General features: G+C 40.0%; 1 protein-coding gene and 1 pseudogene across 1 annotated transcript; one reads left to right on the top strand and one right to left on the bottom strand.

The window, feature by feature from the left end:
- Window positions 1-23,080: 23,080 nt before the first annotated feature.
- On the bottom strand, window positions 23,081-23,546 carry LOC130037255 (EEF1A lysine methyltransferase 2-like; annotated as a pseudogene).
- A 10,609-nt stretch (window positions 23,547-34,155) lies between these two features.
- Window positions 34,156-71,807, top strand: REL (REL proto-oncogene, NF-kB subunit). Its single transcript, XM_056128954.1, has 10 exons — window positions 34,156-34,348; window positions 44,694-44,836; window positions 49,339-49,487; window positions 55,932-56,023; window positions 64,870-65,010; window positions 65,729-65,833; window positions 66,706-66,918; window positions 68,316-68,384; window positions 68,500-68,568; window positions 71,011-71,807. The coding sequence occupies exons 1-10, from the start codon at window positions 34,156-34,158 to the stop codon at window positions 71,796-71,798; spliced, it is 1,962 nt and encodes a 653-aa protein (XP_055984929.1). The 3' UTR covers window positions 71,799-71,807.
- The last annotated feature ends 282 nt before the right edge of the window (window positions 71,808-72,089 follow it).

Raw genomic sequence — 72,089 nt, 5'->3', positions numbered from 1 at the left:
TTGAATGGAATTATAATATTGTAAAGTTCAGGGAATACATGTACTGACTTTTTCTAATTGTATGCTACGAACTGTCCCATTCAGTAAAACTTCCATCATGTCATATGATCTGATTATTTTTATTGGACAAACTCACAGGACCTAGCTTTTTGCCATCCTGCAGTATCATGAGTCTGTCTCATTCATTATCACAGCACTTTGCACTAGATTTGTAATCCATTAACTTGACTCTGTTATACAGTTGAAGATCAATTGGGAAAATGCCAGTTCATTCAGAGATTTCTTTGTATATTTGTGGTTCTTGGGACTGACTGACATAAGCCTTCCAGGTTGCCATACTTAGTCTTGACCCCAAAGTAAAGTTTCCGTGTTCGCTGCCATTCTTCTACATTTCTTCAGGAAGACAGTGAGCATGAGAGGAGCATGGTAGAGTCTCTGCTTGAGCCAGAGGAGATGGTGGTATTGCAGGCACAGAAATGAAGGTCCTTGAAGACTGTTGAGTCCATCTGTCAGAGGAGGACTTCAGAGAGCTAACATTTGTTTCATTTTTGTTCAGAATTTTTATTTTAAAGATTTTATTACTGAATCACTTTGAGATAGATCTTTACAAAGCTGTTCATAATTTGGCTTCAATCATACAGTCAACACCAATCCCTTTACCAGTGTACATTTCCCAGCATCAGTGTCCCCTCCCATCACCTACCTCCCCCCACTCCCTAGCCTGCCTCTATGGCAGGTATTTTTCATTTCTCTCTTTCACTTTCTACTTTCTACTTTCTCTCTCTCTCTCTCTCTCTCTCTCTCTCTCTCTCTCTCTCTCTCTCTCTCTCTCTCTCTCTCTCTCTCTTTCTCTTTCTCCAGATACTGAAAGGTTATCTGGTAGTATATCACTTTACCTACTTTTAACACTATGTACTTGTCCAGCATGATCATTTCCAGCTATTACTGTCATCCCGATCCCTTCTCTATCTGGCCTACCCTTCGCCTCACACACATTTATGGCTGTAAATCACTGTTTTAAAATTGTGATGTAAATTCACATACTATAAAACTCACTTTTTTTTTTTTTTGCTGTTGGTAGGCCACATCCAGCAATGCTCAGGAATTACTCCTAGCCCTGTTCTCCGGAATTACTCCTGGAAATGCTTGGTGGGCCACATGGGAGTTGGCCATGTACAAGGCATGTTTGCCTACTACACGTTTGCCTATTACACTGTTGCACTAGACCCAAAATCACTTATTTTTTCCTATATATATATGTGTGTGTGTGTATATATGTATATATATGTATATATATATTTATTTATTTAATTAGAGAACTGAGATTTACAAAGTTATTGATAGTTGACTTTTAGGCATATAATATTTCAACATCAATCCCACCACCAGTATTAACTTCCCTCTACCAGTGTCCCCATATTCCGTTCCCGAACCCCTCTCCGCCCCCTTTCACCAATCACCTCACTCCCACCTGTCAACTTGACAAGCACCTTGCAAAGTTTCAGTGGCTGCAGCTTACATCTTATGTTTTGTTTTTCTGTTTTTAATGTAGGGGTACTGCTATTTATTCAGCCATTGATTAAGCTGATTGAATTGGGCATGAACTCCACATTACTTTTTTTTTTAACTGAATCACTATAAGACACAGTTACAAAGCTTTCATGTTCGAAATTGAGTAGTACAAGATTTCATGTTTTCAGTTTTGTTGAGCCTGTGTTTTGGAATAGGGAATCAAAGTTTAAGGGCTTAATGGCTCCAGAGTGACATACAACAATTTTCACACACTTTCCTCTAAGGAAATTTTTTTTATCATTTTTATCACATTATTCATAACAAGCAATACAAAATAAATTATTTAGTTCCTGCTTTGGGGTCATGCTTTGGGGGTCGGGGTGGAAATGTTCAAAATATGGTGGTGGGATGGTGTAATAGCGATGGGATTGGTGTTGGAATATCGGTCATGGTCACGGTCCTCCCATTATTCATCAATTTGCTTGAGTGGGCCCAGTAACATCTCCATCGTGAGACTTGTTGTTACTGTGTTTGGCATATCAAATATGCCACGGGTAGCTTGCCAGGCTTTGCTTTGTGGGCGAGATACTCTCGGTAGCTTGCCAGGCTCTCCGAGAGGGGCAAAGGAATCGAACTCAGGTCGACCATGTTGGCTGCGTGCAAAGCAAATGCCCTATCCGCTGTGCTATCGCTCCAGCCCATTGGAATATCAAATGTAATAAACTATCATGAACAACTTTATAAAAAAAATAAAATTTAAAAAATGAAAAAAGTAAAGAAATTAAAGCTGGATCCATCTTTTACACCTCATACAAAAGTCAATCTAAAGTGGTTCAAAGACCTTGAGATCTGAGCAGAAACTATAAAGTACATGGAGAAAAATATAGGCAGGGAGAACAATTCAAGATTTGGACCTCAAAGGTGTCTACAATGATCTGATGTCACTTATGTTTTTTCTAACAGAGGCAGGGATGGAACACAGTGACTCGGTCATATGAGATATTGTCTTACCACTGAGCTACTCCGCAGCCAAAATTCACCCTTTTTTGCTTTGTGGCTATACCTGGCAGTCCTTAGAGTTTACTACTGGTTATTTGCTGAAGAACTATTCCTGACAATGTTTGGGGGACCATATACAGTGCTGGGAATCTAACTGGTCAACCGAAAATAAGGCAAGAGCCTAAAAATTCCTTTCCTAAAAATTCACCCTTTTAAAAGTGTATGATTCAATGATAAAATCATAAAGTGATGCATCCATCAGTATTCTCCATTCCGTGACATTTCCATCACTTCAAGAAACAACCTGTGTCCAATTACTGCTCTTTCTACTCTTCTCCAATATCGAGAGCGCTAGTGAGGTAGCTTCAGAACTCTGCTATCTACCAGAGTATCAGCTGTCACCTGTCTGAGATTGCCATCTGATTCCCCATTTCAGAGAAGTTACAACATGAAAAGAAAAATCAGTGAAACACTGTCATTTGTTGGAATACATGTAGCTCATCAGCTTTGGATGATGGGATTTCCAAGGCTATTTCCAATGCCAATGGAATTTCCAATGCCATTTCCAATGCCAATGTTAATGGGATTTCCAATTGATGTTGCATCATTGTTAAACAGCATGTCAGTGAACATTTACATTGTCATTTGACTCCACTGTGTGACTTCCACTGCATAAGCTGGTTAGATAATCAACTGAGCAAATAAGAGGTAGGACTGAGGGTAGTTTCGCATTTTCACCCTAGGGTGCAATGGGAATCAGTGTTTAATCTATGAACCATTCGACAACCTTTTGGGAGAAAAAGGCTGAACTCACTCATCAAATGATTGCAGGAGGCACTTCTTGGGCAGCAGGGGCCGGGGCTGGGAATGACTTTAGCTTCATAAAGGAGGCAGCAAGACAGAATTGGCTGCTGCCCAGCTCAGGGAATTCAGTCTGGGCTGAGGAGGACACAACGCCCTTTCTAAGGCACCTTACTAACTGGTTCTGTTCTCAGCCCTATTCCACACCCTTTTCCCGCCCAGTCTGGCAGGCTTGACAGCTATAGACTATTTCCTGCTACTCATGGTCTTCTGTTTTTCAGAGGCAGTTCTGAAGATGGAAGGGACAAGTGTGCAGGAGATAAACCTCACCCCTAGCCATCAGGGGCTCATTCTCCCAGCCATGTTCCTGTTCGGCAGCACCTCTCCCTAGCAACAGCTCTCTTGGCTTCTGGAAAGAGCTCTCTGACCTTTTCCCTACCTGCATGTCCCAGTAAGGAGTTCCCGGATGGATGCTTCTATATCCTTTGCCCTCACCACACCTCTTAAAATAATCACTTTGCTAAACTTCCTTTAATTACTTCTCTGAGAGCATCCTTTGTTTCCTGCTAGGAAGCCAATACCTAGGCCTTCCCCCCTCCCCCCGCCCCCCATGGGGCGGGGGTGGGGGGGAGGGAGGAGAGTGGAGTGGCTCACAGATAACTGGGTGCCTCTCCTCTTCCCTCTTCTCTAAATCCCTAGTCCTGCAGCAGCCCCCAGATCTCTCTTCTGAGAATCAATCTGACCAGGCTCCTTTCTGCAAGAGGAAGGCCAGCAGTGAGGAGCCAATAGATTAAATTCAGTGGGAAAATAGTTAAAAGCCCAGTTTTCACCTCCAAAGAAAGCTGTATTCTACAATCTACTTACCAATAAAATCCTTTCTTGGCTTTTCGGTGACACCTGTCAATGCTCAGGAGTTCCTGGCTCTGCACTCAGGACTCACTCTTGGCAGTGTTCAGGAGATCACATGGGATGCTGGGACTTGAACCCTGGTTGGCCACATGCAAGGCAAGCACCTGACCCACAGTACTATCTCTACAGTCCGCAAATTTTTTTTTGGTTTTTTATTAGTTTGTTTTGGGGGAGAGTGCTCCTAGGGCCCACGGCATTAGTACTAGGATCTGAGGATATGGTGTTCCTCAATCCCTCTGGTGTATGCTCAGGAAAACATAGGGCTGTCAGGGGTAGAACCTAACCCCTGTACCAAATCCCTGGCTCTTGGTCAGGTTTTGATTCCTAAAATCTATCTCTCAGGTTGTAACAGACACTATTCATGGGTACCCTTAAATCCCAATGTGTGTTGCCAGTTTCAGACCTGTATAAACAATTATCTTGTCATTTCACCAGCTGCTCAGCTCATATAATCCCTCCAAATGCAGGATCTTTGCTCTGTGTGTATAGTGGGTGGGGTGGAAGGGAAGGAATTATGGGCAGTGGGATTAGGAGCTCCACTACTTGAGCTACACTCCCCAGCAAGATTTTCCTTTTTCTATCTCTAAGCCTCTTGCATGTTCCCTGTATCATTTCACCCTTTCCAGACAGCTGCTCCTGCCAGAAGCCTGAAAGACATTATGTGTGTGTGATTGTATGTGGTGCTGGGTATGGAACTGATGGCCCACACACTAAAGCAGAATCTCTCCACAACTCACAGCCCTGTGATTAAGAATCATAACCCTGAAACTCAACTAAGCAAAATGTTATCTCCCCCCTCCCCAGAAGAATTATATTCTTGGTAGAACTGTTCTATTAAAAATATACACTTGTGTGGGGCCGGAGAGATAGTACAGGGGTAGAGCACTTGTCTTGCATGCAGCCTTGCCCCACATTCATCCCCAGCACCACATATGATCCCCAAGACCCACCAAGAGTGATCCCTAACCAAAGAGCCAGGAGTAAGCCCTAAGCACTGCTGAGTGTGGTCCCCCAAAAATAAATAAATAAATAAATACATAAATATATACATAAATAAATAAATGTATACAGTGTGAGTTATTCATTTATTTGTATTTTCAGATTTTTGCAAGTATAGCTACAACCAATTTTAGAACATTCCAGCGCCCATAAGGAAACATCATAGTCATTGTACTTATTAGTAATAGCCCCGTTTTCTTTCCAGGCTGACCCCCCAGAGCTAGGGAACCACCAATCTATTTTGTCTCTATAAAGTTACCTATTCTGGATATTTCACATTCACTTTGTGTTTGTTTTTTGGTTTTGGGTCACACCTAGTGGTGCTCAGGGGCTACTCCTAACTCAGAGAATCATGCAATTTTGAGGTTCACATTCAGAGCTCTCTCATGCAAAACATATGCTCCATTTTTTGGGCCATTTCTCTGTCCCTTGTATATATTTTTCCTGTTTATTTTTTACTTGCTTTCTACATTTTTTAATGTTGCCTTTTATGTTGCTGTTCATGTCACTCTGATGGGTCTTAATTCCTATTCATGTTCTTTCACTACTTTAAGAGAAGGAGAACTAGAGGATTGAGGATGTGGCTCAGTGACAGAACACTTGCCTTGCACTTATGAAGCCCTTGGTCCAATCCCTAACAATATAACAAAGAAAATGAATACCAGAAATATGAGTTTCTCTGAAGTTCATCATTCTTGTCCCAAGATATAGAATTATGTGGCCATGCCCATTGCATGTCCTACAGAGACTTAACTCTCTCAGAACATTACAGGACTGGATGCCCTGGAGTCAGGACTCTAGTACCCTATGAATGGGGAGCCTAGAACTTCTGCCTTATAGTTTTTTTTTTATTTGTTTGTTTGTTTTTGAGTTGCGCAGGAGGAACAGAGCGGCTAGGAACGCCTTCAAGAGCATCGAAGAAATAGCTAAGAGGTTGAAGAACCTCCAGCTACAAGCACATCTCTTCGATTCCACTGTTCCTCCTGCATTAACATACACCTCAGAGACCTAGGCCCTACGAAAACAGGATGAGAATGCTATTCGGGTCTCTCAAAGAGGAATCGAAAGAGCTATGCTTGGAGTATCACTCTTCACTCAAATGAGAGAAAGAATCTGGAGTTCCGACCTCCATCACAGCTCAAGAATCAGGGACGCTGTCTCATTTGCCAAGGCATCAAAAATCAGGTGAGCTCGACACATAATGAGATTTAGAGACGACCGCTGGACTAGAGCCATTAACGACTGGATTCCACGGGATGTCAAAAGATCTCATGGCCGCCCACCTACGAGATGGTCAGTCTTCTTCGTCAAGACCCTGAATGATTGATTTGAGGCTCTTCGTGTTCCTAGAATGAGCAAATGCCATTGGGCTACACTAGCACGCAACAGGGATGAATGGAAACGTTACTGGTGCCCGCTTGAGCAAATCGACGAGTAACAGGATATCAAGTGATCAAGTGATTTTTGAGTTACTGACATATCAGGAATCAGCCCCAATGTTTTTGTTTGTTTGAGGCCATATTTGGCTGTGCTTAGGGCTTACTCCTGGCTCTGTGCTCAGGGATCACTTTTGGGAGGCACAGAGGATCATAAGGGATGCTGGGGATTAAACCCAGGTCAACCGCTTACAAGGCATGCAATTTACCTGCTGTACTATCTCTCCGGGCCCCAGGCCCCAACATTTTGCCACAGTTTGTTGGTAACATGAATCTGTGGAAGAGGAAGAAAAAGCAGCTAAAAGAAAATTATTTTATATTTACCCTTAAGAATATGGCATAGTATTTTAAAGTATTTCATTTGTTTGTTCTGTTCTGCTGACTTCCCAAGCAGTGTTCAGGAGATCTGGGGGCCAGTCCCAGGATACTCAGCCAACTAGGCCTATGGTGTCAGGATCACCAGGGCTACACCAGTGGTGCTCAAAAATGTTTGGGGTGTGTGTGTGTGTGTGTGTGTGTGTGTGTGTGACTTGCGGGCCACACCTGGCTGTGCTCAAGACTTACTCCTGGCTCTGTGCTCAGGAATCACTCATGGTGAGGCTCTTGGAACTATATGCAAACACTGTATTATCTCTCCAGTCCCTGTTTGTTTTTCTTTTTTTATCTGACTTGGTCTCACCAATAAACTATTTTCTTTTATTATTGGTAACTCCTCCTCTGGAAACCACCTAGTTTCTCATGTTAGTTAGCTGTAATGGCTTCTAATGGGTCCTTGGGTTCTTTCCTCTCTTATCAAAGAGCCATAGCATTTAAATCACTCATCTGTTATTCTGATTATCTATAGTTACATAACAAACCATCCCCAAATGATTGTCTTAATGCAACAACAATCTGTATTGTTTCTAATGGTTCTGTGGGTCAGGAATGCAGGAAGCACTCCCTGGGCAGTTCTTCCAACAGAGGAAGGGGCAGGAGCAAGCACTGGGAGAGCTTTGGGATGGTCACATGCTTCTCCATGCTTCTCTCTGCCCTGTTGTCAGTTTTCCCTTGCATTCTTACAGCACAGTGTCTCAGAATGATGACTTACAGGGTGACTTTTTTTTTTTTAACATTTTTATTGAATCACTGTGAGATAGAACCTTACAAAGCTGTTCATGATTGAATTTCAGTCATACAGTATTCCAACACCTATCCCTCCACCAGTGTACATTTCCCAGCATCCGTGTCCCCAGGTTCCCTCCCATCACCCCCCACCTCCCACCCCTTGCCTGCCACAGTCCTCTCTCTCTCTCTCTCTCTCTTTCTCTCTCTCTCTCTCTCTCTCTCTCTCTCTCTCTCTCCTTTTGGGCATTGTAGTTTGCAATATTGATACTGAAAGATTATCAAGAATATCCCTTTACCTACTTTGAACCCTCAAATCTTGTCCAGTGTGATAGACTTGAAGAGTGTAATGCTAAGTGAAATGCGTCAGAAGGATAGGGACAGATATAGAATGACTGCATTTATTTGTGGTATACAAAAAGTATATATAGTAGAAGACTAATATCCATGACCAGGGAAAACAGGGGTTAGGAGGACTGGTCAATGGTTGGAACTAACCATAAGTGTGTCTAGGGCTGAGGGTAGGTAAGATAGAGAAGAGACCAGTATGACATGGTGACTCTTGTATCTAATGCAGGGGTCAACAAACCAGGTAGAATATACTCCCACCTTTTATGACCGAGGCTGAAAAGTCGTATCATGTTACTTCTGCCAGGTACTGCAGGTCAACCTGTCAGTAAAGTTTTTGTCAGATTTCAAGAGTCAGGCCAAAGACATCTTCCAGGCAGAAGAGTCAAGAATTTTCAGGAAGACATTCTTAGATTTAAATAGTAATTACTCCAGAAAGAGATTTCTTTCCTACTTTCATGTCCGTGTATATTCCCCTTATTTCATGTTCTCCTTGAAATGTTCACCAACGGGCCAGGGAGGTAACCCAGCAGTCAGAGATTAATTCAAAGCATGTTAGTTCAAACCCCAACACCACATACTAACACCCCCAGCCCAGCAATGCTGTGTAACCCTGAAAACCCCTGATCTCTGTCAAGGTAGCCTTGGTAATCCCCAGAACCTCGGGGCCTGAGAAACTCCGCTTCCTCAGTTCCTAACACAGAACCATCACTCCCCAGTTCCTCTGGGAGTGGCCTCTGAGCCCACTGAGCACTGCTTCAGAGACCTTTAAAAATGTTTAACTGCCCTCCCCCCAAAAGTTTACATTATAGATTTTAGCTCTAAATATTTTTGTTGGTATTTAATGTGTTTTGTAAATAGAATAATTCTTGTACCAGGTTTAAATATTTCTGGCCGTTCTGTTCTACTCTACTTACTTCCTGTTTGGTTGATTTTTATTTCCTGTACTCTTTGTCAAAGGGCTTTGTTATAGTATACTTCCATTTTAGCCAAGGCACTGTTCTATTTCTGAATTTGTCAGTGGTCTTGAGCAACAATATGCAATGGTAAATATAATACAGGAAGTGAAATTAAAATACTGTCTCAACTTAGACATAGAATTAAATGTCCACTTTAAGGCAATACAGACGTTAGTGGAAAACAGTTCCTAGGAGCTTAAATCTTAATGGGGCAGTCTACGTTCTCAGTGGCTAACTGCTTGTGATGATCTGTAAGACTACTAAGGATCTTAAGACCCAGGGGTCTTTTATTCAAGTGATTATAAACCTGGGTAGGACTTTCTTTTTTAGGTTCAAGACCTCTCAAATTGTTCTGGGTTGGAAATAGCAGGAACCTTTGCTCAGCTGACTTCAACCAGAAGGGAACATTTATTATCTTATCAAACAAGTCTGAGGTGAATGGTTTTAACTTAGCAGCCATGTGATTAGCAGCTCAAATTCCTTGTAGGTCTTTGGGTACTGGTATCTTTAAGATGTTGGCTTTATGTTTAACTCATGGTTACTAAATGAGTGGGCCTTAATAGTTAATTTGTCACACGCAAACAGAACAAAGTCTACTGAATTCCTATGTCTCTTTTCAAAGTACTTTATTTCTGGCTGGGGAGATAGTTTAAAAGGTGAGTTTATAGGTGAGAGAGAGTTCAGGAGTTAAGACATTTCCCTTACATGAAGCTGGCTCTTGTTTGACACCTTGAACACCACTGGGTGTGACTCAAAGCTGCCACCACCATTTCCAAAATAAAAAGAGGCTGGAACTTATTATTTGTGTATGGGAGGCCTGAATCCAGTGCATGGTCCAGGCACCATGGTCCCCCAAGAACCTGAGCACTGAGCAGGGAGTAACCCCAAAGCAAGACAAAGTGTGGCTCCCCAAACAAAAACTAAAACAAAAAGCACTTTATTTTACTGAAGGACGGTTTTTGTTATTGTTTGGTATTGTTTGTTTGTCTGTTTACAGTGGTAGCAACAGAACTCAGGGCCTTGTACACAGAAAACATGTTCTCTATTACCGAGCTTCATCTCTGGGCAGATATCTCATTTTAATGAATGCATTTAGTTCCATAATCTCCTGACATCAAATTTTCTCACTTGTTAGTCAACATTGTGTCTTTGTTCATTGGTAAATCTGTCCACAGCTCAAGAATGGGATTCCCAAAACTGATTTAAAGAAGCATGTGGCATTTGGAGTGGATGGATTACCCAAACAAAATCAAGAATCTGTTAAAACAAGAGGAAGGGAAGAAAGAATGAGAAGCAGGGGGGTATTGTAATAGTTGGATTTATTCTCCTACTGGGGGAGAAATTCCCCTCCCTTGAAGTCCATAGATCATCAGATGAACTACAATTAAAACACTTGACTCTTTTACTGGTCTGCCAGAACCACTGTCTTAACTCAAACACTTAGCACTTTCTCTCTCTCCCCATTATTATGACAACCATTTTCTTTACTAATATTCCTGCTTCCGCTCTTGCACTTATCCATATATGTGATCTTGTGCATCATATACAATGTTGAGAGGTAAATATATTTATTCCCAGGGATTCTTACCAGAGCTCAAATTCTGGGAAGATGAAGTTAGATAACCATTTCACTGTCTGCTTCCTCCAACACGAGGTCATGAAGACAGTGATTTTTGCTTTGTGGTTTCAGAAGTATGAAAGAGTCCTGTATAAGGACAGTAGAGGAAATTTCATCTGTTTCTACCATGATGATAGTTTGGAGTCAACTGGAAGGAGGGATAAGAACCAAAGATAAACTGTATTCATGGTAGATTCTGGGAGACTCTGGGTATAAGCTGCCTTTGAAAGGTCTTGGCAGTAAAGCAATATTATAGTAGACAGAAAAGAAGATCTTCTGTGCTCTGCAAGGTAAAAGAGATGATTCCATGCTCTATTGTCTGTTCCTACTATTTCAGCAGTAATTACCTTATATCGTAATGACAGTTTTGTATCTCCCTTGTCTGTAAGGTCTTAATACTCAAATAGAGTTTGTCTTTTGTATTCCTAGTGACTAGCACATGACAGATATGTGGTGAGTAGTTAATCATGAACTCAGCAAATATTTAAGCTTAATTTTCATTTGCCTACATAGCACCCAGCAATGACTTAGGTAAGTGATATGACCAGGATCATATCAAAAGGCCAAGGCAAAACCTTGGATTACAAAACTGAGATACCAAGTGCTGGAGGGAGAAGGTAGGAAGGAAGAAAGGGTGAGCTAGAAGTGAAATAAGGACAATGGTAGGGGGTCTTGGGCATTTTGGTGGTGTCAAAGGTCTTTATGACCATATCATCTGAATTTTAAAATTAGGGACCGAATAGGTAGTACAGTGAGTAGGGCTTGCATGTCGCTGACCCAAGTTCTATTCACAGCATTCCATACAGTCCCCTGAACACTGCCAGGAGTGATTCCTGAGTGCAGAGCCAGGAGTAAACCATAAATATTGCCAGAACAAAATTAAAATAAACTTAATAAGAGTTCAGAATCAGATGACCTCTAAGACTACCAAATTAATTTATTAAACTGTCTGATGTGGACAGTGGACAAACTCAAAAGTCTAAGACCAAAAAATATACTAACATATAAGGTGACAAAGGTGATTTTATGATTCAAAATTGATCTGTCAATTTAATTAGTATTTAATAAAAATAAATTTATATAAATTTATTATTAAAAATTCTATCTGGAATGTCCAAAATCAAGCTTTATATATATATATATATATTTTTTTTTTTTTTGCTTTTTTGGGTCACACCCAGCGATGCACAGGGGTTACTCCTGGTTCATGCACCCAGGAATTACTCCTGGCCATGCTTGGGGGACCATATAGGATGCTGGGAATCGAACCCGGGTTGGCCGCGTGCAAGGCAAACGCCCTACCCACTGTGCTATCACTCCAGCCCCGTTTTATATTCTTTGAGTCTCAATCTAAGTTTGAGTTTGTGGTTGTTTGCTGTAAATATTTAATAAAGTAAAGTAAAAAGTAAAGGCCCTCCCGTTGATCATCGATTTGCTCGAGCGGGCCCAGTAACGTCTCCATTGGAGACTTTGTTGTTACTGTGTCTGGCATATCGAATACTCTCGGTAGCTTGCCGGGCTCTCCAAGAGGGGCGGAGGAATCGAACTCGGGTCAGCCATGTTGGCTGCGTGCAAGGCAGACGCCCTACCCGCTGTGCTATCACTCCAGCCCCATTTTATATTCTTTGAGTCTCAATCTAAGTTTGAGTTTGTGGTTGTTTGCTGTAAATATTTAATAAAATATTTTAAAATAGATTATTATTGAATGCAAATTATATTTGTCTCCAATTTGATCACGACCATCCTGTTGTTCGTCGATTGCCTCAAGCAGGCCCCAGTAATGTCTCCTTCGTCCTAGCCCTGAGATTTTTTTTAAAAGTGCCATATTCAAGGCTCTTTCAGGGTTAGGAGAATGAGACCCATCATTGTTACTGGTATTTGGCATATTGGGTATACCACGGGGAGTTTGCCAGACTCTGCCGTGTGGGCAGGTTACATTCGGTAGCCTGCCAGTTTGTCCAAAGTAGGAATGAGATGATAAGATGCTTCCGGGAGCTGAGTGTGATAATCTCTGGATCCTGGCTGTTGTTGGGGTTACACAGCAGTTGGTGGTTGTAACTGTCTAGCTACTGGCAGGTCTAGTCCCAAACCATGCAGGCTTGGAGATCTCAGCCCCGGGTCCCACACACCTGGATTCCTCTGCCAGTTCTTTTATGCGTGAGGCTCATCCAAGTGTGTGGAGAGTGGTCCCAGCATGGCCTTGGCTGGGGCCCAGAGGTCTTCAGCTGTTGGGCCCTGGTGGAGACAGTCAGGCACAGGGTAGGAGACTCTGTCTTGTTCTCTCCCTGGAGCTGAGTGTCTCCAATTATTATATTAAAATATAAATAAATTTTTCTTACCTAATAATTTAGAAAGACTATCTCCTTACCATTTTCTATTTTTTCCAATTTCCCTACTACATGGTTGTAAAGAATCTATTTTTTAACCCTCCTTAGGACCGACAAACCTTTGAATTATTCCCAGTTTCCTAGGCTATCTATTCTTTAGCCAACCTCCTTCCTTAAAAAACTTACTTCATAAAGAACTGTGAGTGTAGCTCAAGCGGTACCATACATACCTTATATGACTGAGGCCTTGGGTCTGATCCCTGACACCAAACATCCCCCCAGCCCCAAGCACTGCAAAGTTGTAGCACTGGGGGCCTCCAATTACTGGTGATCCACCTCTGCCCAGATCTGTGTTGCAGGCAGAACTCATAATAACAGACAAGATAAATCAAAGCCAGCACAGGGAAGAACTCTGAAGGGAACACAAGTGAATATTTTATGTTGGCTTTTGAGAGTTTTCATGTACCAAGATTTCATTTCTCCAGGTGTTCACATACACAATCTGTGTTTCAGTTCCTTAAATGAAAATAGGTGAGTGGGGCAGGTTTCTTCAGAGCTATAGTTTTTAGTATGAGGGACTGTCCCAATTCCCCTAATTTTTGCTTCAAAAACAGTGATACGTGGACTGGCATTGGATACGCTAAAGAACAGGCAGAATGGACAGTGGCATAATGGTCTTGGCTGTCACACTTCAAACTACTTATGAATTCATCTATTTGTTTTCAGGGTTGTTGTAACTGCTGTATAAGCAGTTTTCTAACTCAAAATCTGTGATTTTTCTTTGACTCCTCGTTCTCCTTAATTCCCTCTGTCCAGCTAATGACCACATTGATTCTCACTATCCAGTTAATAATTTCTCTCATAAAATATCTCTAGAGTGTTTGCCTTCCTCTTCCTTTTCACTTTATTCTTAAACAAAATACAATTTCTTTTTATACTTATCATTGCAATAACCTCTTACCGGAGAGTTTATTTGAGACCAGTTTGATTTTCTTGAGACACTTCCTCTACTATAGTGCTCTTCTAATGCAATGAGGGGTATGGGAGCAGACAGCGCAGTAGTACAGTGGGCAGCATGACTACCTTTCATATGACTAACCTGGGTTTGATCCCTGGCACACCATATGATACCCCAAGCTCTACCAGGAGCAATACCTGAGTGCAGAGCTAGGAGTAATCCCTGAGTAATACCAGGTATGGCCCAAAAACAAAAACAAAAACAAATTGTAAGAGTTCTCTGTTGCCTATGATATAAGATTAAACTTCTGATCCTCCATAAATAGGTTGCATTGCTTGGTCGATTCACTGTGGTGCTAAGGATTGAACCCAGGGCCTCACACATTCAAGGCATGAAATCTACCACTGAATCACATCCCCATAAATTTTATTCCTCTCCTCCCCTGCTCTTCTTTATGTCATTGTTGCTGGTATTGCACACACACAAATGGTGCTAATATATTCTTTTTAGTTGTGATTCTCACCAGGCGTCACATCAGGTTGTGGTACTTGCACACTCAGCCCAGTCCGGGAATTGGTGAACATGGAATCAAGGGAAGCTGGGAGATATGGTGTAACTGAGCACCCAAATATCAAGCTACAATCAATCAGGGGTAAAAATACTCAGCTTGCACTCTCATATACATCTCTACGTCAATGGTCTCTCTAATGTTCAACTTACTTTCTTTCCATGTGACCAAAAGTGGCATAACCCTACTTCTGTATTACCCCCTGCTGTGAGCAGTATAGTCATTTTCAAGGAATTCTTCAATGTGCTGAATAAAAAGAATATCTACTGAGATCATCTCAATTGATTTAGACACCTATGTTCACTGTGTGCTATGTATAATAGCCAAGATCTGGAAACACCTCCAGTCCATTGGCAGATGATCAGATAAAGAGTATGTGGTATATATACACCATGAAATACTACTCATCAAAAAAAAAAAAAAGATGAACCACCCTCCATACACTTGGATGAGCCTCACCCAAGTGGGAACCGGCAGAGAAACACAGGTATGTTGGCCCCGTGACGAGACCTCCAAGCCCGTTTGGATCAGGACTGAACCTCCTCCCTGCAGCTCCCCAGTTTTACAGTAGCTTGGCAGTCACACCCACAAACTCCCCCTGGTGCCATGTAATCTCATCAGCGGCCAAGATCCAGAGACTATAAACTAAAGTTCCCGGAAGAGAGCAACGCAGAATGTTCTGGAGCATGCAGCCGCATTTGTGGATGCGCAACCTCTTATATACCTAGTCCACTTACGTACCAAAAGTAGCACACATTTGTTTGGTTTTAACATACTTGTTTGTATTCTCTTATATATGACCTTAAATGGCTCCAGAATGAAATACAACAACCCTCACACACTTCCATCTTATTGTGGTGGGAAGGTGCTCAGTGGTGGGATTGGTGTTTGAATATTATCTGCAATGAACTATTGTGAACTACTTTACAAAAATAAAATATATAAAAATTGCAAAAAAAAGAAAAGATGAAATCCTGCTTATGCTACAATTTAGATAAAACTAGATGGTGTTTATGTTACATAAAATAAGTCAGAGGGAGGACAAAGATTGGTGATCTCATTCACATGTGGTGTATAAAGGAACAAAGCAAGGGAATGAAGAATGTCCAATAAAAACAAACCTCTGGATTCTGACAAACAGAACTGAGGTTATCAAATGATAGTGTAGGTGTGGGGAAGTCTGAGGCAGACCAGAGTTGATATCAGGAAAAGGATGCTGGGTCTTAGGCACTTGGGTGGCAGTTGGAGGTGTAGTAACCTTGTACAACAAAGCATAAACATTAATACTACCTACACTATATTCTGCAAGATATAGAGACATAGTAGGAAAATAACAAGTGCTCAAAGACCTCAAGGACTGACTTTTTAGCCTTTGAGGGTACTTTCTGCCCCTTTATCCAACTTGCCACTGGTTGGGGCACAGGGGGCTGGAAGGAAACTGAGAATATTTATGGGAGGGAGTGGACATTGGTGTTAGAACATTATATACTTGAAACTCAACCATGAATGAATAACTGTAACTTTGTAATTCACAGTGATTCAATAAAAAATATATTACCTCAATAATAATCACTGTCACTGTCACTGTCCTCCCGTTGTTCATCGATTTGCTCGAGCGGGCCCAGTAACATTGTGAGACTTGTTACTGTGTTTGTCATATCGAGTATGTCACAGGTAGCTTGCCAGGCTTTGCTGTGCAGGCAAGATACTCTCGATAGCTTATCGGGCTCTCCGAGAGGGGTGGAGGAATCGAACTTGGGTCAGCCATGTTGGCTGCGTCCAGGGCAAACGCCCTACCTGCTGTGCTATCGCTCCAGCCCTCAATAATAATAATAAACCATTTTTATAGTTCTTAATTCTTATTTTCATGAGGCATCTTCCCCCTTATGAAATTCATTGCAAGTTTATTTTTAAAGGTATCAAAGCTAAAACAAAAATATCACCTTCTATAGTAAGTAAACAGAATAGGAATAAAGGGAATAAAGGGTAGCCAACAGCAAAGACTAAATTCCCTTATAATAACTGAGTTGAGACTATTTGACCATTGACAAACACCTCTGTCATTATAGTGACTTGTAGTTCTCTAACTGAAACTAGTCCCAATTAATCAATTATAAAAGAATGCTGCAATCTAAATTTATATAAATGTGCATATAAATTGTGTAAGAAATGTGAAGTAATGAAAGAGGTATCAATGAGAAGAAAGGTAGAAACACATCGAATCAGATTCTCTAATAACTAATCCTAGTTTTTAGACAGGTTTTTACATCACAGATATGAAAAGCTATCTGTGCATGTTATTTATGGAGTGGTACGTGGTACGTGGATGTCTACAAATATTTTTAAATTAATAAAAAATAAGATAAAGGAATGAATGGATAGAGGGATTAAAAATGGTTTGAGAGGTGATACAGCAAGTACAGTAAAATATCAATGGGAGAATCTAGTTAGTATGTGAAGTTTCCACAAAATTTCGCTGTATGTTGGAAAGTTTTTAACAATCAAATATGTGTGTGAAGAGAAACCCTGCTAACATGTTTTAGCATTTTTCATGTTTCAGGGACTCTTAAGTAATGAGTACATTTGGTCCTTTTGACTAGCCTGTGAGATAGGTACTGGAGTATTATCCCCATCTTACAGATGAGTATACCATTCCAGAGAGAGTAGGTGAGTGACCAATTTCCCACGTACATGAAATGGCTAAGTCAAGGTTTAAATCCAAGTCTGTTATTTGCAACGCAATGCCTCTTAGTAAAGGGACAGGGGAAACTCAAGACTCTTTTCACAACCTCCATTAAATATTATGCAAGGGTGCTGGAGCAATAGTACAATGGTTAGGGCACTTGTCCTGTACCCGGCTGACCCGGGTTGGATTCCAGACACCCCATACAGTCTCCTGAGACCCAAGCCAAGAGTAAGTACTGAGCACCACCAGATGTGACCCCAAAACAATAAATAAATATTGTGCCACTCATTCTGCCTCCTTGTTCAGAAAGCAGTCTTCCTCCTTTCCAAATCACTTGTACGTGGAAAAGATCTGTCCAAGACCTAGCAAAAAAACTAGTTATCCTGCTCACAAGAAAGGCCTCTAATCAAACTTCAGAATCTGTGTGAATATCACACAGGATATTTTAACTAGGAGTTAAAACATCTCACTTAAGTGTGGTGTTGGATTCTCATAATAGTCACTAAATTGACCCTGCTCAGTTCAGATGCTCAACTCAAAGGATAAAAAGCCATGTATTTTCTGCCCCTTTATCCATTTTACCTCCCTTGTTGACTGATTGAACCCTACTACCCCAAGACCTCCAAATATTTTACACAACCCTATCTAACACTGGGGTATGCCCATTGTTTTTCTGATTTCCCTTATTACCACTGATCTCTTGGTTTTGATTTTTAGCTTCCCAGGTAGTACTCAGGAGGCCTGGGACCCCACTAAGAATCTTGCCCAACCAGGCTCACATGATTCAGTGCAAGGACCCAAGGATGCAAAGCTGTTGGGGCCTGCCATTCTAGTGATTGATACCCAGAACATCCCAGCATGCTGACGGGGCACCAGGACTACATCAACAATGACTGCGGGACAACGTGATGCCAGGAACCAAACCAGGTCAGGTACATACTCAGCATGTACTCTAATGGCTGTTCTGTCCCCTGGGCCTTTTCTTTTCAAAATTTCCCTTTTCCCTTTTTTGATAGCTGTGATGCCCAGGGAGCATGCATGTGGCTGTAGTGCTCAGTGTGGATGCACACTTCAGTGGCAAGGCTCACTTTTATTGAGGCACCACAGATCTGAATGCAGCCTTCCCAGACTGAAGGGGTAGTGCCCTACCACTGAGATCCCTTGGGGAATTGCTCTTATTTGGGGGGATAGGGGGTCACACTTGGCGATGCTCAGGGTCTGCACTCAGGATTTACTCCTGGCAGTGCTTGGGGCTTGAACCTTTGTTGGATGCATGCAAGGGAAATGCCCTACCTGTTTTACTATCACTCCGGTCCCGAGTTTTAAATTATACTTCTATATTAAATATTTTTTGGGGTAGCAATCCTATGTTCAACATTATTATAACTTTTGATTACTAATAAAATTTCCATTTTTGATGGTATCATAAAAAGACAGCAATAAAATTTATTGCCAACAATTATAGTGGCACTTTTTATGTTCTTAAGACATAAGTAAGTCTAATAAATATCTCCAAATACAAAGATTCATTAGCCTCACAGCCACAGTGATTTTGAGGTGTCACTGGCATCCACTGCAGGATACACTACATGTGCTACAAGGTGGAGTTCACCAGAGCCAAGAATATTTCTCAGCACAAAGACCTTTCTGCTTCTGCTTCTTTCCAGACATTTCCATTTATGTAGATTAAAAGTCTGTGATAATAATAAAAGCCTAAAACACAGCTCCATTATACATGGAAGATTTTTAATTTTTGTCCTAAAGTATACCAAGTTTCTCAGGACTGCAACTACTGTGTAAATTACGAGAAAAAAAAAACTTTTGGACTTGTTTTGGGCTGGAGCGATAGCACAGCGGGTAGGGCGTTTGCCTTGTACATGGCCAACCCAGGTTCGAGTCCTCTATTCCTCTCGGAGAGCCCAGCAAGATATCCTGCCCCCAGGGCAGAGACTGGCGAGCTCCCCGTGGCATATTCTATATGCCAAAAATAGTAATAACAAGTCTCGCAATGGAGACATTACTAGTGCCCACTCGAGCAAATCGATGAACAACAGGAGGACAGTGCAGTGCAGTGGTTTGTTTTGGCTTTAGAGGTCATATCCAGTTGTGCTCAGGGATTATTCCTGGATCTGGGCTCAGGGATCTCATTTTTATAAAACTTAAAAAAATCATAATACTCTAACACCTACCTGTATAATACACCCACAACAGTCAAGTCTGTAATACTTGTATTCACAGTGATTACAAGACTTTGACAACAGTCAACATGTCCACGTGCATAAGGAAAAACTCCTTTCTCCTGTATATCTCCATTTCTCTCACAACACTATCAGTCACAACACATCTGCTGCAAAACAGTATGGTTTTATTCCCCCATGCCTGGCAAGTTACCCGTGACGTATTCAATATGCCAAACACAGTAACAAGTGTCACAATGGAGATGTTACTGGGCCTGCTCGAGCATGGGAGGACAGTGACAGTGACAGTGACCCCAAGCAATTATCTGCTTGGAATTATCCTATTTAGCTCAATTCTGTGCTCAGGGGTCACTCCTGGAAGTGTTTTTGGGAACTATATATGGTACTGGGAGTCAAACCAGGTCAGTCACATGCAAGGCAACTACTCTATCTGCTGTACTATCTCTGTGGCCCAGTTGAACTTAACTGTGATGTGATTTGCCTGATAAGAGCATGAGATCCCACAGGCTTAATCCCAAGAGACTGCACTCTACTTCAGATATCAATGGCAATTAGTGGGTTCCCAGTTACACACAACGCTTTGATGTGACTACAAATGAGAAATTCCTAGGACTTCTGCCTTAGATTTTGTTACTTGCCAGTACGGATCACAGAACTCAGGCAACATTCCCACTTGTCAGTTTTCAATGTAATGAGAAATCGGAGACTTTCAAATTTGTCTATCACACACCCTTAAAAAAATCGTTCAGTATAAAGTAGACTATAGACCAAACAGGATGGCCACTTAATACCTCTATTGCAAACCACAACTCCTGAAAGGAGAGAGCAAAAGGGAACACCCTGCCACAGAGGTGGGGTGGGGTGGAGGGGATGGGGTGGGGGTGGTAGAAGGGATGCTGGGACCATTGGTGGAGGAAAATGGGCACTGGTGGAGGGATGGGTACTTGATCATTATTTGACTGAAACACAAGAAGCATGAAAGTTTGTAAGTCTGTAACTGTACCTCACGGTTATTATTCATAATTTATTACTCACTAATAAAATTTTTAAATTTTTTTTAAATGTTTAAAAATGTAAAAAAAAAAAAAGAAATCATTCAGTATAGAATGACACACTGCAGAGATGCCTCTAGACCCTTCACCAGACTGTCTTTTCCAGGGCAACTAGGAGGGAAGTGGGTAAATTTCCCTCCCCGCCCCAACAGAGCCCCAACAGCAGAAAAACCTCAGAACTCAATTGCTGCTATGCTCACACCCGCTCTCCACAGGTTCAGAAGAGCCTCACCCATGAGTGAATCTGCTGTATAATCATATTCTAAATTTTAGAATTTCTGGAGCATGAAGCCATATGACCTCTCATACTCTACAGCCCTGATGTACCAAGAGTAGCACACCACATATGATGGGATGTAGAATAGAAGGCAACCAATCTAATGGGGGGGGGGGATATATATGTGTGTGTGTGTATATATATGTATATATATGTGTGTATATATATATACACATATATATTAACATACAAGGTTTAACCTTTAACAAACTTGTTAGTAATTTCTTATACAAGTGCTTAATGGCTCCAGGATAAGGTAAAGGTAAAGGTAAAGGCCCTCCTGTTGATCGTCGATTTGCTCGAGCGGGCCCAGTAACGTCTCCATTGGAGACTTTATTGTTACTGTGTCTGGCATATCGAATACTCTCGGTAGCTTGCCGGGCTCTCCGAGAGGGGCGGAGGAATCGAACTCGGGTCGGCCATGTTGGCCGCTTGTAAGGCGAACGCCCTACCCGCTGTGCTATGGCTCCAGGATGAAATACAACAATCTTCACACATTTTCCTCTAGGGAAATTTTTAGTGAATTATTCATAACAGTAAAGGCCCTCCCGTTGATCATCGATTTGCTCGAGCGGGCCTAGTAACGTCTCCATTGGAGACTTTGTTGTTACTGTGTTTGGCATATCGAATACGTAACGGGGAGCTTGCCAGGCTCTGCTGTGCGGCGAGATGCTCTCGGTAGCTTGCCGGGCTCTCTGAGAGGGGCGGAGGAATCGAACTCGGGTCGGCCATGTTGGCTGCGTGCAAGGCAAACGCCCTACCGCTGTGCTATCACTCTAGCCCTATTCATAACAAGCAATACAAAATTATTTCTGTTCTGCTTTGAGGGGCACAGTTTGGGATTTGGGGTGGAAACATTTGAAATATGGTGGTGGGAGGGTGCAATGGTGGTGGGATTGGTGTTGGAGTATTAAATGTATTGAATTATTATGAACAACTTTATAAAAATAAAATAAAACTTAAAAAGATTATTCAGAACCCTCCCCTCCTCTCAGAAATTTACCTTCTTTAAGTGAACAAACAGAGAACACCTCCCAATGCCACCAGTCAGCCCAATGGGGAGTGATCGCTCAGAGACAGCCCACCCAGTAGTTTGGCACTGGCCAGAGACTGTGAACTCCTGAGCGGTCACTGGGCTCCTAACTGACTATGTTTCCAAGGAGACATGGCAGAGCAGCTCCAGCCTGCACAGTTGCCACCACACTCATGTCTAGGGCTCCAATTTTCATTCTTGTGATTTTAGGTTTAGTTTGGATTTTTTGTCATTGTTGTTTTGGGGGGTCACACCTGGCAGCGCTCAGAGCTTATTCCTGGCTCTGTGCTCAGAGAACCAAATGGAGTGCAAGGATACATGCTGGGTGGTCCACATGAAACACTAAGTGCCCTACTCTCTGGACTACCTCTCTGGTTCCTCGGTTCAGTTTGGTTAAGTCCTGTTTATCTGTTGCTACTTTGGTAGTGTTTTCAGTTAATGCTCAAGAAGTCTCCATTCTAAGATTATATTAAAGTATTCTGTTGTTTTCTAAAAGATTTATTTTACTTTTCAGTTATGTATCAGACTCACTTTAATTTTTATTATATATCTGATTTTGTTTAATTAATACACAAAGATAGAGAATCTAATCAAGTATTAAAAAATTTAATAGTCTCCATTCAATACAAAATATACATGTTTTATATATAATGTAATAAGAAAGTTGTTTTGTAATTATTCTGGCCTTGGAACGGTTTAGTCAAATTTAACTTTACTGGGGCACAAAAAAAAAATACAAGCTTTTCAGTAAATTCATTTATTATTTTAAAATTTTCAATTGTTAAAAAAAAATAAAATTTTCAATTGTTTAGCAGCTAGAGGAATTTTCCTCAAGCATAAGTTTAAAATTACAAAAATTTAAATTACTGAGTTGATACCCAAAACAATCCAATCACTTACACAAACATGAAATTATGCTATTAAATAGATCAACCATTTTTTAAAAATCAGCACATTTTATCCATTCAATATATGCATCCTGTGAACCTACAAAGTTTTTATTTGCACTTTCTATGCTAGGTTAATATGATGAAAAAATCTTTAGAAATTTAAATTTAGAAATTTATAAATCAAATTTAGAAATTTAGACTTTCTAAAGTTAGCTTTCAGATCAGAGAGATAGCTCAACAGATTAAACACGTTTTACATAGAGAAGGCCTGGATTTGATCCCCAGGAAACCAACCATATGGTATCTCTGCCAAGATCAATATCCATACACACACACAGCTGGAAGTAGCCATCAGAACAGCAGGGTGTGGTTCCAAACACAAAACAACAAAAAGCAAATAAACAACGTTTTAAAAAGTTAATTGAACTTGTCCAGTGGATGTTGTATTGAAAACTATTGCAGCTACACTTGTTCCAGAGCTGAAGCTGAACTTGGTATTGGAAGCTCTTGGGAAAGTTCAAATCCTTCAATTAATTCACAATTCTTCCTGGGTCCAATTACAAGAAGTTACTTAAACAAAAAAAAGGCCTTTCACTTTCAACTCTCTGGAGAGAGACTTCACATATTCACATATTACTTTGTCCTCTCAACTGCATTGTTAGGATAAAGATGTAAAGCATCAAAAAAGCAAATATAAAATCTAGGAAGCTTTGTCCATCAACTTAATGTTAAAACTTTGTGTTTTTTTCCCTCTCTACAATACTTCCAGGAAGCTTTACTGCAGAGGAGAGTAATCAATTTTGGTAATGTTGGAGAAACCAAATGAAATAACAGGAAAACACCATTTCCAATTCCAGTGTCCAGCACCGAAGCATCCGAAGGACTCTTAGTTTTTCTGCATCCATCTTGTTTATTGATATGTACTTTCTTCTCCGAATCATATGTTTCCTGTATCCTCATATTCCTGAAAAGTTGGTTAGTTCTCTTGCAAAAAGCACATCCTCCAGAAGGATTCTCTCAAGACTGCACCTTCACTGTCATCTTCTCTTGCTCATCCCAATCCCCCCAAGCCCTGGGCAATGTTAGGACTCATGACCCAGTTAAGAGTATTTTGACTATAATCTAATTTTGGGTTGGGTCAGGCTGCATTATTTTCCATCAAGTTAATTAATGAATTTGTCCCACCATTAGTTATTGAAAAGACCTCTTCTCCCACCGAGCTGTACTCGGGGCCAGCATGTATGAGCTTAGGTCTATTTCTGAATTTTGGAGCCCAGTCTATTGTTTATTAATATCACATTATTTTTATATATATCATCTTACAATAAAATTGAATATCTGATGATGTATATGCTCTACCTTTATTCTAGGATCTTGGTATTATTCCTGTATACATTTAATAATGACTTTTTCTTAATGAGTGAACAGGCATCAGGGCTTTGGTTAATGGTGATATGGGTGAGTGGTATAGCCATATATCCAAAGCACAGAATCAACAAAACTGAAAACATGAGATCTAAGCTGTAATCAGGAGAACTTTGTAATGTGCCTGTTATGTTTACAGGTAGGGATGGGAGAAAGGGTTTGGGGTGGGGGAAGGAAATATGAAAATACTGGTGGGGGGAAACTGACACTGATAGTGGGATTGGTGTTGAAAGATTATATGCCTAAAACTCAACTATCAACAGCTTTGTGAGTCACAGTTCTTTAAAAAAAATTAATTAAAAGAAAAAAATAATGACTTTGTCCAGGGCTGGGAGATGACACAGTAACTAAGGTACCTGCATTGCAAGCTTGAGGTGGTAAATTTTGTTTTGTTTTGTCTTCTTTTGGTAGGGGAAGATTTGGGCCATAACCAGCAGTGTTAAGGGATCACTCCTCATCATGCTCAGGAGACCATATGTGGTGCTTAAGTTTGAACCAGGCATTGCCACAAGCAAGATGAGTGCTAGAACCCTTGTACTATCTCTCCAGCCCTTTCTGGGGAGTGGAAGGTGCAAGGAAGGGTCAAACCCAGCATCGCCATTGGTCAGGGTCTACTTTTTTACTTGGTGCTCAGGAACTATTACAAGAAGTTCTGGGGTGGGAACTGTGTGGTGCTGGGGAATAAATCCAGAGTTCCCACATGCAAAGCATATACTCCAGCTCTTTGAGCCATCTCTTCGGCCCTGAGGTGATGAAATTAATGTCCAGTGCTAGCACATTTGCCAAGCACAATCCTAGCAGTTCTGCCCTGGGAGCTTAGCAGCTCTGCTAAGTAACCAGTGCCACAAATAATTTCTGGCCATACTACAGTCGAGATGTGCAAGTAGCCCAACTAACGGGTGTGACTGCCAATGAGCACTGCCACCACCACAACAAAACACCCATGTGAGTAACATGACCAGGACTGCAATTCCCAGTGAGGTTGTGTGCAAGCACCATGATGAAAGGAGTGGGATCCCAGAACCACTGGTGAGCAAACACTGTGACCTGAGGTGTGACCCCTGATGACACCACAACCAAAATGTGCAAGCATCACAACTGTGTGTGTGTGCAACCTTGAGTCACTGCATTATCAACAGAGGGAGGAGAAGGAAGGAGGAACAAGGTAGGGGGTAGAAACCACCTTTTCAATTCCCACACAATGTACAATGGGGCTTTCTGGGGGCGGGGTTAAGTCTATAGACTAATTTGAGGAAAATGGACATTTTAACCATTTTGGTAAATTCATGAACGTGGTACGCTGTGGGGAAAATAATTCTATGCAGAGAAGAAGGTATCCATAGAGGGGCAGGACAAGAGCAATGAGCATGGCTAATGGAAGTGAGAAGCTACAATGTACTTCAATGAAGTGAAAAGTGCAAGTTACAGAGTGCAGAAAATGAGGCTAAAGAGCGAGGCAGTGGCCAGATTAAGGAGAAATTTGTTGGTCATGACTAAGAGTTTATTTAGCTCGAAAAACTAACAGTGCATGGCTTTAAAGTGTAAGAGAAGTGTGGTCTGATGTGCATTTGAACAGATGACTAAAACAGCAGTGGTTTTGAATAGGGTTGACTGACTTTCAAAGGGTCAGAAGTAAAGGAGGGCCAGAAGGTGTATGACACCAGCAATTCAGGTGAAATATGAAAATGTGAACTGAGAAGTGGCAGTCAAAATGAAGAAGTGGAGTCATATTTATCGGTAAAATCTGCAGGGTATGGTGACTGATGGAGGGGGTGGTAGGTGAGAGAATCAAAGATGGCTCTCCACTTTCTAATCTATGTCTGGATAGATGGTGTTTCAAGGAATATCAGAGTAATAGTAAGCTTGGGGGGAAAGATGCTAAATAGGTTAGTTTGCAATACACATGTGCTTCTAAAAGGAGGTGCCCAGCAGAGAACTGGATATAGAGGTCTGAAATCCAGGCAACAGCCCAGGCTGGATACATGATCCTGGCACTGCAGAGAATGCCTGAGACACAAAGGGAGCACATGTTGATTGAGAGGTATTAGGCAGACTTCCTCATATTCCCATTTAGTCTTCAATTTTCTGAATTTCTTGTGTATGCTTGTTTATTCCCTTCCCCTTGTTGTTGTTCTGTTGTTGCAATGACCAGTGATCACCCAGACAGCCAAAGTTATTTTGTTGTAGTGCTTGCATACATGCTCACCAGGGTCATGCCCTTAATTGTGGTACCCAAGTTGTAACTGTGATACTTGCCAGGAGTTGCAATGGTACTCATATGTGCTTGACAGAGCTTGCATTTTCAACTCACACATCTTGTTAGCTGTGGTGCTCCCTGGGGAGGTGGGGGTCAAACCTCTTTTTTTGGGGGGTACTCACACACACCTGACTGAAGTAGCCAGAAATCACAGCTTCAGGGATCACAGAGAGCAGTGTTGCCAGGCTCAAGCAGCATAGCTACCAAAACTATATTCAGTGCATGTGGGACACTGGGGATTTGAACTCATAACCATATACTTGTAAAGCAGACTACACTATTCCTTTGACTCCTGTCTTCTTTCTCTGGATGATAGTGCTAGTTGATATCCCTTCATTGAAAACTACTAAAAAATATGGCTTACTGGTGTGATATTAAATTCATATCATGTCTTATTTCAAATATCGTTCAGTATAGCCAGACATATCTTCAAAAGTTTTAATCCCAAAGGCCACTTTGCCTCATCCTTAAACCTTCCATTCCCTTGCTATACTATACTTTCAGTTGAATATTCATACTTCACTTTTTGAAGAAAGCAATTTGACTACCTAATTTTCATTGGGTTCCACCAGGTTTGCTGCATCTGCTCTGCCTTCCTTCTGTTACCGCAGAGGAAGTAGCACCATTCCTATCTATAGCCAACCCCCTCACCAGTGCAGATTTCCTCCTTTCCTCACTCACTAGCCCTCCTGTCTCTCATGAAGTTTTCCTATTAAGCCAGTCTCATCTTTCTACAAATATATCTTGGTATCACTCTCCATAAGCAGAACAAAACTGCAGTGGTAGAGACTGAAAGTACTCACAGACACCCACTTATCCTCTCTTATTCCTAGGCATATAGCCAAATTATATTTCTCAGCCTCCTTGCAAAGGTCCATGACTAGTCCAGACCCTTATTCTTTCTTTCCTGTTTGGCAATGATAGAGATTGAACCCAGGGACTCACACATGTAAGATAAGCTTTGCTACTGAGGTTTTTTTTTTTTTCCTATGTGGAGGCCAGGGACTGATTCAGGAACTCATACATACAAAGCAAGTGTTCAATCACTGAGCTAATCTTTGAAGTGTCCAAGTGACTGTGAAGGCCATGTGCTGGTGCCAGAGATAGGAAGCACCTGGGTCCCTCACTTACTCCTGGAAGAAAGCCACTCAACTTGCACAGTCCTGTGACTCGTATGCTAAATAATCCTTAATTGTGATAACCAATTGAGATCAACATTGTCAGTGATGCCCCTAGCACAAGCTCCATATCCACCTCCAGTTATTGCCCCATTTGTTAGAACACATCAAAGAGATGTCTGCACTCAGAGTTTCCATCTTTATCGTTCCAGCCTTCTCCAATTCAGGTTTCGTCTCCACCATTCCTCTGACACTTATCAAGCTTCATGCTGCTGGATCCAAGATCATTTCCTTGTTTGGTTGATTTTTTTGTTTGTTTTGTTTTGAAGATATACATGGAGGTGCTCAGAGCTTACTCCTTTGTTGTTCTCAGGGATCACTACTGGTAGGACTCAAGGAACCATATGCAGTGCTGAGCACTGAACCAGGGTTAGATGCTTGCATTGCAAGCAACTTATCTGTCATACTGTCTCCAGACTCCTAGATCACTTCTTTATTCTCATCTTTCTCAGACTCTTAACATCATTTAACATAGCTTCCTACTTCCATTATTTTTTTAAAACATCTCTATGATGCCAGTTTCTTGGTTTTCTTCTTCATATTTCACTGATATGCTTTCTTCTTCTCTACCAGTTCTCTAAGATTTAGAGGCTACTTGGACACTAACAATTTTTTTCCCTCTCTCCTGTTTCTTTAGGTGGTATCATCCAGTTCTTTATTTTTGGTCTGATTTCTCCCCTTGGCCATTATTCTTTAGATTCAGCTATGTGATTTATTAAAGAACCACCTGTAACATAACATGTCCAAAACACAAATTCTGACTGTGACTCTTAAATCTATTTCTCCACCTGTCTACCTGCCTTTCAGAATAAGGGTTTAGAATAAAAAGGAAGGACTTATCTCTGGTTCCTTCCTCCTCTCACTCCTTTCCACAAATCCTTCTGGCTCTGTCAACAAAATATTTTACTAAACCTATAAGTCTTTCAGCCTCTCTCTGCTAGAATACTAGTCCAAACCCATTTTACTTCTTGCTTACACTATTGTGACTGCCTCTTCACCACTCTGCCTGCTCCTAGCTGGTGTACACTAACAGCTTAATGCCTAACAGAGTAAATGCCTCAGATTGTAAACCATCACACGCTTAAGTCTGTAATACCTTTGTATTGGAAGAACTGGAATCCAGCAACCTCCTCACTCTGGTCTATAAAATTTAACATGATTCGGATTCTGCTTACCACCTCAGCTTCATTCCGTTTGATTTAGTTCTAATTCTTTTCTTTCCAAACCATCAATCAGTTCCTTCCTGCATCAAGCTCTTAGAAGCTAATACTTTTTCAACTGGCAGTCCTTTCCCCAGATCTCCTCATGGCGGTGCTCAGAGCTTACTCCTTTGCTATTCTCTGCCTCTTCCTCATCACCTAGGAGTTGGCTAAGAAGTTGCCTTCACAGAGCACCTCTCATCTTTCATCACTTTCCATCCCTCCTGCCTTCTTTCCTTTACAGCAAGAAACAAAATAAGCCCCAAGCCCCACCACACACACACAGACACACAAACACACACACATACACACACCCTTCCCCTTGTTGTGAAACCTGGCAGACCTGCACACTAGATTAGGTTTGGCCGGAGTCACACACTTGATCATGATGCTCAAGCACTTACTTGTTCACATACAGAGTGGCACTGCTCACCAGGATCACACGCTTGCTTGAGGGGTTTTGGAGATGGCAGACTTCTTGCTGTGATGCCAGAGATCACAAATATCAGTACTTCCAGGGTGGCTTCTGATGATGTATTGGGGGTCAAACGGGCAGCCGTCTGCCTACAATGTAGGCTTTCAGCCACTAAGACATTCCCAGACCTCCCAGGAAATAAAATACTTCAATACTAGTTTAGATCATCTTTTTTTTTCTTTTGGGGTCACACCTGGTGATGCACAGGGGTTACTCCTGGTTTTGCACTCAGGAATTACTCCTGGCACTGTTTGGGAGACCATATGGGATGCTGGGAATCAAACTGGGGTCGGCCGATGCAAGGCAAACACCCTACCTGCTGTACTATCACTCCATCCCCAGTTTAGGTGATCTTATTTGCTCCACACCTGTCACACAGGACACAGCTTCAAGAAGGCAAAGATTTTAATTTTACCAGTATATGTGGCACTAACTGGCATAGTGGCAAATATCATCTGAACCCAGTAATCAAAGAAGGCTCCTCACAGAATCAAAGCCTACACTTTCTCTAAGGAAAAATATCTCATGCTATTCTCTAAAATCTTCAGTTAATGTTTTCTTAGCAGTAAGCTTTTCCACCAGCATAAATCCTGAAAAAGAAAAATCATGACTTACATTTATAGCAGCTTTTAGTCCATCTATCACCTTGTCTTATAATCTTCCTATTTTTTTCCTACCTAAATTTATCCTGCCTAAGTATTTTTGCTTTTACAACGTGGACTGCATTTCTGAAAGAGTTCAAATACCTTAAATAACGGTGAAAGGAAGTATAACTCTATGGCACAGTGGATGATACTATTGCACAAGGCCCTGAGTTCAAGTCCAAGTACCTAATGCAAACATTCTGCCCAACCTCACTTCTAAGCCAGAGTGAGTTCCCCCCAAAACTTTTAAAAATAAGTTAATAGAAATCTATACCTTAGTCAGATGGTAAATAAGAATAGTCCTGAAAATAACTATGTCATCCTATTACTGGGGAGATCTGAACATGTGTCTTTGAAAAATAAAAGATAAAACCAATTTGCTCAATGTTCTATAGTTTTACTGAGATGAAACTTGTGTTTTCATGGATTGGAGCATCATTTTGTTTTAGGATACTCTGAGGTTTTTCAACTGACAGTTTTTGTTTGGTCCTCAACTCAGCAAGCAAACACTGTCACTATTAAGTTCAAGAAGAAGCAAATACCAATTAATTTCTGGAGATGAAAGAGAAACAAATACATGTATTTTCCATTATTTATCTCAACTTCAGAATGGAGTCTTAAAATCTTCCCTTGGTTAGTCCTTGCAGGTCTAATATTCAGGATCAAGGATAAAAACAAACAAACAAACAAACAAACAAATACCCTAAACTTAAAAAAAAAGTCCCCAGTGCAGAAAAAGACAAAACTCATTATTCCCTCCCATTGCATTAGATAAACTACAGCTGTAAGCTTTGTTTCCTTGAGATGTATGTAAACCTTTAAAAAGTAAAATCGGGTCTGGAGAGATAGCACAGCAGGTAGGGCGTTTGCCTTGCATGCGGGACAACCCGGGTTCGATTCCCAGCATCCCATATGGTCCCCTGAGCTCCGCCAGGAGTAATTCCTGAGTGCAGAGCCAGGAGTAACCTCTGTGCATCGCCAGGTGTGATCCAAAAAGCAAAAATAAAATAAAAAAAAAGTAGTTTTTACCAGTTTTGCCCACCCCCGAGATCTTTGTTAGAAAGGGCCAAGACCCACTTCTTTAAAATGTGACACCAAGGAACCATAAATGATAGTAGTGTCTTCGGTTTCCGTGGGAGTTTAAACTTTGACTCCAGACTCCAAGACAGGTTGTTTTTGCCTTGGGCAAAGACAGTGGGGAAGTCTTGGTTCCTACGTGCCTGGCTTTATAAAGGTAAGAGTGAGAGTTTTTTTTTTTTTTAAATTGAATCACTGTGAGATAGAGCAGTACAAAGCTGTTCAGATTGGGTTTCGATCATACAACCTTCCAACACCCAGTCCTCCACCAGCGTAATTTTCCAGCAACAATGTCCTCAGTTTCCATAACCCCTCACCCCCAAAAAACACCCTAAACTTAAAAAAAGTTAAGTTTTTTTTAACCCCCCACCCCGGCCTGCCTCTGTGGCAGGCACCTCTCTTCTCAAGAGTGAGAATTCTTAAAAGTGAGAATTCTCGGCTTCGCACTCTTTAGGTGCACGCATCCCAATATGGCTTAAATCCTAGTCAGTGATAAAGCAGTTTTTTTCCTTTCTACTTTTTGTGAAGAGGTTATTTTATTTCTGAATAAAGCCCCCAATTTCAGTCACTTATATAGTAAATTGATAGAAACTTTTCCTCTATGTTGGAAAGAACCTGGAGATTGAGTTTAAAGGATGCTGCTTCTGATGCATGGCCAAATGGCTTCACTTTTCGGAACCCTCTATCGCTGTTCCTAGAGGCAGGCTGGTGGGTGGGGGTGGGGATGGCAGGAAGAAAACGGGGGATACTGGTGGTGGGAAATGTACCATGGTTGAGGGATGGAACATTGTATGACTGAAACCCAATAATGAAAGCTTTGTGACTGTGTATCTCACAATGATTCTGTAGCACTGTCCTCCCATTCATTGTTCATCGATTTGCTAGCTGGACAGTAACATTTCTATTGTGAGACTTGTTACTGTATTTGGCATATCGAATACTTCACGGGTAGCTTGCCAGCCTTTGCCAGCCCTACCCGCTGTACTATCACTCCAGCCCACACAATGATTCAATGAAAAATAATAAAATGAAAATATAATTAAAATGAAAGTAAGAGCACCTTATAAATGAGTTACATAAACGGACCGCCGGTTTTAGTACAGGAAGTATGTCAGATTATAGATTTCTTCAGCACACTGAACGTCTGTTCCACTGTCCCTTTCCCGGAGCAGACTCGCTCACACTCCAGGGGCCAGACGCGGGAGCCTTCGCCCATCAAAAGCACACAGCATCTTCTCCAGGCCACGCACTCGCAGTGTAAAAGGTTTTAGCAGCTAAAATACGTCGAGATAACGACGTCCTCAAAACATAGCTATCTAAGGGAGGAAACAACAAAAAAAAATGAGACTGCGGTGGTCCCCGTATGCAAATACTGGCCTTACAAATGAACAGACAACCGGCCGCTTCTGCACTTCCCCGCGAAGGCGCCCTGGGACGCCGGCACCACGCAACCCGCCGGGCGGGGGCGAAGATTTGCATGTGCGAAATCGGGAAGGGGAACCACCCATCGAAAACCCCGGATCGTCGAACCCCACCATTCCCGGTGGGCCCACCCCCAACTGCTCCCGGGCCGTCGGTCGGGCCCCTCGACGTCACTGCGCCTTCTCCCCCTGTCCTGAACTTTAAGCCACGCGCCCCAGAACCACCTGGAGGAGGGGGATTTCTCAGGAGCCGGCGGCTTTCGCACGTAGCGGGCCGTCACCTCCCGGCTCCCAGGGTTCCCAGCGCCCCTGGCGCTCCGGGACGGGACCTCGAGCTCGCGCTCCGCAGCGGCCGGCCGCGCACGGCCGCGGGCCGGGGGCGTTGGCGGGGGCGGAGCGGGACCCGGGAGGCCGAGTGCGGACGTGCCCGCGCCGGCCGCGAGGACGCCCCGCCTCCCGCCCCCGAAGTAGGCGGCCGCGAGGACCGACGTCAGCGGCGGGAAATCCCCCGCTGCCCGCTGCCTGCCTTTCGGCCCGGCCGGCGCGCGCTCTCGCCACCGCTCCGCCCCCTGCCCCTGGACTCGGCACCCTGGACACTCGCGAAGCCGGGTGTCCCGGAGCGCGAGAATTAAGGGGGTGGGAAGGTGTGAACCGCAAGGCCAGAGGAGGGCGGGAAGAAGGAGGAGGCTCCGGGGGTGGTCAGGGCCACTGGGGGTCCCGCCGGCAGAGGTCCCAGCGCCGCCGGAACGGACGGGCGGGCTGATTGCGGCGGCCTCGCGTCCCGACGCTCGGAGCGGGGAGCAGAGCCATGGCCTCGGGTGAGTTGATCCCTGTGCGGGCGACCCGGCGGCCGGGCGCGCATCCCCGGTGCACGCGGCTCGGAGTACGGGGCGGGAGTGGGGGGGGGGGTGGCTCAAGAGAGGGGTTGTCTTTTGATCGTCGCCTCGATTGGCAGCACTGTCCACCTTCTAAAGAGTGATCGAGTATGCTGTCATGTGATGCCTTTAGAATGGTCGAACTCTTTTTCCCCCCTTACATTCAGTTTTATTTATTTATTTATTTGTTTTTAATTTTTGGTGAAACACCATGAGGTACAGTTGTAGACTTACAAATTTTTGTGCTTGGGTTTCAGTTATACAATAATTGAGTACCCAGCCCTCCACCAGTGCCCATTCTCTACCACCACTAATCCCAGTATCCCTCCCACCCCCCATCCCACCCCCATCCTACCCTACCTCTGTGGCAGGGCATTCCCTTTTGTTCTCTCTCTCCTTTTGGGTGTTGTGGTTTGCAAAAGAGGCATTGAGTGGCAATCATGTTTGGTCTAGAGTCTACTTTCAGCATGCTTCTCCCATCCTGGGAGGATCCTCCCAACACCCTTTACTTGATGCTTAGAATGGTCGAACTCTTAGACGTCTCCAACGAGATGATTCTTGGATTAGGAAGTGATTACAAATGTTGAGGCGGGGTGGGGTGCGGGGGGCTTGAAGAGTGTGTTTCTCTTGCAAAGCTGGTTTTGTGTTGTTAGAACTGGAATGCCTCCCGGAGGTTTTAGGTTAGGTTGATTTCACCCAGCGCCGAGGAACCGTCGCCTGGCTGCGGTGCTGAAGCTGGTTCAGAAAGGCAGCGGCTTTGAGGTGCTTTGACTACTCTTCCGTGGAAATGTTACCCACTCTACGGAGCCAAAAGAAAGAATTTTTTGTTTGTTCGTTTAAACACCTCCCACCACCAGTGGTTGGAAATAAAGGGTTTTTAGAATACCCGTGATTTTTAAATGTGGACACTAATAGACACTATCCGTTACGTAAATGCTTCTTTTCAGGGTTAAAACTGCTCGTGTGGGGGCAAGGGGACTGTGCGTAGCGGGCCGGGGGAACCGAGTGTACCAGAAAACGCCTTTGCGGGAAAAGGAGGGAGTGTCTGTCTGGAGCCGGAGTTTGGGAAGTGAATCTAGCAGTCTGAGTTCCTATAGGTGCTTTACAGACTTTTGGCGGAGTTCCTGTGGGCTCTTTCCCGGCAGAGGGAGCAACCTGAGTACAAACGAACAGAGAAACCTAGAAACCGATGTTCACTCTCCAGTAGGGAGGATGCCAGACCCAAGAGACCCTTAGAAGACTAAGGAGGACCGACAAGTAGAGAAGGAAGTAGGAAGCAAAAAGGACTTTAAAAAAGAGAGTTGAGCAGAACAATGTCAGAGCCATTGCGCTATGCTGAAAAGGAAATAGGGGTGTTTCACATGACATTTGATTTCAGTTTGTGGTTTCCATGTGAAAATACAAGTGTAGTTTAAAATACTTGAACTTTCTCTTTACACACTGCAGTGACCCCGAACTTTCAGAGAATTTTGTGAATTCATAAATTCAAATTATGTCTAGATTAAAAGTGCAAACGTGATTCCAAATATTTGGTAATTGACTGCTTTTCGAAAAAGGTTTGTGTGAAAGTAATAAAGTATAGCAAGCATTTATAAATAAGGCCACCCAGCAGATAGTTTAATCAAACATTGTTAGTCATTAACGAAATGCTTTAGTTCTCTGAAAAGAAGAGTTACCGTTTTATGAGTATTGTATGACCCACATAATTTTAAAACGTGACACAATTTAAACTTGTTTAAATTACTTTGTGCTGCTGTAAGGACTGTTTCCGTAAATTGAGGGGAGGATGCAAATAGATGGCTGTGGGATTATTTCCCCCCTCCACCCACCTTTTCTACGTTTCCCTTAAAATAGGACTATTTAAAAATATAACAAGTTAAACTGTAATTCGGTTCTTTGAAAACTAAACCTCAAAAAATTGTGTAAGGGAGTCAGGTGAATTTTCCTTAGTTGTAAGTACTTCAGAGAAAAAAAAATCATGAAATAAATTCTAAATTCACATTCTATTTTGAGCAAACTTTTTACTTTATCATTATCTGATTACTCTTTGTAATAAATAGTAACACCTCAAAGAATTATTTTTATTGATTACTGCACGTTTAAGACCATTTCCTTTTTACTCACCGGATGTCATATGTAAATAAGTATGTGTAGTTGAATGTTTGGTCATATAATGTAGAAGAGATAATAATCTCACAAGTAAATTATATAAGTGTCATGAGTTACTGGGACTTGGATATCCTAAATTTTTTTTACTTAATTTCTCAGATTATTTAAAATTTCACAGCTTAATCTTACTAAGATGTCTTCATTGATTTTTAAACAACTTTGGTTTCATTCTTTTGACATAATGAATTTCAGTCTTTTGTCACTATGAAGCATAAAGAAAGATGTTTTTTAACCTATATAAGGTTTGTATAGTTAGGCGGTTACTATTTTTGTATATTTCTGATTCTTTTCTGGTTAATATAAGTAAAATTAGATTTTTTTTTTTGCCTAAATTGAAGACTCTCATTGCTCAAGTAAAAAAAGCACAAAATTTTTATGTGCAAATAAACTATTTACCCCAAAATAGTATTATATTTAGCAATATGTTTCTAAATTGGTAGGAAGGTTCTTTAATTCTAGATCACATAGTAAGAAGCGTATGACATTGTTTTTAATGAGCCACACTGCTTCTTAACTCTGGTATAAATGTCAAAGCATTCTCTTCAGTAAGGGGAAGAAAATCAAAATAAGAATGACACAGTCTAATCTTTAGTAATAGAACTGGAATTAGGAATTGATAGATGATGCAAATGCCCTTTTCTACATAAAAAAAACTGCACATGTGAACAAAAAGGCTATTTCAGAAATGCAATACATGAAAAAGTAGAGTTGATTGTGATATAGTATAAGGTGGTGTGTATAAACTAAGGTGATAGTAGAGTGAAAGGAATGTGTGAAATGGCTGGTAAAGAATCAGATGATCAGTCACAACTGGGAACATCTGGAGTGGAATGTGTTGTGTCTTTCTCAAATATAAATTAAGGAAATCATATGTTTAATGTTTCTCTTGACTTTTCCTTTGTCTCATTTGGTAAGCATATGACCCAAATAATAATAATGTATAAGTTTATATCCCCCAAAATATTTTAACATATTTAAATGAGTATCATTTTTATTTTAAATCTGGCAATTTTAAGGGATATGAGTTGGTCCCACTAATTCAAGTAAATTCTTAAGTTACTCAAGACAGATTTAAAATATTTTTCAATCCTGAAAGTTACTGTATTGGGGCAAAGTTAATGTATTGGGGCATTTGGGTGGCGGTCAGCAGTGCTGAGGTTCTATTCTTGGCTCTGTACTCAGGAGTCACTACTGGTTAAAGGACTCTGTGATGCTGGGATTGAATTGTGGTTGATTGCAGGGTAGGGCAAGCACCTTAACTGCTGTATTATCTTGCTGACCCAACTTTCATCATTTTATTTTAATCATTTTTTTTTCAGCTGCAGCACTGGGATCTCTAACAATAGAATCATTATTGCTAAAATCTTTTGTATCTTTTATTTACCTTATGGTACTCATGTCAAATACCTGAAAACTCTCTTAGAGTCTTGAGACCCAAATGAGATATAACCTAATATATTGGAATAAACCTGTACTATAGTCAATGATGAATCTGGATTGGTTTTTAGTTCTTCTCTGTCACTCTGATTTTTAAAAAGGAGGCGGGGATAACTACTGCACAGTATTGTTGTAGGGAAATGAGATTATGTAAGTCCATAAATATTAGCTTTCTTCTTCAATGAAGCTGTTTTGTGACTAAAGACCTCTAGATAACTGGAGCTATTAGACATGTAACTTGACATTTAACTATTGTTATGTGTCCCTGACAAGTCTAGAATTTTAAGAACTGGAAATATTTATACATTGACTTGACACGATGCTAGATAGAAATTCATCTTTAAACAATATACAAAAAAGAAATGTCCATTTTCTTTAAAACCATTTGAAATTCTATTTATTTTTAAACTTGGGGTTAGAATCTGACTTGTCACATTTGGCGTCTGTGTGCTGTATTTTAGAATAAGATTTCATTCTAAATAAAGAAAATAAACAATCTGTGAGATTGAAGGCTACCCCTATGTCTTTCTCTTGCTTGCATTTTTGGATAAGCTTTTTAGAGAGCTAGAGAAGAAGAGATTCAAGCCGTCAGAATTCCTGACGCCTAGCTTACCCATCACCCAGTCCATACTTGTGTGTGATCTTTTGGATCACTCCTCTTGATACATGCATCTTTTTTTCCACTTCTTTATGTTTTAGGGCAATGCTTCTTAATCAGGGGTGTGTTAGCGTTGCTTGGAAACCTTTTCAGACATGTCTGGGCTTCAGATAGATTTCTGTTTCTATTCAACAGATCTCAGGTAGGGTCAGGACTTGTATGTTTTGAAAGAGCTACCTAGGTGATTCAGACAGTCATCTCCCATATGGACTCTTCTGTGGATTTCATTGGCTCTACATACTCCCCTGTAAACCAAGATGTATTATATTTTGAAACTTCGTTTCAGACATTTTAGGATGTTTGCTGTATCAATTATTATGATTATCCTCAGGTGCTTTTCTTGTTATTTGAATCTGACACCATGGGATCCCCAGCTGTAATATTTGTTAATAATATGCTTTTTTTGGTTGTTGTTGGGAGGCCACACCCAGCGATGTTTAGGGTTACTTCTGGCTCTGCATTCAGTAACTACTCCTGGTGGTGCTTGGCAGACCATATGGGGTGCTGGGGATTAAACCTGGATTGGCTGTGTGCAAGGCAAGTGCCCTACCTGCTGTATCTCTCTAGCCATAATAATATATATTTATAGCTTTATACAATTTTGAATTTTATTGTTATCTATAAAGTTGAATAATTTCTGTTGTTTCTATGAAGATAAAAGAGATAAGAAATTTGTCTAAAAATGCTTTAAAGATGGGACCAGAGAGATACTACAGCAAGTAAGGCTCCTGAACCAGGTTTGATAGTTAAGAATCAAGCTCAGTGGTAGAGTGGTGGCTTTGTATGGTGCCAGAAGTAAGCCCTGAGTACAACTGGGTGTGCCCCACCAAAACAAAACAAAACAAAAATAGTATTATGGTTACTATTACTAACCTTTTTTGGGGGTGCAATCCTGGTTTTTAGTTATTTATAAATTTTTAAACTATAAAGCACTTCAGATGTTATACTGGTCTATATTAGCATTTTATAATACTGTTCAAAATAGAGAGGTAAATCTCAGATTTGTATAGTATTAAAAGTACAGAAAATTTGTACAGTATTAAAAGTATAGAAAAGTACAAAAAATTAAAATAACGTACTGCAATCAATTTTGTAGAACCAATTTTGAAGACATTTCAGTGCTTTTCAAAACTATAGTGGTTTGAGATCATTTTAGTTAACAGTGCTTATTTTCCCTGCTTTATATTTTACCTTCTCCACTCCTTAGATTACTACATTTCAACATGTTTTTATTTTCCTGAAGAAAGGTATTTCCAAACAGTGCTGAAGGAGGAAGCTAACTAGTACTTTGTACTGATGTGTGATATAAATGACTTTTTGAGTGGGTATGAGGAGAATGAAGGTACAGTGATTCTAATATCTCCAAAGCACTGTTTTTCCATAGTAGTTGAATTTAGTAAGGAAACATTTTTTTGGTTGTGTGGACACCTAGAAGTGCTTAGGGTTCACTCATGGCTCTGCGTTCAGAGAACAATCCTGGTGAGGCTCAGGAAACCATATGGGATGCCCGGTGGATGCCCGGAAAGCAAACCTGGGTTGGTGCCAGGCAAACGCCCTACCCGCCTTGCTGTTGCTCCAACTCCCTAAGGAAATCTGATTGCTTGTGTGATAATGCACAAGTTGCATAACTTATACAAATAAAAACAATTTTAGATTTCGGTCATTCATTCAGCAGATTTAAACTGAATGTGTAATCATTTCACAACGCTGTTTCAGCATGTCTGATTGGGGGGGGGCGGTCGTAAACTAAACAATAATGGTGCATCTTCTATCGAAACAATGTATCTAGTCAAAGTAGATAGAGTATTAACTAGAACTCATCTGCCTCACAGGAATTGGGAGGGGTGGGAGGTGGGGTTCTATTGGGGTTCGCGGTTAAAAATTAGTATTGGTAAAGGGAAATGTGTTTGATATTTACATGACTGAGACCTAAACCCGAAAGCTCTGTAACTTTTCCCACAGTGATTCAATAAAGAAATAAATTATTTAAAAAAAAAAAAAAACCCTGAATGTGTGTGCGAGTGCTGATGAGTTAGTCAGAATCACTGGCTTCAAATCTCACGAAGGAATGGAACAAATAACCTTTTATTTAAGAAGAGCTGGAACAGCATGTATTCCCTCAATTACAGGATTTGGTATAGTTGACATAAATAAAATTTTATTTCAAAATTGAATTTTCAATTTTGGGAGAATACTGAATATCACCATAAACTCTATTGATAGGTTATTATTGAGATTTTATTTTTTAAAGGCATTTCTACAATAGCTGAGAATGAAGCTCAGTGATAGAATGGTAGCCTTGCATGTGTGAAGCCCTGGTTCAATTCCTCCCACTGCCCCCCCCCGAAAAGGGAGAATGAGGTTCTATAATAGGAATAGCAGATTTCAAAGTTTGAAAAAGTGTTTGATATTATATGATAAAAATTGCTAATGCCATTTTTATAATTTAAGAATATTTAAAATGTTTTTATTTAATCTTTCATTGGGTCTGCAGTCTCTATCCTAAGTACACTTTCTAGTATAAGGAATTATTGTGTAATGAATGCAATATTTAACTGTTAACTACAGGGCAAACACTTTTATTCATACTCTTTTCCCCATATTAGTCACTTACCATTAAACACATAATTCTATATCAATTTCTCACCAAAATATTTAAAAAAATTTTTTTATTAGTGAAACACCATGAGGTACAGTTATAGACTTATAAAATTTTGTGCTTGGGTTTCAGTTATACAATGATCAAGTACCCATCCCTCCACCAGTGCCCATCCTCCACCACCATGGGTCCCAGCATCCCCCCCCCCGCCACCGCCTCTGTGGCAGGGCATTCCCCCTTGTTCTCTCTCTCTTCTTTTGGGTACTGTGTTTTGCAAGAGAGGCATTGAGTGGCAATCATGTTTGGTCTATAGACTACTTTTAGCATGTTTCTCCCACCCTGGGAGGGTCCTCACAACACCCTTTATTTGGTGCTCTCTTATCTATCTGAGCTTCCTTTTCACCTAGCACGTGTGGCTGGCGTTCAAGTCATGGAGCAAAATTCCTGGTACTAATCTCAGTCATTCCTGGGTGTTAGTCTCCCTTTTTGTTGCTTTATGTTCCCCAGATAAATGCAATCTTTCTGTGTCTATCCCGCTCTTTCTGACTCATTTTGCTTAACATGATACTTTCCATGTAGTACCACTTGTAGGTAAATTTCATAACTTCATCTTTTCTAACAGCTACATAGTACTCCATTGTGTAAATGTACCAAAGTTTCTTTAACCAGTCATCTGTTCTCGGGCACTCAGCTATAGCACTCCTGGGAATATATCCCAGAGAGGCAAAAAGGTATAGTCGAAGTGACATCTGCAATTGTTTGTTCATTGCAGCCCTCTTTACAATAGCCAGAATCTGGAAATCACCAAAACATTTTTAAGTAAGTAGTGGGAAGGGCTTTATTTTTACCTTCAGTTCAGCCACATAAATGATTTAAAACATTACTTTGAAATTTCATTGAAGCCTGGGGATGTAGATCAGTGGTGGAATAACTGCCATACAAATATGAGTCCATGGGTTAGATCTCTGACAATAACTCTGCCCCACTTCCATACACACACACACACACACACACACACACACACACACACACACACTTCTATTTTGAGTATTTTGTTGTATCAATAGAGAGAGAAATGTTCTTTCCTTTACATACTACTATAAGGATATTAAAAAATATGAAATGTTTAAAACTGAAACGTGAATTTGTCTTATTTGAAATATATGAGGGTACACAAGTATTGTGACATTATTAAATACCCAGATGTATGCATTAAGGTTTTCAGTAAGACTTAAATATTTTGGACATGAATAAGTTGAATATTTTGGACTTGAGTAAAGTTAGTTTTCCCATCTAGACAACAGTAATAATGCTACTTAGTATCACTGACGGAGCTGCCATTAGCCTCCATCTGACCAATGCTATATTTGCTTTTCTGTTTCACTCCATGTCAAGAGCATTCAAATCACAGTTATAAAGTTGTTCATGATTGGATTTCAGTCATACAACGTTCTAACATCTGTCCCTTCACCAGTGTGCATTTCCCACCACCTATATTGGTGATTCTTAAACTTTATTATTCTGTACTTTGATCATACTGTTGTTCTATTTCCTGAGAATAGTGAGTTAACCTCATACCCTTAATCTCTCTCCCCATCTCTTTGTTTTATTAAATTTTTTCTTTGACATAGTAATGCATTCCTGACTATTTTACTTTTGTCATTATAAGCAGAATTCTGTTAACATAGACAAAATTTTGTTTTTCCCTTTATGTATTGTTAATAATTTGTGGTGTTTTCCTTGCTAGCTCTGAGAACCTTGAAAATTTCAGTTTGATGTGATTGGGGTATCAGTATTGGGGTATCACGTAATAAAGTATATGAAATAACAAGAGACACCAGTTATTGAATATGTTCTGTGTGCATTACACTTGATAAGAGCTTAAGACAGGACTGGAAAGATAGTACAGTGGGCAGTGCTGACCTAGTTAGATCCCCAGCACCTCATATGCACCCTTGAGCACCACCAAGGGTGATCCCTGAGGCAGAACCAGGAATAAGCCCTGAACAGGTGCTATTGTTATTCCTCTATTATAGGGTACAATATTTAAGGGATGATAACATTCCCAGGATCTTCAATGTTAAGATTGGGGCTGGACAGGATTAGAAAGACCTCTTTCAATACTGCCCTGAAAAGACCCAGCATTCCTGAATACTTGCTTTATAACAGAGGAGAAACTTAATTGTGGCATTTGAACAAATCATTAAACTGATAGGGGAAGATATTTATTTAGGGGAGCAGGACAAGACACACTTGGCAATGCTCAGTAGCTTCTCCCCTGCTCAGTGTTGGGTACTTAGTGGGGGGACCCTGCAGTGCTCAAGACCACACACAAGGATTCACACATAACCATATTTCAACACAAAGACAAATGTTCTACCACTGAGCCCCATCCCTGGCTTAGGACGTACATTTTTTTTAAAATAGAAGACATAGAAATACACCTGAAAACACTCCTGAAATAAAAGCACCATGTATCCTATTGGTCAGCACACTTGAATGTCTTAATTGAACTGTTGTTTCCACAGTTCAGATAAAAAGATGCACGTTTTATTTCTTATTGACTTAAAATTAACAAATTTCATATATTTAAGAGATGCAGTTTGCTTAGATTTTTATATTTCTACATCTTGAAGTCTTCACTGCAATCAAGATGATTAACACTCGTCACTCCCAAAGTTTCCTCATCTGCTCGGCTCCCTTATCTTGAGCTATCTTTTATTATAAATTAATTTACATATCCTTGAGCTTTCTATAAATAGAATCATACAGTATATGCTTTTTTGTTAGGACTTTTTCAACTTAGCATAAATATTTTGAGAATCATCCGGTTACAGATATCAGTAGGACATTCTAAAGATACTGATTTTATTGCTTTTGAGGGGAAGGGAGAGCTGGGGCATACCCACCAATGCTCTGGAGCTATTCCTGGCTCTGCACTCAGTATCTAAAGGTGTTAATTTTGAATCCTACTTGCCACAATAAGTAGTTATTTTCTTTTCTTCTGTTGCTTGAACTTTATGTTCTAGAGGAGATTTAGATGGGACTCCAGAAAGGTTAGTGGCACCTAAAGTCCCTTCTTGTACTGATTCATATTTAAGTAATTTAGGATTTTAGTCAGTAATACCCAAGGACAGTAGAAACAAGGGCCAGTAGGACTGGTCCACAGTTGGAAGCGTGTCACAAGTTGGGGGCTGGGGATAGTTAGGATAGGAAAGGGACCACTATGATAATGATAGTTGGAAAGCACTCTGAACAAGAACTGCCTGCTCAAAGTAGGTAAAGGGATATATGTGATAGACTTTCAGTTCCTGTATTGCAAACCATAATGTCCAAAGGGGGAGAAGGGAGGAAGGGGGGAGGGATGGAGAGGGAGGGAGGGAGGGAAGGAGGGAGGGGGAGAGAGAGAGAGAGAGAGAGAGAGAGAGAGAGAGAGAGAGCCTGCCATGGCCATATTGACAGGCTGGTGGTGGAGATGGTGGGAGGGAAATTGGGGGCATTGGAGATGGGAAATGTACACTGGTGAAGGGACAGGTGGTGTTGGAATATTGTATGACTGAAACTTAATCACTAACAACTTTGTAACAGTATCTCACAGTGATTCAATTAAAATTTTTTTTAAAGATTCTAGTCAAGATATTAAAAATTTGTATCCTTTTGCAATGATTTAAATGTATTTTTGTGTTTAATGAGTGGTCTATTAATTTTTTTGGAGGGGGTCACATCCAGCATTGCTCAGGGGTTACTCCTGGCTCTGCACTCAGGAATTACTCCTGGCGGTGCTTGGGGGACCATATGAGATCCTGGGGATGGAACCTGGTTCAACTGCATGCAAGGCAAATGCTCTACCCGCTGTGCTATTGCTCCAGCCCTTTTAATTTATTATTAAGAGTCACTTAACTTAATCACTTAACTTCCCGTTAGTTGTCGATTTGCTCGAGCGGGCGCCAGTAACGTCTCCATTTGTCCCTGTCGCGTGCTAGTGTATAATATAAAATCAAATAGTTTACTTATCTTTAGAATATATAAATATATATATTATTTAATATCTGAAGATTATCTTCTTGGACACTTTTGTGGGACTGTTAGGGGGAAATTCTGCTTTGTTTCATTTACATGAAAAGTTGGGTATCTCAAAATTTCACAGTAATATTATCTATAGATATTAAGCCTTCAACTGTTGATCAATAAATATGAAGTGAATGACATGTCATTCCGGAAGCTTGGTTTGAAAGGTTGTATTTACTGTTTCATCTTGGATAATCACATTTCAACCTTGCTATGTTTTTGTCATTGTTGTTGTTTTATAAGGTGCCCAGGTCCTGGGGCCACCTCCAAGGGATGCCACCCAGAAGCGCAGAGTTTCAGAGCACAAGTTCAGTGGTGCAGTGCTCAGAGGGATTGAACTCAGGCCCTCACATTCTAGTAATGTGTCTTGATATGTCTCCATGGTCTCCATGTTCCTCCCCCAGCCATTTTATTTACTGGGGAGTGTGGGGGGAGGGGAGGGTGAAGGGAGTCCTTTAGTTTTAAGAAGCCAGATAGTTAAAAGATAGTTAAAATCCAGTATTGTATACAAGTCTTACCTTCCTTCTTTTACATTTTCAGGTGGGTATAATCCATATATAGAGATCATTGAACAGCCCAGGCAAAGGGGGTTGCGTTTTAGATACGAATGTGAAGGAAGATCAGCAGGCAGCATCCCAGGGGAGCACAGCACAGAAAACAACCGAACATACCCCTCTATCCAGGTAACAGCATTTTCGTGTGTCTCATGTTTATTGCGTCTTATTTTAGGTTCAGCAGTTATATTAAAGGCCCAGCTTCTTTTTAAAAATATTTTTGCTGATTTTTTTGTTTTTGCTTTTGGGCTACACCCAGTGGTGCTCAGGTGTTACTCCTGGCTCTGCTTTCAGGGATCATGCCTGGTGGGCCAGGGAGACCATATGGGGTGCTGGGGATCAAACCCACGTTGTCCACATGCAAGGCAAGTACCCTACTTGTTGTGCTATCACTCTGATTTTCTGGCTTTAAAAATTTTTTTTTTTTTTTTAACTAAAACATGGGCTGGAGTGATAGCACAGCGGGTAGGGCATTTACCTTGCATGTGGCTGACCCAGGTTCGATTCCTCCATCCCTCTCGTCCCCCTTGGAGAGCCCAGCAAGCTACTGGGAGTATTCCGCCCACATGGCAGAGCCCGGCAAGCTCCCCGTGGCGTATTCGATATGCCAAAAACAGTAACAAGTTTCACAATGGGGATGTTACTTGATATGGTGCATGCTCAAGCAAATCGATGAACAGTGGGAGGACAGTGCTACAGTGCTACAACTAAGACATCATGATTTACAAAATTATTTACAGTTGACTTTTAGGCATACTATGTTCCAGCCCCAATCCCACCACCAGTGTTAACCTCCTTTCATCAGTGTTCCCAGGTTCCCTTCTCTATCTCCCCAATCCCCTTAAAGACCCAATTTATTTTTTTGTTTTTGTTTTCGAGTCACACCTGGCTCTGCACTCAGGGATCACTCCTGGTGGGATTGGGGGACCAGATGTGGTGCCAGGTAGGGATTGAGCCTGTGTCGGCCATGTGCAAGGCAAGTATTAAATTCTTTCCTACATAATAGTTCCATGTTATTTGTGTATTAATCTGAGTAATGATTTGCAGTGATTAGTGTACTTGGGAGGCTTTCAGTTGCTGATCCCTTTTATGGAACTAGTGAGGAAAAAGTGTTCTTTCTTTCTTTCCAGAGGAGAGCATAGTTGTTCTGTAAATTAAAAGCATGTATTTGACAACTCAATTAGAATTCTTCCTGCAATCACTTGGCTGATCTAGGGGCTATATTAAAGGAGAACAGTATTGGTTTTTAATATACCAATTATCTTTATTATCTGGTTCTGATATTCTGAGTGCCTTTATTAATTTGAAATATTGTCACTTTTTATATTATTGTAAGTGTTAAATAGTTTTTGATTCAAAGTGACTTTGGTAATATATTTATAAAATATACTGTATATTTTATATGTTCTATATATTTTTATAATTACTATGTAATGTATTTATGATAGTGTATATAAATATATATGTATTTATATATCATTCTATACTACATAGAACTGTTTTTTGATTTTTGAACCACATCTGGTGATGCTCAGGGCTCACTCAGGGCTCAGGGCTCTGCACTCAGGAACTGTTTGGACAGGGCTTGGGGGACCATTTGGTGTGCTGATGATCAAATCTGGGTCTGTCATATGAAAGGAAAGCACCCTACTTGCTGTACCATCTCTCCAGCCCATTTCTTTTTTATATATATATATGTGTCTTAATCCTTTCCATGCCAATTAAAAGCATTTATAGCAGAGTGAATTTTGAAAGCACTATTTAATCTTTTATCAGCAAATAAAAGATTTTTTTTTTGATCTTTTGGGTCACATGTGGTAATGCTCAGGGGTTACTCCTGGCTCTTCACTCAGAAATTACTCCTGGCAGTACTTGGGGGACCATATGGGATGCCAGGGATCAAACCCTGGTCAGCCACGTGCAAGGCAGACACCCTACCCATTATAGTATCACTCCAGGTCCTATCAAAGTCTTAGTTCGCTGTTTTATAAGTAGACATTTTACAAAATTTTGTTTCGGTTGAAATGAAAGGAATTGCTAAATTCTAGAGTAAGCTTATGGCACAATTTTGTATTATATTCTAATTCCCTAGTTTTTAATCATATTTGGACAGAATATCAGTTTGTCTTATTTAAATCCTTTTTGATTTTAAAACAAAAGAGCTGCTATTGAAGGAAATAAGAAAATGCAATTCTTCACATCCTTTAAGACAATTGTGTTTGTTAGTTTTTTTTAGGGGGAGGTGGCTTTGGGCCACACTTGGCAGTGGTGAGGGGCTCAGTGCTCAGGAGCCACTTCTGACAGGGCTTGGGGGACCATAACATGTCAGGAGTTGAACCAGGGTTGGCCATATGCAAGACAGGTGCCTTAACCTTCTGTCCTATCTCTCTGCCTCTAAGGGAGATTTTAAATTTTCTTCAGAGTTTAACTTATTTTATACATTTAAAAAAAATTCTAACATCAGTATGTTTCCATTACATTAGATTGGAAATCATTTATATCATTGTAAAAATCTTGACTATTACATTAGCCTGTCTCTTTTGGGGATGGGTGAAGGAGTGGTTTGGGGGCCACAGTCAGCAGTGCTCAGGGCTTACTCCTGGCTCTACACTCAGGGATCACTCCTGGCAGTGCTTGGGGGACCATGTGGGTTCCTAGGAATCAAACCTGAGTTTACTGTGTGCAACAGAAGAGCCCTGCCCACTGTACTATTTCTTTGGCCCACATTAGCATGTCTTAACGGGTTTGAATAATTGTTTTCTCATTCATTCATAAAGACTTTCTGCTTACTGTTCAAATTAGTTTTAAATTAAAAAGTCATGGATAGGGCTGGAGCAATAATAATACAGCAGGCAGGGTGTTTGCCTTGCATGTGGCTGACATGAGTTGATCCCTGGCATTCCAAATGGTCCCCTGTGAACCACCAGGAGTATTTTGTAAGTGTAGAGCCAGGAGTAATCCCTGAGACCACTGACCCAAAAAGCAAAAAGCAAAATGCAAAAAAAAATTTTTTAAATCATGTATTATCTTCTGTTTACTACTTAAATACCTTGTTTCAAATCATAAATTAATTTTTGTTTGTTTTGTGGTATTAAGGTTAGAACTCAGGATCTTACACATTTCCACATGCATTTTTTATATTTCCTAGTTTTTGCTTGCAAATTTTATAGCTTCCAAAAAATAAGTTATTTCCCATACCCAGAGTATATCCTTTACTCTCTCATGCTTAGCTTTTCCCTTTATGTTCAGTATTCTAGATCCTAGCTTTCTGTTGTTGTTATTGTTTTATTTTGTTTTGGGGGCCATATCTGGTGATACTCAGGACTTCCTTCTGGCTCTGTGCTTAGGGATCACTCCCAGCAGGACTTGGGGAACCATTTGTGGTGCTGGTGATCATAACGGAGTTAGCTGTGTTCAAGGCAAACAACTTACCCTTGTACTATCTTTTCAGCCCAAACCCCTGTAATATCTATCTCTTTTCAGCTCAGTGCTAGCTCCTTAAACTATGGCCTGTGTCTTTGGATGTGGGACTTGCAAAATAAAAATTGACAAGAAATGGTTTCTGGATGTGCTGCAATGGAAAATTAATTTAATGCATCTAAGGTTTTCCTAGAACCCCTTGCCTGTGTTGCATTTCTTGGGCAAAAATAAATAATAAATAAAAATAAATGATAAATTAAAAAATAAATGATAAATAAAATTCAACTTGATTTATTGCCTACACTGAACACTTGAGGTTTGCTTATTGATTAACAATTTTTTTTGTGGGATGAAATTCCACATATTAAGTAAAATGATAATATTGGTATGCTGTCGTTTCCAATGTGACTGGAATAAAAGCTTTAATGGATGTTTAAGGTATGACACTGAATCTGGAAACAGGGTATTTGGTGACTTAACTTATAAGCATTTTCTCGTATTCTGTTCTGGTTATCAATCTATGTATTTTAAAAGGAAAATGTTGGACATAGAAAAGATGGTACAGCAACTGTCTTGCAAGTTGCTGTTGACTGGTGAGGCCGAGTTCAATCCCCAGCACCACCTTGAACCACTCGCATGTGCCCACGTGCGATTCCAAAGCTTTGTTAGTTAGGACCCTGGCAGTACAGTAAATGCCGCTATCTTTGGTAAAACTTGGGGAACTCCAGAAATGACTTAAAACCACCCACCACTACCTAAAAAGTCTGTAACCACAACCGAGTGTGTGATCCCTAGTGAATACTGCAACCAAAGAAAGTTTGAACATAGCAACTACATGTATGTACATACCACAATCAGGTGTGTAATATGTATGTGTATGAGACAGAGACAGATTCAGAAACAGAGAGGCCCCCTCATAATCACAGAAATAATAGCAACAAAGAAATGGAATAGACTTGGGGGAAGGAAAATGAGAATTAAATGATATGACCAATTGAAATTAGGGCAGAAATAATAAGCTAAAAAACTGAGAGAAAATTCTTCTGTTGTAGCAATCTCTGAAATATTTCAACCAAGCCACATTTAACTGTCAGTTGATTTTTATCTAGGGCTAATTACATTGTTGTATACATGCAACTCCAAGTTAGTATATCAGTTCTTGACGAAATTTATTTATTGAATATACATTTTATTTTCCTATTTTTCTATAGATTGTGAACTATTATGGAAAAGGAAAAGTAAGAATCACATTAGTAACAAAAAGTGATCCATATAAACCACATCCTCATGACTTGGTAGGAAAAGATTGCAGAGACGGCTATTATGAAGCAGAATTTGGACAGGAGCGCAGACCGCTGTTGTAAGTACAGTCACTAACATATTTAAGAATAAGGATATGTCTAAGCTACTCTGTATTGCATCCATTTACATGTCACTGTTTAGCAGAATCAGCTGATTTTTTTTTATTGACTTCTATTTACTGGACTTGTAAGTTTTGTACTATTTTGTGTAAGTACTACCCTTTCAATTCATAGTTTGTTAGCAAGTGAACCCGAACTTATTTTGTGCTATGAGTTTCCTTCTTAGTTTGAGCAACATGAAAGGTTTTTCTTTTATATATTTTATATATTTTTATTCTTTTTATTAATTATTTAGCAAATGCCATATGTGAAAAGATGAATTGGATTTATTACTTAGGGAGGTTACTTTATAAAATGAACATATAACAGTAGTTCTAAGATTAAAAAATGGTTTCACTTTTTGTTGAAGCTCTCAGAGAAAGATCCATTCACCATGTTAGTCTAGATAAAATCTCTCTATAGACACTAACAGTTACAGAGAGAACACATGAAAAATGTCTTTAGAACCAGCAATTTCTGCTTCTAAGGATCTGTCTTTGCAAAAAGCATGTAAGCATGTTAATTCAGTCATAGTGATCTGTTTGTAATGGTTAAAAATTAGAAACAATTCAGATAATAGAAAATAAGGAATTGGTTGACTAAATTGGTATATCTATGCCATTGATACCATATAGCCTTTAAGTGACACAGCAGATACATTTGTTTTTATTTTATTTTTATTTAGACACTGATTCTCAAAGTTATTGGCAATAGAATTTTAGGCTTTTACTTCCCAATCCCACCCTCAGTGACTCCAGTTTCCCTCCCTGCCCCCAACCTGTTTCTATAACAGACATTTTTAAGTTTAATTATTGTAGTTTGGGTCCCATGTTTATACTTGAGTGGTTTAGGTATATAAATAAATCTCACCACTACATCAGGGTACCAAGACCCCTGCCCCTGCCCCTATATTACTTCTATATCACCTCTTCTCACTTCTCCCTTCCATTTCTCTCTTTCCCTGGCATTATCATCTCTGTAATCTATGGCAAGTGTGTTTTTGTATTGAAAAGATAATTAAAGGGCCAGCAAGATAGTACAATGGGAAAGGCATTTGCTTTGCATGCTGCTGCCCTGGATTCAATCCTTGGCACCCTACATGGTAATTATACATTAAGGTATTACTAGTAGTTGTCTATGGGCTAGTAGAAGAATTCTGTAGTATAAATATAGTTCTATAGTAGGATAAACCCGCACAGGTTTGGGATCACACCTATCTGTGTCCAAAACTTTCTCCTGCTCTGGGCACATGAATCATTCCTAGCAGTGCTCAGGGGACCATACGGGGTGTCAGGAATCAAACCCAGGTCAATTGTGTGCAAGGCAAGAACTTAACCTGCTGTACTATCTCTCAATGGGGCTTTATGTTTTTCTTCAAACTTGTATTTGTTTTATAGTATATATATTTAAGGATCATGTATTGCTTTCTGGGAAAAATGAGACTAGTTGTAACAGAAAAAGTTAGTAGACTCCTTATATAGAGTAATAGTACTGCACTGTGGCACTGTCCTCCCATTGTTCATCGATTTGCTAGAGCAGGCCCAGTAACATTGTGAGAGTTGTTGTTACTGTGTTTAGCATATCGAATATGTCACAGGTAGCTTGCCAGGCTTTGCCGTGCGGGCGAGATACTCTCAGTAGCTTGCTGGGCTCTCTGAGAGGCACAGAAGAATCAAACTCGGGTAGGCCTGAGCAAGGCAAACGTCCAACTGCTGTGCTATCACTCCAGCCCATATAGAGTAACACTGTAGCACTGTCTTCCCATTGTTCATTGATTTGCTTGAGTGGGCACCAGTAACATCTCACAACAAACAAATTGTGAGACTTCTTGTTACAGTTTTTGGCATATCAAATACATCACAGGTAGCTTGCCAATCATTTATAAATATGTAGTGAAACATTTTCTTAAATAACAAATATGCAGTATCTAGTAATACACACTTGGTAAGCAGTATTTTTGTCATTTATTTATATTTCCTTTATTTGTTTATATTATTTAATCCCCAACAACATTTTACTTTTATTTATTTATTTTTGGGAGGCCAAGCTCTGCTGGTGCTCAGAGCTTATTCCTGGATCAAACCCAGTCTGCCACATGCAAGGCAAGTGCCCTACCCATAAGGCAAGCACCCTATCCATCGTACTATTGCTCTGCCACCCCTGTACCACCCCTCACTTCCATAGCATTTTACACTATAAAACCGCTCACTTTTGGAAACATTTTACTACTCTTTCTCTCTTTTTTTCCCCCCCTTGCAGTGTGAGGAATTGAATCCTCTTGCATACACTTTACCACTGGGTCATGTGCCCAGGTTCATATTTTGGGACCACACCCTTTTATGCTATTCCTGATAGTGCTCAAGGATCACTTCCAGAAATGGGATTATCACCCCTCCTTATTTAAAATGTTTAAATGGTTTGGGGCCAGAGCGATCTTACAGTGGATGGGGTGCCTGCCTTGCATGTGGCCAACCCAAGTTTGATGGTCCCCTGAGCACCGCAAGTAGTGATCCCTGAGCTCAGAGCCAGGAGTAAGTCCTGAGCACCCCACTGGGAGAGGAAGGGGACAAGCAAACAAAAACCCAAATATTTAACCTATTTATAAAGCTTTTCAAATAAGGACAGCATTATAATGGTTCATACTATCCTATGGTCAGCTTGTATTTCTAGCTTATTAACCTGCCCTCCCCTTGAACTCTAGACTCTAATCATCTAATCACAGTCTCTCCTTTAGTTTTTTCTCTGCTTACACTGGCTTTCTTTTTTTTTCAACTAACATTAATTTTAATATATTTTTTAAAATTTTTATTAGTGAGACACCATGAGGTACAGTTGTAGACTTACAAACTTTTGTGCATGGGTTTTAATTATACAATGATCAAATCTCTCTCGGAGAGCCTGGCAAGCTACCGAGAGTATTCGATATGCCAGACACAGTAACAACAAAGTCTCCAATGGAGACGTTACTGGGCCCGCTCGAGCAAATCGACGATCAACGGGAGGGCCTTTACCTTCTTTTAATGATCAAATACCCATCCCTCCACCAGTGCCCATTTCATACCACCACAGATCCCACTATCCCTCCCACCCCCCCATCCCCCCATCCCACCCTGCCTTTTGTTCTCTCTCTCTCCTATTGGTTGTTGTAGTTTACAAAAGAGGCAATGGGTGGCAATCATGTTTGGTCTATAGTCTACTTTCAGCAATTACACTGGCTTTCTTCAGGGTTATCTGCATCTTCTGTTTCTTCTATGTGACGTATCTTTTTTCTTCTCTTTCTCTAGTTCATTTCTTTTCATATTATAGTGCATTCTTAAAGAGGTTTATCTCCCAAGTCTCCAATTGTCTCTGACATTACACATATCACTTATAGAACTTCTTATGGGAGCTGGAGAGATAGTACAGCAGGTCGGGTAAGGCACTCACCCTGTTGCAGTCCTGAGCAGAGTTGGATGTGGCCCCCAAACAAACAGACAAACTCAACTTGTTACGGGTTCAGTTTACCATTTTTTTGGTTTGATTACTTAATTTCTCTGTTTTACTACACTGAATATCAGCAAACCTTTTCTGTAAAGACCCAAACAATATAGACTTTGCACACAACATATGGTCTGTTTCTACTAATCAACTCTTCTGTTGTAGCTAGAAAGCACCCACAGACAAATTGTAATCAAATAACTTTGTATTCCAAAACACTATGAAAACAGATAGAAGGCCAGATTTGCTAGCCCCTGCATGATACTATACGCTCCAGGAGAATTGTGTGCTCTCATTTTCAGAGATCTTGGCACATAATGAAACCTAAAACTTGTTGATTGACTAGAACAAATGAATAACTGATTCAGATAGACTCTATAATCCTTGATCTCCAAATATCAGAATTTCAGAAATCTTCACTTTCTAATACTTTGTGAATGCAGCCAAATATAATTATTGAGACTAAAGAAAGTCAAATTTAACATATCGTGGATATGTTAAAATGAAGATTTTTTGTTGTTGTTGTTAGTGAAGCAAAGTAGTTAATAAATGAAACTTGCTTAGAAAGTTGCAAGAGGTGAGTAAGAGGGGAAATATGTTTTGGGAGAGAACACATGCTTCTCCTGAGTGGAAATAAGCAAGCAAAGAGACAAGCAAGTGAGATTCGTATGCTAGAGAGAATACGGGCTTGAAGAACAAGCCTAAAATGAAGTTCTTAAAATAGTTTGTCAGAGAAAAAGTGAGAACCAAATTAAGCTTCTTTCAAAGAATTATAAAACTTTTGAGGAAGAGAATAATGATATTTTTTGATAACGTTTGGAGTCAGAGGAAGGAAATGTTGGAGATATTGTAGGACCTAACCAAATGATAAGCGATGAATGCGAAGAGCATGAAGATAAAACAACTTGAGCATAAAGGGGGCAGACAAGACAAGTAGCCTCCCATTGCAAAGTATGTGTGAAGTCTGAGCTAATAGTAATGTTATTATCATCAGGTTTTGCTTCCTTATTCATACCCACCCGACTTTAATGATGTCATGGTTTTTCCATGTGGGAACAAGTATGACTGGTGGTCACAGGGGAGTTCCCCCACCATCATCTATATACACATTTGCAAATTAGTAATATTTGTAGCTATTGAGATGTTTTCCATAAATGATATTTTGAAACTTAGGTTAAATATAAGTGGTAGTATTAAAACATCTTTTGCATGAACAATAAACTTCAGTGCTGTTTTTGGGATACATGATTATAAACTATATAATATGGGTCTAATATTCTATACAGTAGCACAGCATATTCTGCTACTAGCACAGAAACCAAGGCTCAGAAATTACATATCAACACCCTTTATTTGGTGCTCCCTTCTCTATCTGAGCTGCCTTTTCCCCTAGCATGTGCGACTGGCCTCCAAGCCATAGAGTAAACCTCCTGGGTGTTGGGAGGATCCGCCTAGGATGGGAGATGCATGCTGAAAGTAGACTATAGACTGAACATGATTGCCACTCAATTCCTCTTTTGCAAACCACAGCACCCCAAAGGAGAGAGAGAACAAAAAGGAATGCCCTGCCACAGAGGCAGGGTTGGATGGGGGGGATGGGGCGGTGGGAGGAATACTGGGATTAGTGGTGGTAGAGAATGGGCACTGGTGGAGGGCTGGGTACTCAATTATTGTATAACTGAAACCCAAGCACAAAAATTTGTAAGTCTACAACTGTACCTCATGGTGTTTCACAAATAAAAATTTTTAAAAAATTAAAAAAACATTAAAAAAAAGAAATTACATGTTAGTGGGACTGTGTAGGCAAGTTAAGTAGAGTTTTTCAGGTACAGAAATGGGGTCCAGAGGCCAAGGCTCTAGCTAGCTGCTGTTGTACCAACCTAATTGTTGCCAGAACTTTCAAATGTTCTAGAATTAAGAAATACAGATATGTATAAGTAATTTTTAATTTTTTTCTTTGATTTGGTTTTATTTTGGGGGAGCCACACCTGGTGCTTGTCAGGGCTTATCATTTCCTGATTCTCTTCTCAGGAATCACTTCTGGCATACTCTGGAGACCATTTGTGCTGCCAGGGATCAAATCTGGGCTGACCTTGTACAAGGTCATCCTTATCTGCTGTAGTTTCTTTCTGACCCCCTAATTTTGACTTTGTTCTATTTTGGTTTGGGACCACATCCAGCAGTGCTCAGAGCTTGCTACTAGTTCTGTGTTCAGGATCACTTTTAGCAGGGTATAGGCGAACATATGGGCTTCTGGGGATTGAACCCGAGTCAGCTTGAGCAAGTCATTTGCCCTACATGCTCTGGCCATAATTTTGATATTCTTAAAATGTTGGCAGTCTTTGCATATTTAAAAAAATGTAACCAGCACTTTATTGGGTTCAGCAAAATGTATCTGTGAACTTCAGCCTATGGGCATCTCTCTCTTTTTTTTTTTGTTCTCTTTTTTCAATGCTTGAGAATCAAATCCAGGGCCTCACTCATGTAGCCAAAACCAAATCACTTCCGCAACCCCTGTATACATCTTTTTTACAACTTTTGTTTTAAATTTCCAAATACATAGATTTTATTGATTTGAATATGAATTTGGGAAATGAAATACAGCTTTTTCATTGCTCCCTGTTAATTTTCTACTTTGGTGTACTTGATATGTGCATATTGATAAGAATAAATATAAAATACTCTATATAAGAAGGATAAGCTCTTTTTCTTTTATCAGTGTTTTTAGAAATATATTCCCACAATTTTATCTTCACATATTTATCATAGCCATTGAATGTGTAGTTTATCATTTAATAATTATCTGAAAATATGTTGACATTTTAGTATAAAATACATGCTTGATTTTATGCTACTAATTCATAAAGACTTTTTTATATGTCCTTGTATTTATTATGCAATTTAAAAGTTGTTTGTTTTCCTTATAGTTTTCAAAATTTGGGTATTCGGTGTGTAAAGAAAAAAGAAGTTAAAGAAGCTATTATTTCAAGAATAAGGGCAGGAATTAATCCTTTCAATGGTATGTTTTATGTAATTATTTCTATTCTTAATTTCTACCATTTATGTGTTAATATATATGTATGATTTCTATTTGTATCTTAAACCTATTTATCTATTATATTTTCTTTTGGTTTTGGGCCCACACCTGACAGTGCTCAGGGACTTGTCCCAGTTCTGTGCTCTGGGGTCACATCCCACAATGTTGGGGGCGCTGCCATGCAGTGCCAGGTATTAAACCGAGGTCTCCCACATACAAAGCATACTTTCAGCTTATGGAATTATCTCTTGGGCCCTTAAACAATCTATATTTTAAAGTTATCTTTGTTCTCTGTGTACTGATTTACTTGCTGACATGCACCTGTACCCCAAAAGGAAGTATATACTTCAGGGATTCAGAAAATAACTCAGTGGCTTAAGGCACTGCTCTGGCAAGTACAAGTGCTCTGGTGATGATTATATAACTGTTTTAAACAAGCAAAAAGCAGAGATTTGATTATGTAACTTTCCAAATCATATAGCAAATAGAAGTGGCAGTGCTGGTCTCCTGACTCTAGGAGAAAATGCACTAATTAAAAAGGAAGATAAAAGTTAGAGAGACAGTATAGGGTTAAGGCATTTGCCTTGTATACAGCCAGCCCCTATCACCATCTAATGTCCCTTAAGCACTGTCAGGTGTCACTCCTAGAATAGAGCTAGCAACCCTGAGCACTTCCCAAAAATTTTAACAGTAATAATAATAATGAGCCTAGAATTCTAGGAGTGTGTGACTGCTTTTGCGGCCATGCGTCATCTCATATATACCAAGAATAGCACACCACATTTGATGGGGTGTAAGGTAGAAACAACCGATCTTGATGAAAAAGAAATGTATACATTTCATGCTACAGTGCTACATATATATATGTACATATATATGTATATATGTATATATATGTATATGTACATATATATATGTAGCACTGTACCACTGTCCTCCCATTGTTCATTGATTTTCTCGAGCGGGTACCAGTAAAGTCTCCATTGTGAGACTTATTGTTACTGTTTTTGGCACATAGAATATGCCAGAGGGAGCTTGTCAGGCTCTGCCGTGTGGGCTGGATATTCTTGGTAGCTTGCCGGGCTCTCTGAGAGGGACAGAGGAATCGAGCCTGGGTTGGCCATGTGCAAGGCAAATACCTTTACCTGCTGTGGTATCGCTCCAGCCCATATTAGCACACAGAGGCTCAAACTATAATAGCATCTTAATGATCTCTTATACAGGGTCTTAATTGCTCCAAGATGAGATACAACAATTTATTCACTTTCCTCTAAGAAAACCTTATGGGATCATTTTTAGTCAATTATATAGCACAGCGGGTAGGGCATTCGCCTTACAAGCGGCCAACATGGCTGACCCGAGTTCGATTCCTCCGCCCCTCTCGGAGAGCCCGGCAAGCTACCGAGAGTATTCGATATGCCAGACACAGTAACAACAAAGTCTCCAATGGAGACGTTACTGGGCCCGCTCGAGCAAATCGACGATCAACGGGAGGGCCTTTACCTTTACCTTTTATAATAAGCAATACAAAATGAATTATTTAGCATCTACCTTGTGGGGCAGGCTTAGGTGGTAGTGGGAAAATTCAAAACAATGATGGGATTGGTGTTGAAATATTGAACATAATCAATTATTGTGAAAAACTTTATGAAAATTAAATTAAAAAATTTTAAAAAGTGAGTCTGGAGCAATAGTGCAGTGGGTAGAGTGCTTGCTTAGCACGTAGCTGACTTGAGTTCAATCCCAGCATCCCATATGGTCCCCTGGACCCAGCCAGAAGTAATCCCTGAACACATAGCCAGGAGTGATCCTTGAGCACCATGAGGTATGGCCCCAAAACAAAAACAGAATAAAACAAAATAATAATCATAATTATTAGGCTTGGAGAGGTGACTGATTGGTACAAAATTTGCCTGGCATGTTTGAGACCCTAGGTTTGATCTGCAGCACCACAAAACAAAGCAACAGTCATATTACGTGCAATCCACTCTACTTCTTTTTCTTTTTTTTAAAATAACTAAAATGCTTGTGCAGGACTGGGGGTATAGCTTAATGGTAGAAGGCTTGCCTTTTCATGTGTGAGGCACCACAAAAAGAAAAAAGAGGAGGGGAGAGGAAAATACTATTCAACCCATTAAACTAATTTTTAAACTTTTGTTTGTTTTGTGCCACACCCAGTGGTGCTCAGGACTTAGTCCTGGCTCTGCACTCTGTAATCATTCCTAATGGTGCTTGGGGGACCATACAAGTGCCAGGGACCAAACCTCAGGGTTTGGCTGTGTGCCCTACCCATTCTGTAGTTGCTCCAGCCCACGTTCAACTGATTCATTACCAAAGGACCCCATATAACGATCTGAAAATTTCTGTCATAGATCATTCTGATGCAAGTGATCTGGGGCCATGCTTTGAGAAACTATCCTGATTATCAATTCCTATCAATTTATTCATTTTTAAAGAATAGATTTTTCCCCTTCCTTTTTCTTCACTGTTATGGTTGCAATTACTGGGGGTCACAGACCTTGGTGCTTGCACATCTTAGAATCTACCGGGTGTTGCACTAGTGACTGTGGTTGAGCATATCTTGTTGGTGCTCTGGAGATCACACACTATGTTGCCACGACGGAGTCCCAGACAGCAGTGATTCAGGGATTCTGCTAGGCACATGTATGTAGCAGTAGGGATCAAACTTAAGGCTTCATGTTTGCAATACAGGTGTTCTTGCCACTCCACCAACCACAGGGCTCCAAGATCAATTTCTGAAGTATGGCATTTAAAACACTTTATAATCTGATTAGTGTTCCCTGCCAGTTTCGCTTTCAACCTCATCTCTCCTTCAGTTTTCCATTTTTCGTTTGTCTAACCTAGACTGCTAAAACACATGCATTGCTATTTGCCAGAATGAATTCTATGCTATATGCTTTCTTTATTTTTTTAAGACTTTAAAAAAAATTATTATTATTATTTTTTTTTTACTTTTTGGGTCACACCTGGTGATGCACAGGGGTTAATCCTGGCTCTGCACCCAGGAGTTACTCCTCTGGCGGTGCTCAGGGAACCATATGGGATGCTGGGACTCGAACCTGGGTCAGCTGTGTGCAAGACAAACACCCTACCTGCTGTGCTATCACTCCAGCCCCATATGCCATATGCTTTCTTGCCACTTGCTTTTATGTATGCAGTTCCCTTGAAAAAAAATCAGCTAATTATGGACTAAAATCTTGACTTAAATAATATTTTTAAAACTTTTGCTAGGAAATAGTGGTAAATAGATTTTCCCTTGTGGAATATTGAGTGTTCATCTAAGTTGCTCATTGCCTTAGCCACCTCTTACAAAATTGGAAGCTATATATCTGGAGTGATGTCAGGGGCTGGGGTCAGGGGTAGTAAAAGGGAAGAGAAATGTGACCTCTTTTTCTGAACGTACCTCTCTGGATTGCTATAATTATTATGATATATTAATTTGGGGTTTTGGTGTTTGTGTTTGTTTTTTGTTTTTGGTCTTGAGACCCTATCTCGCAGTGTCCAGGGGTCTATTCCTGGGTTGGGAAATCATGCAATGCCAGTCATAGGTGATCTAACCTGGGCCTTCAGTATGCAAACCCCTGTCACTAGCCTTTTGAGCTATATCTCCAATAATTTAAAATAAGGACTTTGTTTATATTTTCATCCACATTCTTGAGGACTCCCCAGACACGGGTTTGCTAAGTGATAAGAGCAAAAAGGTAAAAGGAAGTTCTCGTGTTATTCACATCAGGCCTGTCTCAACCACCCCTGACTTGATTTGGAAAATTAAGTTACCTGAGGTGACTTTTGGAAAACCCCTAAGGACGGGGTGCTTGGGTTACAAGAGGAAAGAAAAGGAAAAAAAAACATGCTGTTTGAGAATTAGAACTTTCAACCTCATCCAACCGCCCTGCTAGAAGGGGAGTGTCAGGAGGTTGGAATAGTCACCACAGCTAATGATTTGATAAGTCATGCCATGAGCCGAGGCCTCTAAAAGTCCTAACTAGAGAGGGGTGTGATAAGCTTCTAGGTTCAGGAAGATGTGGAGATGCTGGGAGGCAGTGTGCCTGGGAGGTCTTGATAGTTCAGCAGTGCTTCTCCATACTCATATATCTTTCTCGTTGGCTGTTCCTGAGTTGTAACCTCTGATAACAAACCAGTAGTCTAGTGTATAAATTACTTTCCTGACATCTTTGAACCGTTCAAAAATTAGTGAACCTCAGGAGATAGCTGGACTTGGAATTGGTATATGAAGTGTGTGTCTTGCAGAGGGGAATGGAAGGGTGAGGGTCTGAGCCTTCCCCTGCAGGACTGAGCTGACCCCTGATAATTGGTGTCAGAATTACTTGAATTGTAGGATCTCACGCACACACCCATTTGTATCTTGAGAGTTGGAGAATTGATGTATGAGGGGAAAATCCCCACACAGTTGGTATCAGAAGTGTTGGTGTATAGTGAATAGAGACATATAGAAGTACTTTCATAATTTCCTTCTCCCATATCTTGGCCACGATTCTTCCCCTCTTCTTCCCCCACACATCATGCCTGATGCCTTTGAAGTAATTTTTTTCATACATTGTCTACCTTTTTTTAGTTCTTATGGTAGAGTTGACACTAATTACATGTCATCAGAGGCAGAGAATCTCAGTCCAGAAAGATAATCCAGTGGTTATGGCACTTGCATGTAGCTGACCCTGATTTGATCTGTGTCACCACATTGCTCCCTGGACTGCTGGGAGCAACTCCCAAGCAAGGAGTAGCCCCCAAGCACCACTGGGTATGCTCCAAACTCTCACCTGCCTCAAAAACAAAAAACAAAGGTAACTTTCTTTGTTAAATTTTGCTTCATAGTTTTCTTAAGCAACTAAATATTTGATTACTCAGCAGCTTTATTCTTTTAAATTTTTAGTACGAACTGAAGCATAAATATCTGTTGGACAAACTGGCAGGCTACCGGATGTAACCTGCCCACACGGCAGAGTCTGGCAAACTCCCCGTGGTGTACCCAATATGCCAAATACCAGTAACAATGATGGGTCTCCTTGAATATAGCATTCTGTTAAAAATCTCAGGGCTAGGATGAAGGAGACGTTACTGGGGCCTGCTCGAGGAAATCGACGAATAACAGGATGGTCGCGATTCGTGATATCTAAGTCACTGTGCATATGGTATTCCTTGTTCGTTGCATATGCAAAGATGGATCAAAGACCCTCTGCTTTCATAAAATCTTATCTAATAGAATAGACGAGGCATGCATAGATGATTATCAGCTAAGAGTAGGGCAGAGAGATAGTGCAGGAGGTAAGTCTGCATTATAGTCCCATAATGTGAGGGGCCACTCCTGAGCAAGGAACTAGGAATAGCGCCTGGGCACCCCAATCCCCATCCCCACCTCCAGACCTTTTAAATGTGTAATAGAGGTATAGGTCGAGGGCTTCACTGACTTAGCAAGGGGAAGTATTTCCTTCCATTTTAGAAGATGAGGTTATACTTTCTAGAAAAGATGCATCTTTGAACTTCTTAGATTGGTTAGCCGTATACCAACTTTGAACTTTGAAAGATGCATCTTTGAGTTTTTAAGGTAGGTTGTTAGCATTGGGCAAAAGCAGGCATGGTGGCTCACAATTCCTGTTTTCTGGTTATTGATTTTTTTAGCTATAGTGCCAGGGATTCAGGGCCTCTTATGCAAAGCCTGTGCTGTACTACTGAGCCTCATTTCTGGTCCCCTGACTAAATATTTTTAAGCTTTGCTTTATTAACCAGTTTATTTTCTTTTATATACCATATAAATGTTTTAAATAAACTTAATTGAAGTCTAATATATATTAAAATCTTAAAATCCAAATATAGTTTCTCATGTATCATCACCATAGTCAAGAAACATTTCCAGTGCCACCCCAAAGTTTCTTTGGTCTCCTTTCCAGTCAACTTCGTCCATATTTGGCCCAGTCACTATAAATTATTTAATATATCAGTAGTTTCATATATTAATTCTAAAACATGAGATAAATGGAAGATTATATTTTATATGGGCTGGAGTGATAGCACAGCGGTAGGGCGTTCGCCTTACACGCGGCCAACATGGCCGACCCGAGTTCGATTCCTCCGCCCCTCTCGGAGAGCCCGGCAAGCTACCGAGAGTATTCGATATGCCAGACACAGTAACAACAAAGTCTCCAATGGAGACGTTACTGGGCCCGCTCGAGCAAATCGACGATCAACGGGAGGGCCTTTACCTTATCTTTTTGTTTAATCTACTTTTTGAGCTATATCTTTGTTGGGGACTGAATTCTAGTTTTTACTTTTGGTTTGTTTGGTTTTGGGTTCACAAATAGCAGTGCTCAGGGCGTACTCCTGGCTCTTCACTAAGGGATTACTCCTGATGGGCTCGGGGGACCAGATGGAGTGCTGAAGATTAAACCCAGGTTGGCTATGTATGCAAGTGCTCTATCTGCTATACTATTTCTCCAGCCCCTTTTAAAAAAATTATTATTATGTGGATATTACAGTTTGTTTATATATTCATAGAAGATTGTTTTGGTTGGGGTCCCATACCCGACAATGCTCAAGAATTACTCCTGGTTCTGCACTCAAGGATCACTCCTGGCAGTACTCAGGAGACCATATGGGATGCCAGGGATTGAACTTAGGTCAGTGGCATGCTAAGGCACGCTTCCTACCCATTGTACTATCTCTCCAGCCCCAGTAGAGACTGTCAGGAGCACTTTGTTACTAATTTAATTTTTCTTTATTGATTACTTATCTTTGGAATTGAGAAACACTTATGTCTTGAACTCTGAATTGCAAATGCTGTAAAGAAATTAGTTTGCAGAGGCAGACTTCTGCTCATATAATCATGCCGTAGTGTAGGCTTCAATGATAGAGATTTGGCTGAAAGCCTAATATGCACATAGAATTTCTTAGGGGAATAGCTAATTTATATCATCTTATATCCTCATGATAATTCATCTCCAAGGTATTAGTCTGTTTTCTTACATATTTACTGTTTATAATTTTTATGCAGAATGTGTACATTTTTCTAATAGAGTTCAATTTTTTTCTTTTCTTTTTCTTTTTTGGCCATAGCCTGAAGTATGTGTGTAACTCCTGACTCTGTGCTAAAGGATCACTCCTGGTTGCATAAAGGACCATATAGGATGCCAGGAGTTGAGCTCTATATGCAGAACAAGCACTGAACTCACTGTATTATACCTTTGGCCCCAAGAATTCATTTTTTTTTGCTTTTGGGGCCGTACTTGGCAGTGCTAATGGGTCACTCCTGGCTCTGTGCTCAGGAATTACTCCTGGCAGTGCTCAGGGGACTATATGGGATGCCAGGGATTGAACCTGGGTCAGCTGCAATGCAAGGCAAATGCCCCTACCTGCTATATTATCTCTCAAGACCCTCTCCACACCCTAGACATTTTTTTTTTAGTTTTTGAACCATAACTGGCAATTCTCAAGGGTTATTCCTGGCTCTGCACTTAGAAATTATTTCTCGTGGTACTTGAAGACCATGTGGGATGCTGGGGATAGAAACCAGGTCAGCAACATGCAAAGAAAACTCCCCACCTGCTATACTGTCTCTCAAGGCCCTAGAATTCAATTTTTTTAAGAGTAGAGTTTCTGAATTCAGTAACCTGAGTTTGGTTTTTTGTTTTTCGTTTTTAATTTTTTAATTCTATTTTCATAAGGTGGCTCACATTAATTGATTACATTCAATATTTCAACACAAATTCATCCCCCACTATTTCAGATTTTCCTACCACTACTCAAGCCTTCTTGCCACAGGCAGATGCTACATAATTTATTTTCTGTTGCTTGTTATGAATATCATGAAATGTCACATGGCCACATTTGTGGTCACATGCTCTATTTGAAAATTATATTCTAAAATTGGAATTCTAAAATTGTAAATAACTGGTGTCCAGAGATATCTCTGAAGCAAGCTAATCTATTCTGAGATTCATTTCTGAGTCTCTGGATTATGGCCTTTAATGCGCTTAAATAGCACCTAGAGGCAGTTCATGGGCATAACAGCCAGGACCCCAAATGGACAGGGAGACGGGAAGGACCGGCCCTTCCCTAAGTGGCCTGAATTTGAATTACTACTCCATCACTCTCAGCTGTGAAACTTTGGACTTTAAAGTCATATCCTTGCATATGACTTAAGTTAAATACAGAGGTTAGGGAGCATGTCACGTTTGATACCAAGGTCAGTATCTGGTACTACATGATCCTGTGAGCATCGCCAACAGTGGCCCTGGAGGGCCCAAGCACCACCATGGTGGCTCTGGTAGTTCCTGTCACATCAGACCCAGCAATGCCACATCCTCAGACCCTAGCATTGAACCACCCGCCCAGGAGCTGAGTATCACTGGAATACCCGGCACTGTCTACCATTTAGGAGGCACCCCAAATAAATAAATAAATATGTATAAAATGGGAATGTTAGTGTTTTAGGGGATAATTGAGAGTCCTTATAATTACTGGACTCATTTTGTTGAACTAATGAATCAGTGCCTGTTCTCTAATTTGTATAACCTGTGAACTATTTTTTAAGCTTGATTTGCTATTAATATCAATTTGGGATTTTGATCAAAATTGCAGATAATGGGGATAGTTATTTCCTGTTGAACAGCTTTCTTGAAATTATGTAGCACTCTGTTTCTATTAGTACAGATTGGGTTGCTATTCGGTATTAGTATACATTGGGATACTTTTAGATTTATTGGGCAAGAAGGAAGCCCTAGCAGGATTTTAGTTCTTTGGGACTATTTCACATTCTTTTTCTTCTAAATGTCACACATTGATTATTCATATAGTTCCTGAACCACAGCTGCTTGATATTGAAGATTGTGATCTCAAAGTGGTGAGATTATGTTTTCAAGTTTTCCTCCCTGATGAACGTGGTAATTTGACAACTGCTCTACCTCCCATTGTCTCTAACCCAATTTATGACAATCGTAAGTATTTTATTTTCTTGTGTTTGTGTTTATTTTATAGTTTTTTTAAGAAGTATTTTGATAAACAGTATGTTCACTGTAGGAAAAATCCAAACCTTACTGAAGTAAATCAAATGGAAACTAAGCCTATGATTTCATTTCCATGTCTTATACACAAGGCCCAGAGTTCAGTCCTTGGTATCACATAGTACCTTACCCCACCACAACTGGGTATACAGTGGGGAAGATTCTCCCCACAAGATAATGAAAGATTAGAAAACTTCCCTCAAACAGGATACCTGTTGTGTGTGCATAGGGCTAAAAAGATCACAGTGTCACTCTGAGAGCTTTGAATTCTAGGGAGAATTATTTAATAATATTTGTTGGGTAAGAGGAATCATGAAAATTGTATAAACTTATAGTTATGGTTATAATTCAAGAATATTAAACTGATGACACTGAGTGCTCAGAATAAATTTGAAGAATCAGAACTTGGGATCAGGGAGAATTAATTCCAGGACATGTCATTGCCTAGAAGTAGCCATAAGCTCTAAATCCTATTGGGCAAATTTCCTTTATTAAGGAAAATTCAGATATGGAATATTAGTATATCCCATGTCCTTATTTATACAAAGAAAATTTCATCTATTTTTATGATTTGTTTTGCTGAAATTGTCCCTTTCAGAAAAACATTATATTATTAAAGTAGTAACCTATTAAAAATACCCTTTATATTTAGGTGCTCCTAATACTGCAGAATTAAGGATTTGTCGTGTAAATAAGAACTGTGGAAGTGTCAGAGGAGGAGATGAAATATTTCTACTCTGTGACAAAGTTCAGAAAGGTATTTGATTTTTGTTTCATTAAATTCAGAATATATTTTAGATTAATAAATACATTTTTGTTTTGCCATTATTATTTCTTTGCTTTGTAGTTTATGTAGCATGGCTGCAATAGTGTTAGTTTCATTGTTTTGATGTTATCGTACCTTTTCTCCACCAAAATGTCTAAGACCGCTATCACTGTCCTTGTGTGACTTCTAGTCTGTCTGTATCTTTCAGGCCACTATTGCTTGGTTTCTTGAGTTTTGTGACCTTTTCGGGGGAGGCATACCTAGCTGTGCTCAGAGTTTACTTCTGGCTTTGTGTTGTTCAGGGATTACTGCTGGTGGAATCAAGGAACCATATGGGGTGCCAGGAATTGAACCCTGGTGGGTCTCATGTGGAGCAAGGGCCCTATCCACTGTTCTATCTCTCTGCTCCTGGTTTTGCACTCTTATAGGTGAGGTGATGAAGAAGATGTGAGAGGAATTACTGACCTCTGTAATCATTGTCACCAGTAATTCCTTATTCCCTTAGAGCATGGCTTCTTCAGATTTTCCTACTATGACCTCTTTCACCTGAGAAATGTAACATGAGCTCGCTTGCAAATAACACCTTGGAATCATGACATGGTTTATATTCAACTAATTTTTGATCATCACACCTTCAGAAACTTTTTACTGTGACCAAAACTTTCACAGCCCCCTCACCCCTCAAATTCAAGTACATGGCCTGTGTGGAGTTTAGGAAGCTAGGCCTTGTAGCATTTGGCTTCGACTATCCGACCCAGACTATTCCTGACTGCCCAGGCCCAGAGTGCAGAGCCCCGTACTCTCAGATGGGAACACAAGACTTAGAGATGTCAGACTCAGTTTCTTTTTTTCTTCTTCACCAGATGACATAGAAGTTCGGTTTGTGTTGAACAACTGGGAAGCAAAAGGAATCTTTTCACAAGCTGATGTGCATCGGCAAGTAGCCATTGTTTTCAAGACTCCACCTTATTGTAAATCAATAATGGAACCTGTAACTGTGAAGATGCAGTTGCGGAGGCCTTCGGACCAGGAAGTTAGTGAATCCATGGATTTTAGGTACCTGCCTGATGAGAAAGGTACGCCTCTATGGTGGCAGTGATTCACTTCTTAAATAGTTAGCCCTGCTAACAGCATTTTCTTCTAAGGTTCATTTGAATGGATCTTGCTGTTTATCTAAAAGTTGGTTCTTCTTAGAATTTTCAGTTAATTTATGTTTTTGTTTGGGGGCCATGGGCTGGAGCGATAGCACAGTGGTAGGGCGTTTGCCTTGCACGCAGCTAACATGGCCAACCCAAGTTCGATTCCTCCACTTCTCTCGGAGAGCCTGGCAAGCTACCGAGAGTATCTTGCCCGCACGGCAGAGCCTGGCAAGCGTGATGTATTCGATATGCCAAACACAGTAGCAACAAAGTCTCCAATGGAGATGTTACTGGGCCCCCTCAAGCAAATCAATGAACAATGGGAGGGCAGTACCACAGGTTTGGGGGCCACACCCAGTGGTGCTCAGAGCTTACTGCTGGCTCACACCTCAGGGATCACTCCTGACAAGCTCAGGGGATCAGCTAGGGTGCCAAGGATCAAACCTTGATTTTCCATGTACAAGGCAATACCCTCCCCACTGCTCCAGCCCCTCAGTTGATTTTCCTTTTCCTTTTTGCATCAAACCCAGCAGTGCACAGGGGTTATTCCTGGCTCTGCACTCAGGAATCACCATATGGGATGCTGAGAATTGAACCCAGGTCACCTGCTTGCAAGGCAAACGCCCTACCTACCCGCTGTGCTATTTCAGTTGATTTTTAATTGACCTTTATGCTCCTTTTCATCCATTTCTAAGGAAAATCAGAAAAAGTTTTTTTAAAAAAACTATCAACATTTGTTTTATTAAATTTACTTTCATTTGCTCTATTTTGGTCCTTCTTTATTATTTATTTGGGGGGACTCTCAAGCAGTGCTTAGTGAGCTTGTGGGTCAGTCCTAGTGACACTATGCTAATGAGACCAGCCAGTGCTGGGTCCTGAGGAGGTAGAACCACACAGCAGTGCTCAGGGTCTTGCAGACCTATATCTGGCAGTGCTTGGAGGGCCATGTAGTGCTGGGCTTTGAATATGGGTCCCAGTGCACGTAGAACACATACCCTGACTATTTAGCTATCTCCTCCATCCCTGTTTTGGTCCTTTTCTGTCCCTTGACAGATGGCAAGCTTGCCTCTCAAGAATGTGGTCTCCATTTTGGTCCTTGTCTGTCCTGTCACATTTATTGACATTGTTGTCTTATGGATGTTAAAAAATAAAAGGTGAATAGTAAAACTATTTTTAACCAAGAGAAAAATATTCCTACTACGGATGTGGGACATATGCTGCAATAATAATTAAATCCTTACTATGCAAATTTAAAGTATTTTCTATAGAATATTTATTATAATAGTATAATTTTATGATGATTTACATGCTCTTCTGATTTCTTTCCTGACCAGATGCTTACGGCAATAAAGCAAAGAAACAAAAAACGACTCTACTTTTCCAGAAAATGTGGCAGGATTGTGGTAAGAACATTTTGGATTGATTTGTGCTTAAGTAGATTTTTATTTATTTTTCAAATTTGTACTAGTAGTTATTGTTTTTAAAATTACATTTAGTAACAGAAAAACTTTATTACAGTAAATTTTCCTGAAAGACCTCGACCTTGTCCCCTAGGACCATCTGGAGAAGAAAGAGTAACAAAAAAAGGTATTTTAATTTCTTATAGTGTATTTATTGTAATCAGAATGACTGTTACTTTATATAGTATACTGGAATTCCATTCTTGGAAATGAAAATGGCTTCCTTGATATTTTGTATTTCTACACAAACTTTCATGTTTTGAATATTATGATTTAATCTCAGCTTTAAAGATTCTATTTTGAAATTGTGATTGCTTTGGGGATTTGTTTTTCAAAGATTACATTTGGAGTGTGGGAATGAGAAGGTAGCTAGAGACAGTGGTGGAGGCGCTAGTACGATGGTGACAGGTGTGAGGTAGAAACAAGAGTTTCTTACTCCTGGTGGTACCAGGATTACACTCTAAGCACCACCTGGTGTGGCCCAAAAACTTAACTAAAATAAAATTCTGAAACATTAATACTAAAACCACTGTAAACTATGGTGTCTAAATAAAATAGGTAACGTTAAAAACACGGTAGTGGTGAGGGGGGAGAATTGCATTTTGGGACCTGGGATATAGTTCAGTGGTAGAGTTCATTCTTTGCACTTATGAAACCCTGAATTCAATTCCCCAGTACTTAAACAAATGAAATTACATTTTTTATATGGTGGTAACTTTAGTAATTAAATGTGTCTAGAGAAATGGCTATGTCCAATCAGCCACTTAGTGTTAAGAATTAAAGCGATGAGGGGTTGGTGAGATAGGTCAAAGGGTGAGCCCATGATTAGCATGATCGAGGTTTAGTTTGATCCCCAACACCAGATATAGTCTCTCGAGCACTGCCAGGAGCAACTTCTGAGCACAGCTTCTACAGCTAGGGTAGCCCAAAGGGAAAGGAATAATGCAAAAAGAATGAAGTTTTTAATAAAGTGCTCTTTTCCTGAGTGAGTGCATATATAGCAGTATACCTAACAGTGGAGCTGGAGCGATAGCACAGCAGGTAGGGTGTTTGCCTTGCACGCGGCTGACCTGGGTTCAATTCCTCCACCCCTCTCGGAGAGCCCAACAAGCTACCAAGAGTATCTTGCCCGCACGGCAAAGCCTGGCAAACTCCGTGTGGCATATTCGATATGCCAAAACAGTAACAAGTCTCACAATTTGTTGTGAGACATTACTGGTGTCCCCTTGAGCAAATCGATGAACAACAGGAGGACAGTGCGGTGCTACCTAACAGTATACAGCATATACAAATTATTTATATATATGACTGCATATATATCTGCAGTCATAGAACATGTAAATAAATACAGAATTTTTTTTCTGACTGAAAATTTTAGAATTATATCTTATTAATTATTGCTAATTAATGTTTCCTCTATCCTATTTTTCCCTAAAAGTGGAGAGAATAAAATTATTTTGGCCCTTGGATTTTTGTTAACTGAGATTCTGGTATTGTTCACTTTTTAAAACTAATTTTATAGACCATCAGAGGCTAAATTTTTATATTTAACTGGAGTAAAATTCTATTTGCTAAAATAACAGACTAATACTTTTATAGGTATTTATAAAATAATAAGGTATTTATAAAATAAGGTATTTTATTTATAAAATAAAATTTTATAAAATAAAATAAAAATAAAATAAATAATAATAAAATAAAAATAAAATAATAAAATAAATAATAAATAATAAAATAAATAATAAAATAAATAATAAAAAATAAATAATAAAATAATAAAATAATAAAATAAAATAATAATAAATATATTATATTTTAAATATTTTAAATATTTTATTATAAATATTTTAATATTTATAATATTAAATTATTATAAAATTATTATAAAATTATTATATTATATTAAATATTATAAATATTTTATTATAAATATTTTAAATATTTATATTATAAATAAAATAAAATAATAATAAATAATAAAATAATAATAAAATAATAAAATAATAAAATAAAATAATAAAATAATAAAATAAAAAAATAAATAATAATAAAATAAATAATAAAATAAAATAAATAATAAAATAAAAATAAAATAAATAAAATAAAAATAAAATTAAAATTTTATAATAAAATTTTATTTTATTTATAAATAAAATTTTATTTATAAAATAAGGTATTTATAAAATAATAAATGTCACAGAATTCAGTATTCATGTACTCATGTAATTCATGTACTCACAGAATTCAGAGTCATGTACTCATGTTAGTGCTATTAATATTTTATTTGAAATGTTTTATCAGTATTCCTAAAATTTTTTTTCTGTTAATTCAGTTTAAATTTTAGAAATGGGGCCAGAGTGATAGTACAGCAGGTAGGGCACTTGCCTAGCTGAGTTCAATTCCCCAGCACCCTATATAGTCCCCTGAGCCTGCCAAAAGTGACCCCAGAGCACAGAGCCAGGAGTAAGACCTGAGCACCACCAAGTGTGACCCCAAAACCAAAATAAAAATAAATTTTAGAAATTTTTTTTCATTTTAATTTTCTAAAAATACTTTTTCCCCTCCACAGAATCAAATTTGTTTTCTTCTGCTCCAGCATTGAGAGAAATCTCTAGACCTTCAGGAATTTCAAGTCAACCTGAATCCTACTATTCCTCACCAGCGTCCATCTCGGCTGCACTTGTACACTCTTCAGCTGTGCCCTCAGTGGTTTCCCAGCCTCCTGCAAGCTGGTCCTCGACAGCTCATTCCACCTCACACTCGGGCAATACAAATCCGCCAAACAGTTTTTCAACTGGGACGCTTTCCTCTAATTCTTCGAGTATATCATCATACCTGGAAATCCCTGTGAGGAGGGATCTGACTACTCCTAATGCTTGTATTTTCAATAATATTGATGATATGAGCAGAATGGAATCACCATCCATGTCACCAGCTGACTTATATGGTATCCCTAATTCCAGCATGCTCTCTAACTGCCCTATGAATATGATGCCACCCAATAACGACATCATAAGGGAAACTGATAATTCAAGACTTCTGAGCTTGAATCTTGAAAACCCCACATGTAATTCTGTGTTAGACCCGAGAGACTTGAGACAGCTCCATCAGATGTCCTCTTCTAGTACATCTGCAGGCACCAGTTCTAGTACTACTGCTTTTGCTTCACAGACAGCTGCATTTGAGGGATCTGACTTCAGTTGTACAGATAACAGCATGCTCAATGAGTCAGGACCATCAAACATCACTAATCCAAGCAATCATAGTTTTGTTCAAAATAGTCAGTATGGAGGCATTGGTTCTCTGCAGAATGAGCAACTGAGCGACTCATTTGCATTTGGATTCTTTTCAAGTTAACTAGTGAAATTCCAATGGTGATTCAGGATTCAAGTCCTAAATGTTTGCGGTTAACTGATGTTACTTATATATATGTAGCCTTTTATATTTACTAATGGAGAGTATAACACAGTGTGTGCGTGTATGTGTGTGTGTGTGTGTGTGTGTGTGTGTGTGTATGTGTGTGTGTGTGTGTTTTCAAGGAGTAGTAGACAAAAAACTTTATCTGGAAGAATTATAAACTGTTGTGTAGGAGTCTCTTGGTTCTGGAACTTCTCATTTAGCTGGTGGAGAATTTGTCAGTATAAATGA

The sequence above is a fragment of the Sorex fumeus genome, unplaced genomic scaffold (genome assembly GCF_029834395.1).
Source record: "Sorex fumeus unplaced genomic scaffold, SorFum_2.1 ptg000006l, whole genome shotgun sequence".
Lineage (NCBI taxonomy): Eukaryota > Metazoa > Chordata > Mammalia > Eulipotyphla > Soricidae > Sorex > Sorex fumeus.
Note: the sequence above shows the minus strand (reverse complement) of the source record. Positions and strands in the feature narration are given on the sequence as shown.

Coding starts and splice junctions, on each gene's coding strand:
- REL (XM_056128954.1), top strand. CDS start 34,156: ATGCTTCTTTTCAGGGTTAAAACTGCTCGTGTGGGGGCAAGGGGACTG. Junction 44,837..49,338: donor GAACATACCCCTCTATCCAG/GTAACAGCATTT, acceptor ATTTTTCTATAG/ATTGTGAACTATTATGGAAA. Junction 65,834..66,705: donor CTGTGACAAAGTTCAGAAAG/GTATTTGATTTT, acceptor CTTCTTCACCAG/ATGACATAGAAGTTCGGTTT.